At 44.8% G+C, this 60,948-nt stretch overlaps 3 protein-coding genes across 10 annotated transcripts; 2 read left to right on the top strand and 1 right to left on the bottom strand.

The window, feature by feature from the left end:
• The first annotated feature begins 323 nt into the window (after positions 1-323).
• On the top strand, positions 324-17,515 carry ldb1a (LIM domain binding 1a). 8 transcript variants are annotated; one of them, XM_084709582.1, is made up of 11 exons: positions 324-433; positions 8,945-9,047; positions 9,566-9,610; positions 9,724-9,799; positions 10,023-10,125; positions 10,566-10,738; positions 11,058-11,180; positions 11,335-11,412; positions 11,892-12,015; positions 12,255-12,397; positions 14,299-17,515. In XM_084709582.1, the coding sequence occupies exons 1-11, from the start codon at positions 406-408 to the stop codon at positions 14,530-14,532; spliced, it is 1,230 nt and encodes a 409-aa protein (XP_084565708.1). In that variant the 5' UTR covers positions 324-405; the 3' UTR covers positions 14,533-17,515. The 8 variants fall into 8 exon arrangements, with proteins under 8 accessions (XP_084565708.1, XP_084565713.1, XP_084565706.1 ...); XM_084709587.1 differs by having other exon boundaries at positions 12,255-12,403; positions 15,267-17,515; XM_084709580.1 differs by having other exon boundaries at positions 12,255-12,403.
• Positions 17,516-22,075: 4,560 nt separating this feature from the next.
• Positions 22,076-38,723, top strand: prom2 (prominin 2). Its single transcript, XM_084667033.1, has 24 exons — positions 22,076-22,294; positions 23,574-23,942; positions 27,091-27,152; positions 27,695-27,900; positions 28,202-28,322; positions 29,736-29,799; positions 30,529-30,618; positions 30,820-31,016; positions 32,303-32,377; positions 33,141-33,204; positions 33,372-33,528; positions 33,707-33,859; positions 34,153-34,276; positions 34,568-34,656; positions 34,798-34,882; positions 35,028-35,171; positions 35,292-35,360; positions 35,553-35,645; positions 35,970-36,023; positions 36,292-36,372; positions 36,899-36,967; positions 37,100-37,189; positions 37,484-37,596; positions 37,773-38,723. The coding sequence occupies exons 2-24, from the start codon at positions 23,678-23,680 to the stop codon at positions 37,822-37,824; spliced, it is 2,517 nt and encodes an 838-aa protein (XP_084523159.1). The 5' UTR covers positions 22,076-22,294; positions 23,574-23,677; the 3' UTR covers positions 37,825-38,723.
• Positions 38,724-40,157: 1,434 nt separating this feature from the next.
• Positions 40,158-45,881, bottom strand: hps6 (HPS6 biogenesis of lysosomal organelles complex 2 subunit 3). The gene has a single exon (XM_084667182.1). It carries the CDS (start codon positions 45,525-45,527, stop codon positions 42,684-42,686), a length of 2,844 nt encoding a protein of 947 aa, XP_084523308.1. The 5' UTR covers positions 45,528-45,881; the 3' UTR covers positions 40,158-42,683.
• Positions 45,882-60,948: the final 15,067 nt, after the last annotated feature.

The following is a 60,948-nucleotide window of genomic DNA, read 5'->3' as shown; positions in this document are numbered from 1 at the left end:
TGCAACACACACACACGTCTCAGTGGTCACACACATCTCAGTCTCTTTTTTTTCTTTCATCTCTCTCTCTCTCGCTCTAATTGTCTCCCGCCTCCCATCTTTCACCCCAACTCTTGCCCTCCCCTCTTCCCTCGCTCCACTCTTCTCTCTCCTCTTCTCTTCTTCTCTCCTCCCACCAGTGTCACAATTTGCATGTTAATGAAGCAGTAGTTCCTGTTTCCTGCTTCAGAGAGGCAGAGTGAGAGTACTCTCGTTCTTTTTTTATTCCCTGGTTTACCCCTCCCTCTTACTCTCCTCCCTCTTGTCTCCCTCTCTCTGCGGGTAGTGCCGTGTTGAAGCTACAGTGAGTGCTGTGTGGAGTGAAGGCAGCTGTTTCGTGCAGAGCAGAACCCAACATGTGAGAAGATGTCTGTTGGAGGCTGTGCTTGCCCTGGTGAGTAGCCCCTCTCCCTCTCTTTCCCTCTCTTCATCTCAGTTCACTGGTTCTTACTCTTTCACTTTCTTTTTGTCTCTCAAAACCTTGTTGTCAACAAGGTGACTTGTGTAAAGGTGTTTACAGGGGCTGGGTACAGCATCGCCCAAGGGTATTTGTGTGTGCTTGTGTTTTGTGCCTGCGTGACCTGTCTGAATCTGTCAGTGAGAGATGAGAGAGGTTGAGAGAGAGAAAGAGAGAGAGAGACCGAAACAGATGACAAAGACAGAGAGGAATGGAGTTGCTTGCCAGGGAACAGAATATGTCCAGGCTCCAGGCGTCATGCTAAGGGTCCTAGTGACTGACTCTGCTGGTTAGCTAGTCTGTCTCTCCTGCTACCTCACTGGTCTGACTCTGCTGGTTAGCTAGTCTCTCTCTCCTGCTACCTCACTGCTCTGAGTCTGCTGGTTAGCTAGTCTCTCTCTCCTGCTACCTCACTGCTCTGAGTCTGCTGGTTAGCTAGTCTCTCTCTCCTGCTACCTCACTGCTCTGAGTCTGCTGGTTAGCTAGTCTCTCTCTCCTGCTACCTCACTGCTCTGAGTGTGCTGGTTAGCTCGTCTCTCTCATTCCTCCTGCTTCATCCTCCACATCAGTGCAGTCACTCACACCTCATGATGGGTCTTTTATGACTTCAGCCAGGCAAGGTGGTTTGTTAGCATGGAGAGTCAACTCTCATGCAGTTACAGTACATACACATTCAGTAGTTTTACACAGTAGATGTTTGTCAGAGACCATCCATATGATGTTTAAATATGGTTTGGTAGCTGGTAATGTGGATATGAGATGATAGACCTTGGACTTAGAAGAGGGAGGGAGGGATGGAGGGGTGAGTGATTTGAGAGAAAGAGAAAGACTGCGTGTTTGTGGGCGATTCTTCAGGCCACAGAGCAGTCCCAGGCACATGTAGAGACACAAAATGCGTGTTGAAGTCATGAAGCTTGTTCTCTGCTAAAGAGCACAGAGGGAAGCAGCGTCACACAGAGATCTAATCACAACATCCGTCCTTGGAGCCCCAGAGAGAGATGATTCGATTTCGACCCCAGTATCGCCCTGACCGGGTCCAGGCTAGTTCACAGGAGCTGTGGGTGGTGGTGTCGACGCTTCACTGTGACAGAGATCCAGACACCAAGGAGGCATTTGTAGCCGGAGAGGGGGATGGGCTGTAGAGAAGTGGAGGAGTGACTACCTTCAGCAGGGATTCCTCTATTTCCTTCTCTTCTCTTGTTGTCTATTCTTTCACTCCCCTTTTCCCTTGTCTTTCTCCTTTGTCTCTCCGTCCTTGGTTTGACTGAGCATTTAGCATACTTGTAAAGTTCTAGCACAATCCACAAGGAAGAACCATTGAAGTTGAGCACCATGTTCACAGTTTGCTCTTCTGCTGCAACACACACACAACCAGGCTACATGGTGTTGAATACTGTAAAGTATTCTAACATATATTCTGAGAATAACTTGCTTGGGCAAGTTTGAACTGGTGGAGCTCCACTGAGCCCACAGCATATTGCTGTGTGTGTAAGTGATGTGTGTGTGTTTGTAGCGGTATGTGTGTGTGTGAGTGTGTGTGTGTGTGTGTGTAGAAGTATGTGTTTGTGATGCTTCTCTCAGAATGAACACTGTGTGTATCTCTCCAGCTGCTTCAAACACACCAACCAGTATGAGTTTGGTACGAGTTTGTATCAAGCCCTGCCGTTTACAAGGATGCATGCTTAAGCTCGGTTATAGAAATTTCCAACAACGTTATTTTAGAGAAGGAGAAGAATGTGAGAGAGGGGAAGAGAATGAAAGAGGGAGCGAGATGAGTCATAAAGAACAAACACATACTGAGCTGATGTAAATTGGGGCAGGTTTGTTTACATTCCTGTATGATGTGGGACAGAGGAATCCTTTTCTTAGTGGGTTTGTGTGTGTGTGTGTGTGTATTTGTTTGTATGTGTCTGTGTGTGTGTGCATGCGTTTGTGTTTGCATGTGGTTGTGCGTCTGCAAGTCTCTGTTGGTCTTGGGTTTGTGTCAGATTGAAAAAGATCCTCCCGTATACAGTTCATTGGTTATGGAGACTAAAGTATTGCCTCCAAGTTAAAGTCAAGCACCTAAATCCCTCCCTCACACACACACTCAGTGAAGCCCTCCCTTTGCTTCTCACTCTTTTCCCTCCCCCTCTTTCTGCCACTCTCTCTTTCTGTCTCTCTGTCTCTCTCTGTCTCTCTCTCTCTCTCTCTCTCTCTCTCTCTCTCTCTCTCTCTCTCTCTCACACACACACACACACAAATTCTCTATCCAACGGCTTTCTCTTGCAGCTCCTGCCTACCCCACTTCCTTCCTCCCTCTCCTTCTCTCCCACTCCCTTTCTCTGCCACCCCCGCACCCCCATCCCTCCATAGTGCAGTGTGCAGTAGCAGCAGCGGTGATGGGGCTGCCTCATGCAGAAAGTCACATGGCTGCTGATTGGAGCAGAATCAGAGTCACAGCAAAGCCAAGATGGCATCCGTACAAAAAAACTGCTCTGCTGTTACGCAATAACAGAGAGAGAGTTAGAGAAGAAAGGCAGACTCTAACTCTTCCCTCTGTCTGTTCATCATCCTTCCCCTCCTCCCTCTCCTCTCTTCCTTTCTTGCTAGCCTCTCAAAGCCAGATTGAAATGGTTTTCTGTAATGAAAGAGTGAATAAAGAGACCCCATGGGAGAGAGATGTGTGGGAGGCAGGGAGAGGGGGAAAAGGAAAAACACAGAGAGGGGGGGAAGAGAGCAAAATAAAGGACTGGAATCATTGCCTTAGTGATGTCACCTGAAGAAGTCTCTTGTCTACTGTAATTCTGTAAAAGTACCAAGTCAATGAAGTCAGTTGCCAAATACAAGTTCAAGGCAAAATCTAAGTATTTATTACAGATCTGTAAGGTGCAGGTGTCTAATACACATCACCAAGGGTCATGTTCTCATGAGCCAATATAACAGGGTATATCAAACCTTGTTTATTATATTCAGATCATAAAAAACAGTATACAAATAATAAAGTAATCATTAGTTGTAATCTTAATTTTTTGTTAATTGATCAGTGGTTGATGACAGACCTCTTCACAACTAAGTTTCAGGGATAAAGGATGGCACATGGGTGTTTGTGTGTTAGCTAGACACATATTTCAAAACTTAACTGTAAAATCTAAAGCAAATGGTTGACAAAAGCTAAACAGACAATATTTCAAATGAATTTCAGTCTCCTTCCTGGAGTAACTGACTCTGTTCAAGCCTGCGAAATTGACATTGGCCAACCATTTATTTACACAGGAAACCAACCAGATAAGAGGTTGAGGTGAACTTTCAAAATGTTAAACCCACCCACTCCGATTAGACAATTCACTCCCCACGAAGACCCAAGGCTGCGCACACACACACACACAGCTCTTGTTTTATAGATGCAGTCAGATCACTGTTCTGACTATAGGTGCCACTGGCACCACGGATGGGTATGAGGAGAGAAGGAGGAGAGGAAGGTTGAATGGAACTGGTACTTACTGATGTTAGAGCATGGGCTTGGTAACGGTTGGTTTTGGCCAGTGCCGAAGCAAAGAGCTGTCAGGGTCATTGCAGCCTGCTGGTTGTGATGGCAACAAGGAAGCAGAGAGAAGAACAAACACAGCTCTCTGTATCTGAACAAACCTGGCATACCTGTCAGGGAGGCAGCACTGAAGAGGGTTACATGGGGTTGGTTAGGGTTAAAAAAAAGATGAGACCAAAGGTTGGATAGGGTTAGAGTTAGACCTGGTTAGTCCTAATTAACGATGGCTAGAGATGGGGTTAGACCTGGTAAAGGATGGTTAGACCTGGTTAGAGACGATTAGACCTGATTAAAGATGGTGAGACCTGATTAGAGATGATGAGACCTGGTTAGAGATGATTAGGCCTGGTTAGAGATGATTAGGCCTGGTTAGAGATGGCTGGACCTGGTTAGAGATAGTTAGAGATGGTGAGACCTGGTTAGACATGGTGATAGCTGGTTAGAGATGGCTGGACCTGGTTAGAGATAGTTAGAGATGGTGAGACCTGGTTAGAGATGGTGATAGCTGGTTAGAGATGGCTGGACCTGGTTAGAGATAGTTAGAGATGGTGAGACCTGGTTAGAGATCGTGATAGCTGGTTAGAGATGATTAGACATGTGGTTAGACTTGGTTAGAGATTGTTGGAGAAAGGTTTGGGGCCAGGGCCGGTACTGGTTGGGGCTAGACTTTGTTGATCTGAGAATTGGGTTAGGGTTGAATACCGTTTATAAAGTATCATAGAATGAACCTAGTTAACATGACTGGCACACAGTGTCTGCTAGCTCAGTATTATCTCACTCTGGCAGCCTTGTTGCTGACAGCAGTGTGTATGTGTGTGTGTGTGTGTGTGTGTGTGTGTGTGTGTGTGTGTGTGTGTGTGTGTGTGTGTGTGTGTGATGAGTTTGACATTCACTGACTGCAAATGATACCTATGGTACTCATGGCATGATTTAGTTTGATTTGTCATCACATACCTACAAAAAACATATATAGTAAATGTATGTATTGAAAACCCTTCGAAATGTACCATACGTTTGGTAAAAGTGAACATTTGTGTACAAATAGCTTGACCCACTTTGGAGAGCATGAACAAGTGACACTAGTGCAGAAGTAGTTTGCATCTTTGGACAGCAGAGGTTGCTGCTGTACTGTGTATTTCCCGTACATCAGCCTAAACGTGACCCATCACATGCCCCTCACAATGGGGCAGACAGCAGGCCTGGAATTAGTCAAGTGGAGCTCCTGTGGTGGAGCCATTCCAAGCACTCAAAAATAGCCTCTTGTTTTTTCAGAATCAGAATCAGAATGGGATTTATTCGCCATGAAAGTTTGCACAGACAAGGAATTCGCTTTGGCAGGAAGGTGCATACAGTAAACATATAGGAATCTTAAATTTAAATATGTGGTCTAACTATACTAAGGATACATAAACTAGCAGTACTAAGTGGAATACAATTAAAATAAAATAGAATATACAATAAAGTAGAATATAAGTTGCCAATTTACAGTATAAAATACAATATAAAATACAAATATTACAGGAGTTGAGTGTAGTGCAAAAAAAAGGAAGCGGAAGGACTCCACAGTGTTGACTGGGGAGTCACACAGGGTGATGGGGGTGAGTGGGGCTGTGTTCTTCCTGAAGTCCACAACCATCTCCACTGTCTTGAGAGCATTGAGCTCTAGGTTGTTCTGGCTGCACCAGGTCACCAGGTTGTCTGCTTCCCACCTATAATCAGACTCGTCTCCACCAGAGATGAGCCCAATGAGGGTGGTGTCGTCCGCAAACTTCAGGAGTTTCACGGACGGATGAGTGGAGGTGCAGCTGTTGGTGTACAAGGAGAAGAGTAGAGGAGAAAGGTTTTCTCTGTATTAGTTCTTTTTTTGTTTCTTTTCATTTTCTTTTTGGGGGGCTTTTCATTTATGTTCTGTTTCGTTCCTCCCCTTTTCTTTTAATTTGACATCCATATTATTGTTATTTCATTATTTCAATATGTCCACAAAAAGGGGATTTCTACAATATTGCTGGGTAAAGCTGGTCTGCTATTTTGTGGTATATTTTTTCCTCTCTATTGACTTCACTTCACAGATAATGAGTAGAGGGAACACACACAGTTGTAGAAAATCTATATGCTTGATGAACATGTGAATATGAAAAGGTTCAGTCTGTGTAGGCCTACGACACACTGAATTGTTTATTTTGCCCATATTTTACATGGTCAGTAAAATGCAGCTGTAGCATAAATCTCTGAATGAATGATTCATTATTCTTCTTCTAATATAGTATTTCTTAGTGACTAGGCTGCTGTGACTTGAGTTCTTGTTAGTAGTGATGCGGTTGGGGGAAGGGTGTAGCTGGCTCGCCAGTGACTGCGGATTACGGAGAGATTGAACATTGTTGGGGGTGCACTGGCAGTATCTGGGATTTATACCGACAGGAAAACAGAACGAGGGGGAAGCTTGATCGGAGACGGGGGCCATTGTTCGAGTCTAGCGAGGAACAAAGGGGGCTTGCTTCCATCGCTAACTGGCGTCCTCCCTCACTTTAAATCTCTACTTAGATTTAGAAAACTAATAGTTATATAAAGAACAATATTGCAAAACCTGGAGAGTATCGATCTGCTTCACTTAACGATGCTTTTCGTTCAGTTTGGAAAGGATAACTAAACTGACGACGGTGCAGAAGGTTCCGCAAATTAGGATAGCCAGCGAGCTAGGATTTACCGAGTGGCGGTGTTGAAGCACCGCGCATCGGTGCTATTGGAACGCCGCGCTTCGGCGAACACTTCTCGGCAGGTACGGTATTGGTTTACAGGATGCATCAGTACACGTTCACTTCGGTGTTTGAATTTTTGCTTGCTGGTGGTAGGTAACTTGTCGAGTCTACGTCCATAAACACTCATGCTAGTTTGCTTGGCGGCAGCAAGCTACCGGTCGCAGATGAGGATGGCAATCAAGCTTGTTCTCCAGATATTGTTGCGGCCTTCGTATTTTCTGCTGTTGTTACAAGTCAGATTTTGATGGTTTATTTTAAAGCTTAGTCTATCCAACAAGCCAGATGGTTTATAATGTTAACTTCCAATAAAGCTGCTGTGTTGTTGCCGGAGTAGCCAGCTTCCTACTGTGGCTGAATTGTCCAGTTATGCTCTATTTCTGATTGAGGGACAGAATTTCGAAACAGTGATCGCCCTGTATTAAGTTCCAACTAGTAGGCCTACTAATAGGTGTACTATGGGCCACGGACAATTCTTTCACCGGGCACCCCAGATACCCTTGAACAGATGGATAGATAGATGGGTTAGGTGGCGCGGACATCTTGTTAATGAGCGGGTCCTAAAATACACCAAGGGAGGTAAGAACGTGGACATAATGTAGTATAGGACCTTGCGGCCAGACGAGATGGCCCAGTCTTCTGTTTTCAGATTCAGGAGTCTGTATGATGTTTCTGTAGAGTATGATGTTCCGACTTACTATTTGGTGACCCAAACTAGCCACACTTAATGACTCGGCATCTCACACTTTCTAAGGTAGAGTTGTGATATTAAAAAATAAAAATGTTGATGGCCCTCCCAGTCCAAACCACATTGATAGCAACATAATGTTCTCATAGATCAGTAGTAAATGGCCCACAGTGTTGCTTTTCTCAGGACATGCATGTGGTAGTCTACCCACATATCTACCTGGCTCAGTATGTGACCCAATGAATGCTGTCTGGCGTTGGTGGCTGTTGTTTGGGAAGGAATGGCTGAAGGGTCAAAGGCCATTATGTAGACGTGGGGGGGGGGGGGTCACCCCCTCAGTAAGGAGTCAGGGTGAGGGTTCCTCAGTGGACCCTGAAACGAGAGAGAGAATTGGAAAGAGGATTAAGCAGGAATATGGTTTAAGTCGGCGGATGCATGTCTGTGTGTGGCTGGTACGAAACAGTCTGCTTCAAGTGTTAAATATGAGAGTATGTGTACTGTGTATAGGGGGTTGACTTCCTGTTGGGACCTTGAGGTGACAGGGAGGATGGGACTCTTGTGCAGCTCTTGGGCTTGCTGCTACCTTTTAAGTTAACGTGTGAACGTGCTTCGTACCAGGTGGGGTTGTCGAGGGTTGGTTCTGTGGCTGCCTGATGACATCCAGACCACGACCAGAGAAGATCTCTCACTGTTCCGATTGGTGGAAAGGAGGGCAGATCCGCAGCACAGTGCAAATAACCGAGCTTATCTCTTTATCTCTCTCCCTCTTTATCTCTCTCTCTTCCCCCTATTCCTCCCTTTCTCCCCCTCTCTGAACAGGGCCTGTGATTGTGCGGTCTCCTTCAGCAGATTGGGAGAATGGGGCCAGAGGGGTGTTGGTCAGCACGCTGTGTGTCGCTGAAGCCTTAATGCCTTAGCCGGGCACTCAGGGGTTAACAACAGCAGCCTGATAGAGGGAGAACGGGAGAGGGGGATGGGCAGAGGAGGCGACCAGAGGGGGGAGAGGAAGAGAGAGACATGCACACAGAGGAGGACTCAGTATGTTGTGTTGCACGATCACATAAAAGACCAAATGAGAGAGATGGAGGGGGAGAGGGAGGGGGGGGGGAGGGGAGGGGAGGGGGGAGAGAGAAAGAAATGCATAGGGAGACATAGTAAAGGTTAGCTATAATGAGGAGTGAGATTGAAACAAAGGAAGGAAACGGTAAATACAGGATTCTCTCAGTCCCTTGTTACGAAAATCAGAACAGGGGTTTTTCCCACACAAAATAAGATTATTTAATGTATTTATTTGCTTTAGACAGCTAATTGCTAGATGCACTGCCCCTAAGGGAAACATGTAAATCATTTGGATGGAATAAAATATTTCCCTCAGTAACAATAACATCATTAAAAGCTCTCTACTTTGAAATGGAAAACTGGACCATGACTCATTTGACAATAAATAATTGATGGGAATGTGTTTATGTCTCTGTGTGCAGGCTGTTCGTCTAAGTCGTTCAAGCTGTACTCCCCCAAGGAGCCCCCCAACGGCAGTGCCTTCCCCCCCTTCCATCCAGGCAGCATGCTGGACAGAGACGTGGGGTAGGTGCCCCTGAGTGGAGGACTACAACACAACACAATAGAATGTCAGAAAACAATATAATAGACAAAAATAGGATAAAGATGTGGGTTAGGTTCTTGGACCATCCTCTGGCTGGAGTAGCGCAGCATAGAACAGAATACAGTAGGACATGGTATAGATGAATACACTATAATAGAGTAGAATAGCTCGAGGCAGAATTCTGGACAGATGTGGGTTAGGCCCTAAGAGAACCTCCTGAACCTAGAGTAGAATATAGTAGAATACAATAGAACAGTAGAATGTAATAGAACAGAATATAATGTAGTAGCACAGAGTAGCAGACAGTTAAAAATGGTAGAATAGCTCCTGGCTACATGGTGGACAGAGTTGTTTGGAAGAACACTCCCATACCAAAGTACAGCAGTGAGTGGGAGCCAGAAAAGCTTCATGGCCCTGCATGATTCCTGCTGGTTGAGCCTAACTTCAGTTCCATTCTAATTATATTCAACGATTCTCTTCACCATGTTTGTTTTGTCAGGCCGACGCCCATGTACCCTCCTTCATACATGGAGCCAGGAATGGGGTGAGTACACCTGCCCTCCCCAGCCTGTCTGTCTGGCTCAGGAAACCAATTGGAACTGTTGTTGGACAAGAAAGCTGACTTTGTTGATGGATGTCGTTGTGAATGTGTTACAGGAGACACACGCCATATGGAAACCAGACAGACTACAGGATATTTGAGCTCAACAAGCGACTACAGAACTGGACAGAGGTGAGACAGTGCTTTGGTACAGGTCATTTCTGAGACTCCGTGGAGTTTATGAGCATAAAACACTCACAAAGCTCAAATCTAATGAGCAAGCACATTTTTCCAATTATGTGAGCCAGTGACTGATGGGTTGATTGGGGTTGATTGATGGGTTAATTACACAATTGATTGGTTAATTGCTCAATTGGTTGATTGGTTAATTGGTTGGTTGATTCCTTCCTTCCAGGACTGTGACAACTTGTGGTGGGATGCCTTCACTACAGAGTTCTTTGAGGATGATGCCATGCTCACCATCACCTTCTGTCTGGAGGATGGTCCAAAGCGCTACAGTAAGAACACACACACACACCGAGTCCTACATAAGACTCGAGGGCTAATAAGTAATAATGCAAAAGTTTTAAGAATTCAATATTTATTTTTGAAACTTCTCAGTTCCAAAACAGTAGTTTGAAACATTCGACAGGTTTACGTCTGAGTGACATACGAAACACTACGAACACAAAACCTGTTGTAGCTGAACTCTGCATGTCTCCCATTTCGATGCTAAGCTAACTGCCAACGCACACCACACATTCTCATCCACGCTAGCTGTCTACTGCACCTAGATAGACACAGGGGTCGTTTATGCCTTGGTGATAGAAAAATCATCTATTAATGACAGCCTAAAATAAATATACAGACTTAAAACCAAACAGTAGAGCCAGTTCATGTGTTGGTCTATGGCCTCGTGTGACGAATTGGAGCTGAACCCATGTTGTGTTCTGCGCAGCCATTGGCCGGACCCTGATCCCGCGCTACTTCCGGAGCATCTTTGAAGGGGGCGCCACTGAGCTGTTCTACGTGCTCAAACACCCCAAGGAGTCCTTCCACAGTAACTTTGTGTCCTTGGACTGTGACCAGTGCACCATGGTCACCCAGAACGGCAAGCCCATGTTCACACAGGTACACTGTCTGGATTCTAATACACACCATATGCTCTGTTACTAATATATTCACCATACACTCTGTTTACTAATACATATGCACAATGTTACGACGACATACACACTATACACTCAGGTTACTAATACATACACATTATACCGTTTTTTTTCTAATGCATACATGCTATACACTCAGGTTACTAATACATACACACTATACTCTGGAAATGTACTCTTCGACTATATTCACTCACATCTGATATCACACTGATGTCTAGCCTTAAATACATGCTGGATGAATCATACCGGCTGAGTGTGACCCCTGAACTCTTCCCCAGGTGTGTGTGGAGGGCCGTCTGTACCTGGAGTTCATGTTTGACGACATGATGAGGATCAAGACCTGGCACTTTAGCATCAGACAGCACCGAGAGGTGCTCCCCAGGAGCATTCTGGCCATGCACGTGAGTCTCGCACACACTCATTTATAGCCCACACACTCAACTTACACACACACACACACACACCAGCCCACACGCATGCACGCGCACACACACACACAGTGTCACACACAAGCACATTATGACAATGCCGTGCTGTTCATCCTCTCACCTCCAGGACCCTCAGATGCTGGACCAGCTGGCTAAGAACATCACCAGATGTGGTCTGTCCAACTCCACACTCAACTACCTCCGGGTAAGTCCAGGAAACTAGAGCCAGACTGTGTGTTCTCCTGAATGGTTGTTAGACAGGGGCGAGGCCCTGGGATGTACAGTGTGTATGAACTGGGGTGGTAGTTAAACGTGTGTATAGTGGTGCAAAAGGCACGAGTAGGCGTCTAACTGTGTTCTGGTTTCTTTTTCCCTTTTTTTGTCCTTTTCCCATCTCCCTCTTTTCCTATACCCAACCCTTCATGTTCCTTCTCTCATTTTTCCCCTCCCCATTTCCCCTCATTACCTCTGTTCCTCCCTTCCTCTGTCCCTCTCTCTCTTCCTCCCTTTGTCTCTCCCTCCTTCTCCTGCTATATCTCTGCCTCCCTCTGTCCCTCCCTCTGTCTCCCCCTCCTTATGTCTCTCCCTCTGTCTCTCCCTCCCTCTGTCTCCCCCTCCCTATGTCTCCCCCTCCCTCTGTCTAACTCTGTCTCCCCGTCTCCCTCTGTCTCTCCCTTCCTCCAGCTGTGTGTGATCCTGGAGCCCATGCAGGAGTTGATGTCCAGACACAAGACCTATAGTCTCAGCCCCCGGGACTGCCTCAAGACCTGCCTCTTCCAGAAGTGGCAGAGGATGGTGGCCCCCCCAGGTAGAATAATCATTTAGCAGACGCTTTCTTCAAAAGCGACGTACTGGGGAGGGTGGGGGAGAGATTTGAACCTGCAGCCTATTGATCTGCAGTCAAATGCCCTACCACTGAGCTTGACCTGTCCACGCACACACACACACACAATGACACGCGCACACAGCCGCATGTCCACGCACACACAAACCACACCTGCCGTGTCTGTGTTTATACCCGACCCCCCCCCCCCCCGGCCGCTCCAGCCGAGCCAGCCCGCCAGGCCCCGAACAAGAGGAGGAAAAGGAAGGTTTCCGGCGGCAGCACCATGAGCGGAGGAGGGGGCAACAACACCAACAGCAACAGCAAGAAGAAGAGCCCCGCCAACACCTTTGCTCTCTCCACCCAGGTACCTGTAAGCAGACCATCTTCATCACCTTTACATTCACCCTACACCCCCAGCGGCTTTGTCACGGCAGATCTAGAGAGGTACACATACCAGATCTGCATGTATACAGAGAGACCAGATAGCAGATCTAGATGTATCAAAATAGACATTCCATCTAGATGTATACAGGCAGACGTACCCCATCTGCATGTAAAGGGAGAGACATACCAGATCTCCATACCTGTAGAGAGGGGAGAACCATATCTATAACAGGATCTGTAGACAGACCGGATCAGTAACTAAAGATTTACAGAGATAGACACACCTGATCTATAATTTGGGATCTGAAAATAGACTTAGCAGATTGGTAGGCAGGCTCTGTGGGTAGTTGACGGCAGTAGTCCAGGTCCCCTCAGGTCTGCAGTCTCTCTTTGGACAGGTTGAGGACAGAGCTCTTAACCACACACAGGGCCCATCCTTCCTTTCCTTCCTTTCATTTACTACTCTCCTTCATTCAATCCTTTTTGCCTTACTTTCCTCCTTCTGTAACATGGCTGGATAGTTGAACAGTGCTGCCTTCCTGTTACCAATTCAGTCATGTCAGATCATGGATATCAGGAAGGGAGGGAGGGAGGGAGGAAGGAAGGGACGGAAGGATTGATCCATTATAAGGATAGTGTAATTTACTCAAGTTTTCATCTTCATGTTAAGGTAAGGAATTGGTGGATGGGGTGCAGCAACCTGGTTTAGGATTGGACGGGGTTGAGTAACCTTGTCCATGAGAGGATGGGTTTGAGGAACCTGTTCCTGGACTGGTGTCTAGAAAAAATCCTAGCCTGCCTTCCTCCATTGTGTTAGAACTTCCAGCCTGTAACCACTGAGCCTATCAGAGCACACAAGTCACATGCAGCCGTTGGTTGGTTGAGTGAGCGAGCGAATGAGACCCGAGGTGGAATGAAAACCCCATGATGCAGCACTCAAGGATCAGGGACTCAATGCCGGCCAATCAGAAATGGGGGGGAAAAACCCTTTTGCAGGTACCATCCAATAGCAATGGGCAATACAACCCTTAACCTTGAAGCAGAGGTTGTGGTTGGCTACTGAAATATACACTCTTTTTAATGGTCAGGGTTTGGGGTGTTGAGCATTGGGGGGATTAGGTCTTGAGGGCAGGGTATTAGGTGGTTGGTTTGGGGGGTTAGATGTTATGGGTTGGGTTTGGGGTAATCGGTTAGTTTGGGGGGGCTGGGTGTTAGTGGTTAGTTTGGGCGGCTGGGTATTTGGGGGGAGTTGAACGTTGGGTCTGGGGCTATTGTCATGTTGGGGTGCTGGGTTTGGGGTATTGGAGGGTTGGGGCATTGGGTTTGGGGTATTGGAGGGTTGGGGCATTGGGTTTGGGGTATTGGAGGGTTGGGGCATTGGGTTTGGGATATTGGAGGGTTTGGGCATTGGGTTTGGGGTATTGGAGGGTTGGGGCATTAGGTTTGGGGTATTGGAAGGTTGGGGCATTGGAGTCTGGGGGGCTGGGCGCCTGCGAGGTGCCTGTGAGCTAGAGCTGTGTGTTGTTGTGAGTGGGCTGAGCATGGATGAAACTGACTTCTTAATGAATCTCCTTAACATTAGAGCCAGACACAGAGCTGTAGATGAACAATTGTGTTTTATGTATATAGCGGAATTGACATCCTCCCATCAGTAAGATTTTGGGAAGGCAGATTCTGACGGACATTTAGTCAAAGGTCCCATCTAATCACTCGGGTCCAGTACCCTCACCCTTGGTAGTTCCAGCCAATCGCCTGTCTCAGTCCGCCATGACAGACAGACACATAGACAGAAAGTCAGGCCTCGCCCCGGGCCCTCTGCCCCTCCGCCCCCCCCCTTTCCTGGGGATAATGTGTGCCGGCCCTTGCTGTCGTCCCCTTTAGGACGTGATGATGGTGGGAGAGCCCACTCTGATGGGAGGGGAGTTTGGTGACGAGGACGAGCGTCTGATCACGCGTCTGGAGAACACGCAGTTTGACACGGCCAACGGGCTGGAGGACGAGGACAGTTTCAACAGCTCGCCCGCCCTCGGCGGGGGCCACTCCCCCTGGAACAACAAGAACCCCAACAGCCAGGAGAGCAAGAACGACAACCCCGGCTCCCAGGCCTCTCAGTAGGCCCCGCTTAGTCCCCCCCCGCCCCCTCCCCCCCAGCCTGCTGTCTCGGCACAGCCCACAGCCCTAGTACAGTAGACAAGCTCACTGGTGGCTCACTCTTCTGTTCGTGGTTGTGCTGGACCTGTACCGGACTGTTCTTCCACCCACCCTAGACTGACTGGAGCGTGGAGGAGAGGGTGGGGCAGATAGGAGGGGGTGGGTCGGACCTTTTGTTTTGTTTTGAAGGAGGAGGGTAGGATGGGGGAAGGATGACCACATGGTAGAGATTGTGTGGTAGCTGGGACGACAGTTTCAGCCCGTTTTCGGCAACATACTCATAATCACCTGCTCCCTCTCTCACTCTCGCACATGCTCAGTGGTACTCAGCCCCGGCTCTCGTCCCATGGCTCCTTGCACTCCCCAATTCTGTGTGTGCGTGTGTGTGTGTGACAGACAGACAGTCCGTCTCTGTGTCTGTCTCAGAGCTCGGTCTAGCCAGTGATCCGAGTGCGAGCCTTGGCGGCCATGTTGGCGGTTCTTGTTCCAACCTCGGGTCTCTGTGTGCGTTTCCTTGACAACGCACCTCTTGTTTGTGTTGTGCTCGTCTCACAGGGAAGAGAAATGCTTCTTTAGGTCTAGTCAACTCTCAGTCACTAGATACTAAAACCTCTACAACAACAATTCCAGTATTGTGTGCACCACAGCATATAAATCCAACGCTCAAGTTTTTAAAAACTAAATTATTTGTTTTGTAGGACCTGGTTGGAACAAAAACCTGTACAGTGCCGGAGCTTGAGGACCGGAGTTGAGAACCACTACGCTAAACATTAAAAACACACTGACACACACACACACAGACATCACACACACATATTCACACATGCATACACTTGCACACAACACTTGGAAACAGAAACCCTTACCTACATGCACACACACACACATACACACACACACACAGCGTAAGGCATTGAGATACTGGAGAGGGTGTTCTCGGCGCGTCTGGACCTCAGCACCAGACGCTACTGAAGTGGGTTGATTACTTTCTATGTTCTTAATTTTACTTTCAATGTTTTTATTTTTATAACGATTTCTTAAGGAATAAACAGACAAGCAAGCAAACAAGCTAAACAAGATGATAAACACCCCCAAATATTCTTTGCACTGTTTTCCACTCTTATCTTCATTCTATTTTTATTATAAATTGAAGACATATTTTGTTTTTCTATTATCGCTGATATAAAAATGAAATATCAAAACATTTGGAACATGTCATTGGAGATGAGAATCTACGGTATTATGTATGTTGTATAAATATTACTGTTAAGATCATTTGTACACTGATGATGATGCATATTATTATTGTTATGATGCTTCCAGCTTCCATGTACGTCTATGCTTGATATGTCATCTGTCAATGTCAGACGGTGTATGATCCAGATATGCTTCTTAAAGGGACAGTCCACCCTTTGTTAATGTAATGCTGAATCAGGGTTGAGGGAGAGAGAGTGTGAACTGCTATATAGAGAAGGCTCTTTAAACAAACACTCTAATGACCAAGGAGAGGGGATTCAGAAAGCACTTGTGCTGATGATAAATGTTTTTTGGTGAAGACAATATGAAAAACGACAGAAACGAATTGTTGGAAAGATTTGTCGTCAATTTTGGCCACTAAAATGGAGAGGGTGTTATTAAGGTGTGCGGGTGATCTGGAACACCTCCCCGGGGCCTGCAGCTGCTCTGCGCTTCGCTGAGCTCCCCCTCCCTGGCTGACTGTACCTGTCTGATCTGTCACCTCCATCCAAACCCCCAGGCCCTTCTGCTCTCTCTGTCTCTCTTTCTCTCGGTCTCCCTCTTTCCAATTTGCTACTCCTGAAAGTTTTGAAAAATACGTTTTGACAGCATTGTTGTAAGATATAAAATGAGAAGAGTAAAAAAACAAACAAAAAAAAAAACAACTTTTCTATTAACTTAAGTTTCCACGGATAACGTTTTTAATCACAGTTTAGAGAAGCTAAAGACCAAGAATCTTTGTGCGACGCAGGCAGTATGTCTAAATGTTTTCTATACAGAATTATTTTACCTGGGCTTACCCCACCCCCTTCCCCATATTTGTGTCTGTGTTTGTATATTTGAGGTTGTAGTTTCTGTTCGACTGCCCTGTTCTGTAGCCTTGTTTTTGCCGCCAGCCATGACACTCCCGTGTCATGTATAAAGATGAAATGAACGCATCCTTTTGGTTTTGTTGATATGATGATTTTAAGGGTACAATCACAGGTCAGGAGAGAGAAGCTCGTCTTTGGTTAAACATACAATGTATTTATTTTTCTATCGTCTTCACTCCCTTTTTCCTGTGTACAGTCTCCTCGATGTCTTTGTCACAAGGAGAGGTGCTGCTGGGTTGTTCAGTATTCTGAGGTGGACACAATGGCTAGCACTGACTTGGTGTTCTAGACACAAGCTTATTGTCACCATGGTCAGAACCCCTGGATATTAAGAACATGTTGATATCAAAGAATCATCAACATATATCCTTAAATCATTTTGGCCCCGTTTTTTTAGTTAGACATCGATGAAACATTCCATTTGGTTTTTAAAGTGTTTTTCCAGAGCAGTTATTCAGGCCCTGCAGTTACGCAGCCTTGCCACCGGGCGTCGCCCTCCGCAGCACGGAACACTGAGCAGCCCATCGTCATCGCCTCTGTCATGGAGTCATGCACATTCTAAACCTCGAGTGTCTCATTGAACCTACACACTGCTGTATGTTGTTTTGAACCATCGTTGTTGTCTGTTCCCTCCCTCTGCGGTTGAGGCACAGCACTTCAGGAGACTCGTCAGAACTCCAACATGGCCACCTGGACCCCCTTTTGAGGGTGTTGTTTGAGATGTATAACATTTCCCTGTATCGCCCATATAGGGAGTGATTTATCTATTTTGCTGATAGTTTTCTGTTATTGGTTATTCATGTGAGGTATCAATAAAGACAAATTTTCACATATACAAAGATTGACTGAGTTTGTGTTTTTTTGTTGTTGTTGCATTTTAATAAATCTGATATTGGGTGCTGTGTTGTCTACAAGCCCTTTGATTTATAGGATTTACCTTAATCTTGTTAAGAGCAGAATGTGATTTTAATTAAAGGATTTTCTCCCAAGTGGTCCATACACAATATATTTTCTAACTCCAAAATGACACCCAATACATTTCACCCACTGAAATCAATGCTGAATGTCAAGACTATTAATGGAACTCAGCAAATGTGATGTGGGCGAAGCTGATGAAACAACGCAAAAGAAGAACATGACAGCTGCGACAATGGCCGTGAAGCCACAATTGATAACTTTGCTACAGTGATGAACTATTCCCTGGTTACAAAGACGAGGATAGCTGACAGGAAGGTGGGTGTTGCTAAATCTGACAGTTGAAGCATTGCTGAGAGGATGGAAGCGCTTTCCCAAATGTATGATTCATGGGCTAGTTTTGCCAAATGGCAGCAGTTGTTTTAAACGTCAGAGTTTTGCTGACGTGTAAAACAACTCTAAGGCCTCAATTTAGATCCAATGTCACATGCACACCACCATCACCAGTATCATTTGAATACTTGGATTTTGCTGCTCCCTTCCTAGAAGTAGTATTAGCTTTATCATGATTGACAGATAGAAGCAAGAGTTCATTCACAGAGATATCCATTCTGTCAGATCGGTCGGTCTGAGGGGAGGGGAAGTAGTCAGTGATCATTCGTGATCGCTGCAGAGTTGGTGTCAGGGAAGATTAAAGGTTAAGCATTTAATTGATGTAACTGGGCTGGCAAGGTAAACTAGGGCTGAAGTGATAGGCTGATTACTGGCAGCTTCAGAAGACTAGCAGGAAGAGCTTGAGTGGTGGAGAAGAAAACAAGACAAGAATTGAGGAGAAGAGAGGAAGACAGAGAAGACATTTATAAGAGAAGAAATTGAAGGTGAGTACAGAGGTCATACTGCTACACTTCAGCCTGAGAAAGTTGTCTTGTTTAATCCCAGTTGGAGCTGTGAAAGAGTATGCAAAGTGATGCAAATGAGTGTGGAGTTCACCAACCTACTGTCACAGTATAATGTTTGTATTTACAAAGAAACATACTGTGTGAATGCCCCAGTCTAGGGTGTTGCATGACATTTGCCAGACATATTTTGGTCTTAATGTCACAACTGAGTCTTTGTATTTTATCATTATACCATTACACGCTGGCTCTCAACCTAACAAGAGAGAATACCCTACGATGACCCTGCCCATCATCATCACCAACAACAATATCATTCTGAGCACTAGAAGTAGCAAGTGTTATGTTGAGCTCCAGTTGCCAGGCACCCTTTGATTGCTCTGCTCCCCATAACAGGCTGTTGTTTGCCTGTCAAGGCCTGTCTTGCAGGTTGTAATGATCTCTCCATGGACAACTCTGTTGTTGTCTCACGTTTTCTACAGCCCTTCAGGCAGCAGGGACCAGAGCAGCCAGAAAGAGGGTTACAACTGGGGGATTCACTCTCTTCCAACGCTGAGATATACTGGTCTCTCTGAACATGATCATTTTTATTTATATACCATTTAAAGTGTCTGTAAAGCAGAACTGAAAATGTATTGTAAGTTCCTCACACCACAGAAGAATGGGTTGTTAACTACCCATCCAAATTCGAATGAAAAAACACAGACAAGTATGTTAAATTAGGCTTTGAAATTGTGAGAAAATCAGCAGTCTTCTCTGCTTGATACTGGGGGTGTGTCGCTTGAAGGAGCTGAAGCTCCGCCCCCTCGAATTTATTGAATTTAGCAACAACAGCAACAACTAGCTAAATCAATGGCAGATATCAGAACAGACCTACCTGCAGTTTCTCAGCTGTATGTGTTAATTACTTTGTCTTTGCATTGTACCAGCTGAGTAAAAGAATGCAGATTATATAAACCTTCTGTGATCTGACGTAGATAGGTGGCTGTGACGTAGATAGGTTTGGTTTTGCCCCGCCTATACAAAACCTGAGCTGAAAACGGGTGAGAAACTCCACATTTCAGTGCAACAAAGTTTTAGAGCTTTGCACATGCTTTCAGCAACTTATTTCACACGTATATTATGTACAGAGAAGCAAATCGTGGAATTTGCTTTACAGCACCTTTAATCAATGTATTTGAAACTAAACTAAATGTAATCGTTAGATAACAGTCTTCAACTCAAGGCATTCCAAGCTGATCAAGGAACGTTCTGCATTAGGTAATTATGTCATATCAACCACATATCCAAGAGTTCCACGTAGCAACACACAAGGGAGGATGTGGGGAGTAGGCGCTGTGCCAGGTGCATTGGCTGACCAGACCTGACCAGAGAGTTTGAGCTGTGGGTTAATCTGCTGCTGATCTGAGTGTTGGTATGATGTAGCAGAGGCTCCTGCTGCTCTGCCTGCCTTCACCCAGCCCAGCACCTAGTCGCTCTAATGGGATTGGAAAGATGTGTCCGGCGCGTGTGAAACTATTTTTTTGTTGTTGTAGTCTTACTGTGCAGCTCTGGAGAAAAATGGAGAGACCACTGCACCCTATTTTTTTCTTCTTTTTTTTAAGTTGTGAAGGAGTGAGGAACAGAAGGGTGGAATCTTAAATTTGACCGCTCTGTTCCTCACTCAAAATTGTCCGTGTCAACTTTTTTTTAAATGAATGGAAAAGGTGTAGTGATCTCTCAATTTTTTCCAGAGCTGTATGTACAGTCATGGCCATAAGTTTTGGAAATGACAAATCTTAAGTTTGCACGTTCAGTACATGAGGAAAATGTTTTCATATGTTTCTATAAAATCCTGTAATACAATTTAACCATTTTATTTAACTTTTTAAACCATTTAACTTTTGTGGGGCGAAAACTTTCAACATATACAAATAGTCCCCTCTTTTACAGCAGTCAATCTGCTCTTAAAATCCAATCAAAATGATAGAGTGATTTCACTTGGCTAGAACTAGCTCACACTTACCCCTGTGCTGATGATATGACTTACTGAAATTATGTTAGCAGTCATTTATGCTAAGGCCCAGAAAGCTTTGCAAACACAAAATGTATGTTCGCTCCCAATACTTTTGGCGACGGCTGTATGTTCCTAAGGGAGGTTGTCTACCCTGTTGACTTTGAGTTGCCGGGAAGTTCTGAGTCATGCACTTATTTAGCACCTTAAAAAGGTGCCTACCAAGTTAACCATTGACAACGTATTTCTCTGTACACACAGTCTGCGTTCATTTGTCTTTCATTTGGTTTCTGTTTGCGGAAAAGATTTAATTCGATGAACTAACAGACAGATCCTGGGGAGATTGATATGTTCTACAATGTAATCTCAAGTCAGGCCATGGTTTGGGCCCACTCAGAACCATAGCAGTCTGGATTTAAGGGTACGGTTTCTTTAATTTTAGATTTGGATGTTATTTCAGTCATGGTGTTCTGTTAATGGGTGTAGCTCAGTGGTAGAGCATGTCCCTGTAGATGTATATATCTCTCAGGCTTACCACCCCCCCCCCCCACTAACACACACACACACATGTGTTTCTTCTGATAAAAATGTCTACTAAGTGAATACATTATTATTATTATTATTGTCCAGACGAGTGCTGTCCTGATGGTCAGCCTGATGGTTATTACGATGTTAAGCCTGTGTTCTGCACCTCTCTTTCACCAACCATCCATGGAGAAGGGGATCTCTCACTGAATTGCTCCTCCCAAGGTTTTTTTTCCCATTTTTTCTCCTCTAGTGAGTTTTCTGGGAGTTTTTCTTTGTCTCCCTTGAGGGTTTAGGTTGGCTGAAGGGCAGTTTTTTCGGCATATGTGAAGCCCTCTGTGACATTGCTTGTAAAAAGGGCTATACAAATACATTTTGATTTGATTTGGTCAGAATGGTTGTTTTTGTTGGAATCAGAAGGCGACACAGTCCCCAAAACGTTTGTCGGTGAATGGAATACATTTTTTTTTGTGCTGTCAGTGAATGGAATACATTTAGTGCTGCATATTTGCAATGTGTTTACATGTTAGAACACATTGCTATAGCTAAGAGGAAGGCTGTGCCAGGTTGGAAAGAATGTACCTGATGAGAACATGATAACTTGAAACCTGCACCACTCAGGTCATACTGTATGAGAGTTTTCTGGAACTATGAGCATGAGCTGTCATTCTTGCGACATTTGTTTCAAAATATGTAACTTCCCTTGTGTTGAATACGTGGTGAAGGACAGTGTTGGACTACACTTTGACTTAATGGAAAGTTCTAAAGGCCTGATTTCATTTTTGTATGACAGTGCCGGCCTCTCTTTTCTGACTGTGCTGATTCAAGAAAAAAGACAGCTGTTTGCGTACGCTTCAATGCTCTCCGAGGTAAGAACCCACTCCAACTTATTTGTTTAGTTCCCCCTCCCTCCCTCCCTCTCCCCACTCTTCTCATGACTCTCTCTCTCTCTTTCTCTCTGTTCCGTTAAGACCCTCCCACTTCCCTCTTCTGATCCCTCGTTCCCTCCCTCTTTCTCATAGTGGCTGTGTTTCACCAAGCACGGAGCCAGTTCATTTCAGCTTCCCAGAGACAGCACAGCCTGTTGGGTTTTTCCTGGGACCAACATTCTCCTCCCTCACTTTTTTTTTTGACCACGCACACCCATACACGCACACACTCGCACACACTCGCACACACACACAGAGAAGCAGACTAGACCAGAAAGCCTAATCACACACCTGGCATCTGTCCTCTACTCTTCCAACTGCAGAGCCTCACCTGTACCAGCTGCACCCCCGGAAAAAAAGGTAAAGCTCTCTATCCTGCCTCTCCATCTTTTTGTTTTTCCCCCTTTTTCACCTTTCGACTCCTCTCCCAACCCGTCTCTTCTTCCCCTACCTTGTTTTGAGTCCTCACCTTTCTATTCCCACGTGTCTGCTCTCTACTCCCTCTGCTCTTTCTTTTCCTCTCTTCTCTATCTCCTCCTGTGTTGAAAACTCTCAGGGACTCTGAGTGGAAAGGGGAGGGGGGGGGGGGCTACCTAGCTAGGTAAACACCCCCAGGTTAGAGGCTGCTTGTGTGAGGTTGGAACTGGAAAGTGTCTGAGGGTTTTTCTGTGACAAAGATAGAGACTACATTAGACATTGCCTCTGCCTTTGACTGGATCTGCCTCTGTCTGCCTCTTTCTGCCTCAGTCACTGTCTGAGTGTCTGTTTTATATTGCAAAAACCAGTGGGTTGTTGTCTTCTCAAAGTTTATCTTTGACTCTCTGCCTCTGCATCTGTGTCTGACTCTGACTGTATCTGCTTCTGTCTGCTTCTCTCTGCCTGAAGTCTCTCTGAGTGTCTGTTTATACTGTACAAAGCAGTGGGGTGTTGTCTTCAGCTCATAGTTTATCTTTTACGCTCTCGCCCTGTTCCACTCTCTCTCTCCCTCTCTCTCTTAATTCCCACTCTATTTGCTTATGAATACATGGATAACAAGGAACTGTAATTTCCCGAGCAGAATATCTCACAGATGTTGGGAGCCATTGGGAAGACTGTTTGTGGTGATAACAGTGAAAAAAAAAGCCTTATCATCTAACCAAGGGAGAATTCTTTGTGTCATCATGTCCTTAGTAAACAGACAAGGTTACGGTTTCAGCTAAAAGACTGACTTAGTCTCGTCACAAAGTAGATGCTGGTACCTGTGGCCACCCAGAAACTCACATACACCCACAACCCCATGTACTGATAGTAAACAATGTTTGAGTTACAGTAAATTGATTGCATCCTTAGTCAGCTGTCCTGTTAAAAGTCAAGTGTGAAATATGTGACGGTAAGGTTGCGGCAATGTCTCTGACTGTAAATATTAGGCGTTTACTCACACATGTCCAGGGCACAGGCTTGACCACGGAACTCTTTATGATCGTTTATTGTTTGTGGAAGTTTTGCTGCTTTGCTGAACCAACCATTTTGATATTTAGTCATTCACAATTTTTTTTACATTACCAACATGACCAAGCTTTACCTGTTCTCTCTCTTCAACAAATGATTTACTTAGTAGCCACACCCCATTCACTACAACTGTGTGTGTGTGTGTCTACAGGCCCAGCCAGGAAGAGGTAGTGCCATGAGGTGATCTCTCTGCATCTCTTCAACCCTGCTCACATCTCCCCAGTGTGTCTCATCACCCCAGCCATAGAGGCAGTCATGGGACTGCACAGGAATCTATGGAGGTCCTGGAGGCTAGAGGCCAGTGCCAGGATGTTTCAGGCCTGGCTAGGAGTACTCCTCCTGGGGCTCAGCCTTGCCCAACCTGCCCCTAGCCCAGTGCCATGTCCAAGCGGATCCAGCCCCATGGGGCTCAACCATGCCCAGTACCAGGACACCCCGAAGCTAGAAACAGACTTGGGCTTCATGTCGGGGGTGGTCCAGTCCTTCCTTCACACCGTCCAGCCCAACCCCTTCCCTAAAGGTCAGTGATGTTCTTCTCCTGGTCTACTCCTAGGCAAAAGGGTTGTACAAGATTCCATAGGTGTCCGAGAACGTTCTAAAGGTACCAAAGGTTTTAAAGAACAATCCAAATGTTTTGCGGAAAAATACATTCTTTTTTTAGGTGGAAACTTAAATTGATTCATATGGTTCTAGCACAGTTCAATCACGAGTCAAGAATTCAACAGTAACCAAAGAGAGTTCTACCCGTACAATGGGAATCATAGGCCCACAGTTTATAACCCTTTAATTGAGTAGTCCACTTTAGATGGAATCTTACTGATTAAAAGATGTTGATAGGATAACATTACACACATATTTTTATCATGCATATATCCTTACCCTAACGCTAACCATTTATGAACTGATGACGTGCAGATTGTTGACTGCGTGCAAACAAGGGACTGGGCAGGTCCAAGCATTCACCAACTGTTTCCCTTTGGTTAACTCTGTAGTCATTATGAACATTTACATTTTCATGTATTCATTTAGCAGACGCTTTTATCCAAAGCGACTTCCAAGAGAGAGCTTTACAAAGTGCATAGGTCACTGATAATAACAACAAGATTGCCCCCAAAGCATTGCGGGTAGCAGAAACAAGAAGCACACATTGTGAACAACCAAAAAATAAGTGCCAAAGGGAAGGAACCATAAGAGCATGTAGTTAAGCAAGTTACAATTAAACAACATGAATCTCTAAGTGCAAGTGTACCTGTAGAAAAAGCAAGCAACAGTAAAAATAAAAATACGATTAACCAAAATAGAATATTTCGCAGCAAATGCAACAGTTTATATCACATGTCAATCTCATGTAAATTACTGACAAATACCAAGCTTGTGTTTACCATCCCTCAGGTCAAAGGTCAACTGTTAGTTCACCTAATTGATTTTTTTCCGCAAACAGAAGATTTAAGACTTGACGCAGACTGTGTGTAAAGAGAAACATTTTGTCAATGGTTAACTTGGTAGGCACCTTTCTAAGGTGCTGAATAAGTGCATGAGTCTTACTGGTTGGTATTGATCTAAGTGGAAAAACATGAGAGAAGGACCTTTAGGCAGGCACATACACACCTTTATTTGGTGTAAACACACTTATAGGTTGGACTTCGGCACATTAGAACGATCTAAACAGTTTTTTGTTTGTGTTAAAGGTTTTCTTAAAAGCATTGTCCTCGTGTTCATGGCTAGTGGCAGCTTATCAACAGTTGTTTAAACATTCTGTCCTGTGTTGGTGTACAAGTTGATCCACTTAGAGACGCCTTAGTTTTAAATCTACCAAGCCTCTCTCTCCCTTTCTCTCCCTCTCTTTTCCCTCACCCCCTCTCTCTCCTTTTCTTTCTTTGCTGTCTCCCTCTCTCTCTCTCTCTCTCTCTCTCGCTCTCTCTTTGCTATCTCTCTCTTTCTCACTCCCCCTTCCTGGCGTTTTGCCCTGGTAGCAGTTCTAAGGACTGGATTTTGATTCTCCTTATTAGCCAGACTACATGCCACCTGCATGTGTAACCTGCCAGCATGTCTACCAGCATCCCGCCTCTGTTCACCCTAACAGACTCAGTTTCAGCCACCGTGATGTCATCTCCCCAAACACCTCCTCTTATCTCTGGGATTGTATCTATCGTCTCTTGGAAGTCTCGTGTACACTTTGTATTTATAAACAAGCAACTTTGCTTATCTTGGTCAGTGATTAACAAGCAGCAGTCAATGCCATGACAAAGGAGGGAGTGGGAGAGAGATAGGGGGAGAGAGAGTGAGGGAGTGTGTGATGGAAAAAGACTGCATGTGTGTGTGTGTGTGAGAGAAACAAACAGAGGCCATTGAGTGGAGGGTATGCATATAAGGTGTGTGTACAAGGTAGATTGAGTAGATTTGGTTTGAACAGTGGGGGTGTTGAAGTAACATAACAAAACATTAATAATATTCAAACATTGTTGTTGTTTGAATATTGGGGGGGTGGGGGTTACTTCTCCCACATCCCCCCCACAAACTACACCCTTGTAGCCTGGCTGCCAGCCCAACTTCTCCCCGCCCACAAAGAAATTTGGTCGGGAAGTTGGGTCTGGAGGGTCTCGTATTGGGAACAACTGCATAAAACCAGGATCTGGGCGACCAATGAAATTGCCAGGGCGGGCTTTACGATGATGGACCGATGATCAACAGTAACGTAATCAACAACGTCACGAAAGAGCCCTTGGGTTGAATTTGTTTTCAACAAACAACATATTACATTGCTCTGATTGGTTGTTGGTCTATCCAATTGAGCATAGAGGCATTTGTTTTACGAGTTCGGTTGAAACACGCCCCATAGTCACAGCCCAACGGAGAGTTTTCAGACTCATATTCTGACTAGAATTATCAACGTCAGGCTAACACCCTTGTGTGTGTATGCGTGGAGTAGTGCCGTGAGAGTTTGGTGATGGTAAACACAGAAGAGTACAGTCACACCTCTAATGCAATTAACATAGAAGGAACCTGCCAGTAGAGAGATCGAGAGAGTTATTGGAAGAGAAAGAGACTGTAGGATTGAGAGAAATACGACAGAGAAGCCTTCTCTTCTGCTTCTCTTTCTCTGACACCTGACGAAGTAGCAACCAGTTGCTTCCCCCTACACAATTACAGCAACCACCTGGGTGGCCACAACAATAACCTTGACTAGCAGACTTCCTTATTGCAACAATGGACCACAACCGTTGGAGGCCTGCAGTGTTGTAAAGTGTTGGATGTTGAGTCCACTGTGTGTAGAGGTGTGATGTTGACACGGGGGACTGTAGCGTGAGATGGGACCGCTGGTAGAATGGAGGAGATAAGGAGATAGTTGGAGAGGAAGAAAAAGAGAGGGAGACGCAGAGAGAAATTGAGGAGAGGACAAAAAGAGTGAATTGAAAGGGGTAAGAGAGAGGGGGAGAGATAAGGAAAAGTACAAAGGGAGGGAGAGGAGGAGCAACCGGGAAGAGAGAGAAAGAGTGAGGGAAGATGTCAAATGTAACACCTGATCTTCAGTGTATGATGTCAATCCTTTTTCCGACATGTTGTATGTGTGTACTCTACCTTACCGTCAGCTAATCCTTTGTTCAGTTGTTGATAAACAGCAAAGAAGAAGTAATCTCACAGCACCCCTTCCCTCTCCTCTCTACCAGATCTGGTGTTGAAAGCTGTTCAGCATCCCAACACCTTATCTGACCAGGAAACCATCAAAGAGGTGTGTGTATGTTTGTTCAGTGTGTATGTATGTTTCAGTGTGTGTGAGTATGTGTGTGTGTGTGAGTGCGTGAAGGTCACAGAAGTAACTTGAGAGAATGCCATGTAACATATCCTCATTCTGTGGGAATGTGGCTTTTTGTCTGGTTTGTGTGTGTGTGTTTGGAGGTCTATGTGTGGGGTGCCTCAGTATCTATGTGTGTGTGTGTGTGTGTGTGTGCATATGTCCCTGTTTACGGTGGCCAGCAGTGGTCTATCCCATCCTCTATTGTCTGGCTGTCTGTAGTGAGCCTGAGAGGTGTCAAGTGTCTGTGGTCACAACTCATGACTTGGCCCTAGAATAGACTTGAATAATAATCTAGTTGGTAGTATTTCACAAGATACAATTCCCAACATTTTGAGGTAGACAATCGTCTACCTATTGTGTTATGTGTGACTAGACAACTGACTCATTCTGATGGCTTGTCATTTTCGTGTGTGTCTATTTGTGTGTGTCTATGTATGTGTGTGTGCATATCTCCGTGTGTCTGTGTGTGTGTCCAGTTCCTGGTCTACGAGGTGGGCTTCCTGGTGTGTGCTGCCATCGGGATCCTCTACATTGTCCTCATGCCCCTGGTTGGATTCATCATGGCATGCTGCCGTTGCTGTGGCAACTGTGGCGGGCGCATGTACCAACAGCAGACATCCAGCCTCCACTGTCACAGACGAGGACTCTACTGCTGCACACTCATCACTACACTGATCCTACTGTAAGAGAGGGGAGAGAAGGGAGAGAGAGAGAGAGAGAGAGAGAGAGAGAGAGAGAGAGAGAGAGAGAGAGAGAGAGAGGGAAAGAGAGAGAGAGAGAGAGAGAGAGAGAGAGAGAGAGAGAGAGAGAGAGAGAGATAGAGCGGGAAAGAGAGAGCGAGAATGAGTGTGAATGAGAGGGTATGTGGGAGAGAAATCAAAGATGAATAATTGATGTTGTATTTTACCATGTTAGGCACTCATTAACTTATTTTCTTTTGTGTATGTGTGCGTGTGTATATTTGTATGTGCGTGTGTGTGCAGAGCTGGGAATATTTGCATGTTCAGGAGCAACGAGTCCCTCAAAGTCAGTGTGGATCACATTACAGTCGAGATAAATAACACACTGGACAACCTCCACACCTACCTCATCAGTCTTCCCAAGGTAAGGTACAGGTACTGTAGCGGGGTTTGCTCCTTTAAGATAGAAATACTTTATTTACAATAATGTATCCTGTTATTTGGGGCACCACCTTAATATTGGTTTTAGGACATTAAGGGATCCTATGTTTAATATGTAATAATTAGGAATGAATTTGTTCTAAGTGTAGAGCAGATCAAATAAAGTGACGGATCAGAATACGCGAGTTAAAATTAAACACAATTGGAATAAATGGAAATGTAATGAACAGTAATGGAAATATGTTATTGGCTTTAGTAAGAGTTTGATGGGCTAACACACGAAACAAAACATACAATGGGTCAGATGGAAAGAAGGGGAAGGAGAAAGAATCAAGGCCTTTGTGTAATAACGGGAATGTCTAGTGGTGAACTAACGGGAGTTAATTTTACGTGTTGGTCCAATCAAAACACATACAATATCAATTACTTGGAGCTTGGAGAGATTCTTCTTGAAGGCCTATCCGTTGTCTGGACTTGCTGCATCAATGGACTCAGCGAGTGATTATTTGTTGTTGGGATTTATAATCAGAATAAAGGGGATGTGCCTTGTGGCAGGTATAACAGTTTGTTGGTCAGGCCCTTGGCCTAGGTGTTGTTGTAAACTGTCTCAGAGATAGGTGTGAAGAGGCTGTTACTTTTGGTTGACTGACTTATCATAACAGGAAAGAAAGTTACATTAAAACATCAAATTACATCAACACAGCATTAAAGGGAAAGCATACATTTTATCAATGCAATGAGTCGTCATAATGTCGTCGGTGCTGTGTCTCTCTAAGGGGATCAGAAATGTCCGCGTTGAAGGTTTGACTCTATGCTACAGTACAATCACACACACACATACACACAAATACACAACTACACACACAGACACACACAAAGAGACAAGCACACCACCACACATTTGCACCCACACACAAATACACAAATACACAACCACACATACACACACGCACACATTCAGACACACTGCAGCACCCTGTGTCAACACACTCACTTACATGGTACACTGAGTCAGGGAGGGAGGGAGGGAGGGAGGGAGGGAGGGAGGGAGGGAGGGAGGGAGGGAGGGAGGGAGGGAGGGAGGGAGGGAGGGAGGGAGGGAGGGAGGGAGGGAGGGAGAGAGAGAGAGAGAGAGAGAGAGAGAGAGAGAGAGAGAGAGAGAGAGAGAAAGAAAGAAAGAAAGAAAGAAAGAAAGAAAGAAAGAAAGAAAGAAAGAAAGAAAGAAAGAAAGAGAGAAAGAAAGAGAGAGTTTCTCTTTTCTGCCAGGTTTATGGTGAATGATTAGAAAGGTGAGTCAATCATTCATCTCTGAGGTGGGTTGTGTTATTAAACACCTGCGTGCTCCGTGGTGTGTATTCTTCTAAGCGTGTGTGTATAATCCTGGTTTTCTACACAGGAAGTTGACCATGTTCTGAATGAGAGCTACAAGACGGTTGATGAGGTGTCCAATAGCCTGAATGGTAAGCTGTCTGTCTGTCCGTCTGTCCGTCTGTCTATCTGTCTGCATACTCTACTATAATGAACTTAACTACACAACTGTATGCTTCAGTATACTATACTATAATAAGTTATTCCACACTGTACCATACTATAATAAACTGTACTGTACTGTACTATACTATACTGTATTGTACTGTACTATACTGTATTATACTATACTATACTATACTGTACTATACTATACTATACTGTACTGTACTGTACTGTACTGTACTGTACTGTACTGTACTGTATTATACTATACTATACTATACTGTATTATACTATACTATACTGTATTATACTATACTGTACTATACTGTACTATACTATACTATACTATACTATACTATACTATACTGTACTGTACTGTACTGTACTGTACTATACTATACTATACTGTATTATACTATACTATACTATACTGTATTATACTATACTATACTATACTATACTGTACTGTACTGTACTGTACTGTACTGTACTATACTGTACTGTATTATACTATACTATACTGTATTATACTATACTATACTATACTGTACTATACTATACTGTACTGTACTGTACTGTACTGTACTGTACTGTACTGTACTGTACTGTACTGTACTGTACTGTACTATACTATACTATACTGTACTGTACTGTACTATACTATACTGTACTGTACTGTACTGTACTGTAGTGATGCTCTCTCATCTGTCCATCAGCCATTGGTCCACTTCTTGGTAAAGAGATCCAGAAAGCGTTGGAGGGACCGTTGAATGCAGCGCTGCAGTCAGTCAGAGATGTGGCCCAAGGTATGCCACACTGTGTGTGTGTGTGTGTGTCAAGGGGGGGGGGGGGGGGGGGTGTGGAGGGTGGATAAATAAAGTGTTCAAAATACAAACTGTATTTTTCTCGACGTCTGTCCTAAATAGTGTCTCTGTGTGTGTGTTTGTGTGTGTGTTTTTGCGTTTGTTTGTCTGTGTGTGTGTGCGTGTGTGTGTGTATGCGTGCAGTGGCCAACAGCACCAACGTCCTCCTGGGCCAGTTGAACTTGTCCCTGTCTGCGGTTATGAGCAGAGTGGCGGTGGTCCAGGCTAATGTTAGCGCAGTGAAGGAACGCTTAAACAGAACCTTGTCGAAGCCTGACTGTGTTGGTTGTGCTGAGACGCAGCCAGAACTGGAGAGACTCAACTTGGACACCTCCCTGGCAGTGAGTAACACTGACATGTACCACACTGTACCACACTGTGCCCCATACTATACTGTAATGAGCTGTGCTTTACTGTATGCTATCCCATCCCAACCCATTACATACCATACCACATGATATACTATACTATAGTGTAATGAGCTGTGCTTTACTGTATGCTATCCCATCCCAACCCATTACATACCATACCACATGATATACTATGCTATACTGTAAATGACCTGTGTGGTACTGTGCTGAATACCATACCATGCCATAATTCTATACTATACTATAATGTACTGTACTAGTTACATTTACATTTAAATTATCTAGCAGACGCTCCTATCCAGAGCGACTTACAGTAAGTACAGGGACATTCTCCCCGAGGCAAGTAAGGTGAAGTGCCTTGCCCAAGGACACAACGTTATTTAGCACAAATCGAATCAAAAACCTTCTGATTAATAGGCCGACTCCCAAACCGCTTAGCCATTTGACCCCCATGGTACCCATAATGCTGTCATAAACGTTGTCTTAGAGACTACCAAACCATAGATATTGTTTATAGAACTACTAATTCATGGGTCATTGCGTTTATTAGTTTATATGAGTGTTTATATTGCAGGAAATGGCTGTAATATTAAACATCCTTCAAGCATTTCAGATCATATTTAACACAGTTGTATGGGAAGGAAGAAATTATTTCAAATGATATTTGAAATTAGGAAACTCCTCTCCTTTAAAATAAAATAAAATAAAGTATGACTTTACTTAATTGCGTAAAGTACTAAGTAAAGTATTAAGTGAAGTATGACAAATTAGGTCCTACTCAAACTAAAGCCCACCAATATCCACTGTGGTAGGATTTTACTTCTGCAAAACCACAACTATGAACAAACACACAAGCAGACATTTAGACACTTACACACGCACTTGCACACACACACACACACACACACACACAGTATGACAAACTGCTAGGAAAAGCCTCTTGTGTTTAACAATGGCTCAACTGTCCTGTCTCGGCCAAACGGGTTGAACAGCTAACCAACAAAGAAGACCAGACATTGGATAGGTCTGCTGGATTACTGAATGGGAACAATTAACTACTAACGGTTTACAATCCTGAGGTGCATTGTTGACAGTGCATTCAGCTATGTAACTGTGCATTTAGCTCTGTAACTAGGATGGAATATAATCAGTGCAGTGATGAGGGGGGTGGACGTTGAATTTGCTGACCCCTGTTGCTAGTTTAAAGACATTACATGCAGGATTGAAAGTGTGTGTGTGTGTGTGAATGGCCCCAGACCCCTAAACTAGGTGAGCTGCAATCTGCTGTGGATAAGGTCAATAAAGCTGATCTCAACTCTCAAGTGAAGGAGGTGAGTGAGTTTGATAACAACACACACACATACTCAGCACACAAACACACGCACACACATACACACAAACACTGGTCTGCTTAGTATCGAATCCCGTAATATCTCATTTTTCTTTTTCTAAAATAACCACAGCATCATGTAATATAACCTCCTCTTCCTCTGCCCACTACTACCCTACATTCCAGAATGAGACCCAGAGATTAAACAGTGTAGAGATTAGAAGGTCAGCCCATGAGTGTAACCACTGATTAGCCAGCCAATAACAGCTGGAACCTGCATGCTCAATCGATTGGCTTTTCTCTTTGAGGAAAAATAGAAAGAAAACCAGATGGACTGATAACCTTTAAACTGAAGACTACAAGGTCCATGTTGTCATATATGTACCAGAGGGAGAGAGTGAGGCCATACATACAGAAAACTGTAGTCTGTTATAAATATTCTGGATGATATGTCTGCAGGGCTTGGCTGAGGTTAGCTGTCTGCTGGCCTAGCTGTCTGTCTATAGGGTTAGCTGTCTGTTTGCGGGGTTAGGATTAACTGTCTGTAGGACAAGCTGTCTGTCAGTGGACCTAGCTATCTGTCTGGGGGTTAGCTGTCTGTAGTCTTAGCTGTCTGTAGGACTTGCTGCCTGTATGTAGAGTTAGCTGTCTGTAGTGTTAGCTGTCTGTAGGACTAGCTTTCTGTCTTTAGGGTTAGCTGTCGGGGGATTTAGCTGTCTGTAGACTGTCAGTACAGACCAGAACTGATTGTCCTACTGTTACAGGGAGAAACCTTCTTCCAGAACATTCCCCAGAGAGTGACCAATGACACCAAGGATGCTGTCAAAAGTGAGTATGCTGCAGAGACAGGATCTGGTAGTTCTGTACAACATGTGTAATACTTCATTGACAATACTTCCTTAATGAACTGTGTATCTATAGTCATTGTAAAATGTTGTTGTTGTTGTTGTTGTATGCAGTACTGCATTACAAACTAATGTATGTGTGTGTGCCAGGTGTAAAAAAGCAACTGGAAGATATTAAAAGCCAGATCTCCAAGGTGACCAGTGACATCCCTGTGTCCACCCTGAGCAACCTGGCTGAAGAACTGGGACAGGCGATGAAGTACGTTGGCCAGTACAGACCTGAGACTGAGAGAGCTGAACACATCAGGTAAACATCAACAACAAGGATTATCAAGTTGAACAATAAAACAACAAGTTAAATAATAATTACTGTTTGACACTCACAGTTCCTGATATTTTGCAAAGAAATGCTTAGTCACTTAGTCTGTGTGTGTGTGTGTGTGTGTGTGTTTGTCTGTCTGTGTTTGTCTGTCTGTGCCCTCCAGGTGGAGTGTGTTTTTGGCCTTGTGTTGTTTGGTGTTGCTGGTGGTGGTGTGTAACCTGATGGGGCTGCTTCTGGGCCCAGTGGGTCTGAAGCCCAAGGTTGACCCGATGGAACGCTCCGGAACTTCAGAATGTGGGGGCTCCTTTTTCATGATGTGAGTCCTGAATTATACTGATTAATTTAATATAGAATATAGTTGAGTAGAGTACAGTAAAATGAAATATAATATAATATAATAATATGTTTTACTATAATATACTATGATAGCATGGAATATAATACAGGATGATAGAATGAAAATGAATGAAACATGCTATTTTCTATTTACTTTCCATTCCTTGGATAGTTTTACTAAAAACGTTAAAAAATATAAAACTAAGTTTAGGCCTGTTGAAGTCTCATGACTGACCTTGTATCCTGTGACCCTTGACCTGGATGTGGTTGCAGAGGTGCAGGGTTGAGCTTCCTGTTCTCCTGGCTGTTCATGCTCTTGGTGCTGGTTCTTTTCCTGTTGGGCGGCAATGTCTACACCCTGGTCTGTCAGCCCTGGCACGACGGGAAGCTGCTGCAGGTAACACACACACACACAGATGTGTTCTCGGCAAACCAACAACTCAACATGGACAAGATCCAGAGAAAGGTTTCACAATTCCAGGGACAGTTTACTGATAAGAGAGATGGCAACATGGAAATGAAACTGAACCGTACCCCTCTCTGTTCAAACATATTGCTCAATTATACATGTACACACACACACGCACATCACACACACACACACACACACACACACACACACACACACACACACACACACACACACATGGACATGAATGCATTAGTAACCTGTGTGTTTCCCCCACAGCTGGTTGACACTCCAGGCCTGATCCCTGGGTTTAATCTGTCAGAGACACTGGGTCTCAAATCTAACGTCCCTCTCACTGAGGTTTACAAGTAGGTAGAAAGACACACGCACACTCACACATGTGCACTCACACATCTATATTGTCTGATAGAAAAGACATTTACATGTAGCCTGACATCCCCTCCTTTGTGTATATATGTTTGTGTGTGTGTGTGTGTGTGTGTGTGTAGGGACTGTGAGCAGGACATGCCCCTGTGGTCGACCCTTCACTTGTACGAGCTCATAAACCTCAACGATTTGCTCAACGTGTCCAAGGTAAGACAAGTTGTTCCACCAACACAAGATACTTTATACTACAGAGGTGAGGTGAGACAAATAGAATGGAACCCCTCAAAGATAACATACTCGGCCAACTATCCTCTTCTCTTCACCTCTCCTCACCTCCCCTCTCCTCCTACAGTACACAGAGCAAATCCAGCAGAACTTTGAGGGTAATGACATCAACCTGCCCGCCATCACTCTGCTGACCCCAGAGATACGATCTCAGCTCAGCAGCTTCTCATCCATGGCCAAGGACATAGACTTCTCTGTTGTCACCCAGCAGGTAACAGAGGGTGTGTGTGTATGTGTTTACTGTCCATGTGTGTGTGAGTGTGTATCTACAGCCATGTTTCATCATAACATGTTTACGACAAATGTTCAAGCATGTTTACACATCTTGCAGATCAACAACATGTCTAGGATCAACATTAACACAACAGCTGACAATCTGGACTCTCTGGCCACAATGCAGGTAATTGGCTGGTCTGCTTCTAACAAAGACTACTGTATATTCAAGTTGATTCTTTTCGGAATTAGTGACTATTCCGGTATATTCTCAGTAGCCTCAAAGACAATGTCCTTCAATATTGTTGACATACTGTATGTCTCCATTGTCATGTCTATGATCTAGGACACTAATGTGGTGTGTTCCTCTGTCTTGTAGCCTGACCTCACCATACAGGCAGAGCTGAGGACTGAGGCAGCAGATCTGAGGAGGATCCAGAATGATATAGATACAACCATCATCCCACAATTGGTGAGTCTACTTAGCCAAGCTTATGTTATCTTAGATTAGCCCATTTTAGCATAGCCTAACCTTTCCAAGCCTAGCCTAGCTAGTCTAATCCTATTCATACATAGGATATCCCTTCTAATCCTAGTGTATCCTATCCTAATCCTTCCTAATAAATGTATCCTATTTTAGCCTAGTCTATGCCAGCCAAGGCTAGCTTAGTTTAGCCAAGCCTAGACAAACACATATTAGCATAGCTTTTAGCGAAGCCTACCATGACTTTGTTCAACTGCTCGTTGTCTCTCCGGCCTGTGTGAACCCTAAACCTGATCACATCTTCTCTTCCAGGTGAATCTGAACTCTACCATCCAGGCCCTACATGCAATAGCAACACAAGTTAATGTAGGTGACACACTGAATCCATGTCAGCAGCACTGACACACTTGAAGCCTCACATTTAGCTCTCCTACTCCTCCACTCATCAACTCTCACTCACTCTCTCTCTGTTTCTCTCCATCTTTCTCCCTTACTCTCTCGTGCTCCCTCTCCCTCTCTCTGTTTCTCACCTTCTCTCTGTCCCTGTCTCTCCTTCCATCTCCCCCTCTTTCTTTCTCTTTTGCTGTCTCTCTTTTTCCGTCTCTCTCTCCGTCTCTTTGGTTCTACCCTCCAGGGCACAGTGGAGAATGTGCTGAGGAAAGTAGGGACTGCTCAGGACTTCCTCAACACAAACACCTCACTCATCATTAAGAATGTGAGTTCTCAGTACCAGCTGCATACATGGGGAAACAACTGCTGCACTGATATGTCATATTTATATCATATACATCGTATGTTAAGGTCAAGTGGTTTGGTTTTCCTTTGTGGAAGGTGTGGCAGCTAAATCCCATTAAAGGGGAAGGGTTGGTAATGTAGGCCTACTAGCCCTACCTGAACCTAGCTACAGTCATACAGAGTATAACTGTGTTTGTGTGTGTATCTGTGCTTGTATGTATGTTTTTTGTGCGCATGTCTTGTATATATCTGTGTCTGCATGTGTTGTGTGTGTTCTTTCCAGATACTACAATACCCAGAATGCTAGAGTGAAATGTGACCGGTGATTGATTTACCGTGACTCATGATTTTTCAGTTTGAGTCGCTAGAGAATGTGAGGAATTTACCCTCTCTCTCTTGCTATTACTTTCCCTTACCCCTACTCACTTTATCCCCCTTTCTTTCATCTCTCCTCTCTATCTTTCTCTTTCTCTCACACATCTCTCTCCTTCCTTTTCCTCTCCCAGGAGAGTAGAAGGTTTGTGGACTGTCAGATGGGGTACTTTATAACCTATGCAGACTGGGCCAACATGACGGTGAGTCATTGCCAGCTTGTAGACCAACATTTTAGTGTTGGAGTTTGTGTATTTTTTGTGTACTATATAGTCTATAGCACATTTTGTGTATCTGTTTTTGAACGTGTGTTTGGGTGTGTGTGTTTTCTGCAGATCACACAGCAGGTGGGTCGCTGTGGACCCGTTGCACAAGCTGTGGACACAGCAGAGGTCATTGTTTGCTCTTACATGGTGGAGTCTCTGGTAAGACGTCTTCACCCTCCGCCTCGTCCTCCATCTGCTTCCCCTGTTACTCCTCCTCCTCCTCTTCCCCCATCTGCTTCCCCTGCTCCTCCTCCTCCTCCTCTCCCCCCATCTGCCTCCCCTGCTCCTCCTCCTCCACGTGTTCTCATCTTCATTAGCCTCAGAACCACATATTGATTCACCAGCAATCACATGTGCTACTCAGTGAGATTGAGCTGTGTCACTCGGTATCTATATGTATCTTAAGTTGTTGTTATTGTGTGTGTGGTTGTGTGTGTGTGTGTGTGTGTGTAGAATGCGTTCTGGTTCAGCCTGGGATGGTGCATGCTTTTCTTCATCCCCAGCATCATCTTCTCCATTAAACTGGCCAAGTACTACAGGAAGATGGACCAAAGTGACATTTTTGAGTGAGTGACACACAAACATACGCTCATACAAACACACATGCACCTGCACATACACTCATACATGGACTCACACACACACATACACACAAATGATTACACACACATGCACTCATATTCACACACACTTCTTGATGGTTGCGTTTACCTCTGATGACCATGTGTGTCTGTCCTCCCAGGAACGACATAGCCATGAACCACATCCCCCGGGCCCAGGTCAAACCATACTGAAGGTGGCACGAGGACTGAGAATAGCTGGCACTATTCTCAGAGAATACTAGAAACCCCCCTCCCTGACATGGTATAGTCCGGCAATGACAGTGGTATCCACTGATGAATATGAACTAACAAACACATACGCAGACACGCACACAAGCACAATTCACTTGAAGTGATTGAAATTCCTATGAGATGTGGCACAGAGGTGGAGTTAGCAGGGATCGTATTGTCTAGTCACGGCACTAGTTTGTTTTACTTAACTGTCCCTTCTTCCGGTCATCTAATCAACGTTCATCTCTGGTCAGTTTGAAGTTCCAAACCCAATGTACTGTTTTCCATTTCATGCTATGTGTGTGTGGACTGACTGTCGTGTGTATGTATGTGTGTGTGTCTCACTGGCTTCCCCCTGATTTCCCAGTTGTTTTTGAATACAAACTTGATCAGAGTTTCTCTTTTTGAATGTTTTTTCTAAACAAATATTTTTGTAAGTAATGATATTTAATAATGTTCAAAGACTGATTTAAAGATGATTACATTTTATACTTGACAATGAATATACCATAGCATATGTTTGTATAATGTGTTACAAAGCACTTTATTGGGTCTTTATGCGGATTGCAGTTCATGATGAAACTTTTATGAAAGCTGTCGGTGGTCAAACTACTGTGATTAAAATATGCTACTGAAGACTTATGAAACCTGTGTGAAATATGAGATCCTTCTATTATCATGACACCTTTAAAGATAAAGTGAAAAAAAACAAAAAAAACATGATCTAAACAAATAAGCCTTTAGGCTGTCCCATCACTTCTGCAGTGTCATAGTGTGACTATCCTATTTCAGTCCTGTCTGCCTGGAGTTCACATTTGTGTGCCAAGGTCACAGCTTCATTAAAGGGCTAGTTTGCCGGATCAAGGCTCAGTGTGGTTCATTGAGATTGATTATTGTTTACAGGACTGCAGTCTAAAAATGGACGAGGTCGATGGATGCTGTTTCGACAAAACCTGCATCACAGACCTCCGGAAGATGAGTGGAAGAATCTGTACACTCCACAGCAAAGATGTGTGTGTATGAGATAGAGTGAGACAGCGGGAGAGAAAGAGAGAGATATGGAAAGACAAAGAGAAGCTGATTTGGGTATTGGATGGTGGATGATGTTTCATGCAGGCAAAGACACTTCTGCTTAGCACAGATGGCCGTGAAGGGGCTGAAGTGCAACAGGGAGAGAGATGCAGAGGAAGAAGATGGCTATCAGCATGGAATCTGACACTGACGACAGCAGGACACTGCAGATTTGACTTGCCCTTTCTCTCCCCCCTTTTTCCTTCGCTCTCTCTTGCGCTTTCTCTGCTTCCTTCTCTCTCGCTCTTTCTCCCTTTTTCCTCCCCCTTTCTCTCTCTCATTCCTTCCTTCTCTCTATACCTCCCTTCCTCTCCCCCTTATATTTTTCCCTCACTCCCTCCCCCTAACTCTCTCTCTCACTCCCTTTCTCTGCCTCCTTTTCTCTCTCCACCTTTCTCTAACTCCCTTTTTCTTCCCCCCCTTTTCCCTCTCTCTCCCTCCCTCTCTCTTCCTTGGATAATCCTTATTGCCTCCTTCATTTGTCACAGCTGTGTTCCTGTAACCCTCACACCTCTCTGAGAAACCCATCTGTTCAACGTGAAGTAGAAACACACACACACACACAGCCCCCTGCCCGGCCCCACCCCAGGTCCTGTGACACTGACGTCCCAGAAGCCATCAGGGTAACATGCTGCCTCTACTCTGGGTAGGACCTGAACATTCTTCTCATAGTTCTCTGACACACACACACACACACACACACAGCACAACGAGCTCTGTACTGCCAGTGCATTCATACACACACTAATCCTTTCACTGGAACTCTCTCTTTCTCTCAAACACACACAGAGTTTTGTGAGTAGCTATAAGTGGATTTGCCCATGGTTGGGTTAATGTATGATTTAGGCTGTGTCTGTGTAACAACCAGGCCAGTGGCTCATATGGCTCTGTCTGGGAAACTTACCTACCACCTACATACAATCTATACAAGTATTTTTGTGTTCTACTGATGCAAGCACCGTATCCATGAAGTCGTCACACACCGTGAACACATTGAGTAACTGAGTCGGGATCTGCTGACTGTGGTGGAGCTGAACTCACTAGCGTCACTGCTGTGTGTAGAAGAGGCGCAGTCACATGCAGAGCAACAATGAAATGATGCACTTCTCACTGGTTCTCAACACTCTGAAACGGATGACCAACTCCTTGGTAAGGAAATAACACACTGAGTCACTAGAGTTCCTCGAATATCAATCATGTATAAAAAGACTCTGGGACCATAGTGAGGTTTAACTTTGATTTTTATTAATACATTATATGCTGTATTTACATAATATGCTGTAAGTCATAAATATCCCAAATGTGATAGGCCATGCTGTGACAACACTGTCAAACCAGGCAAATGATCTTCAAAAGAAGAGATCTGACTGAACAGGGAGGGACATCGTTTAGCTTTCTCTTAAGAACACATTCACCACAGCGAGTAGTTTGAATTTAAGGACAAGTCAGCAGGCACTGAGATAATGGACATAGATGACACCGACATATCAAACTTTGTAATTCAGCTGTTTCAGAGCCGACTTTGTGTCCCCACAAACACACACCCAAGCCGTCTTTCAACGCACAAAGACAGCCTGCCAACTTCAGTAATGTCACGCCTGTCTGTGAATGACAAGCTGTTGTGTGACATTTTAGGCCTCTATGTGACAGTACCAGGTGTCATGACACGGACCTTCCAGAAATACCATCTCAAACTGAAATATGAGAGGGAATAAATTAGATGAACGGTTTTCTATAGTACAAAACACGAGGCATTAATCAATAAAGGGAGAGAGAAATAAAACCATCAGCGAAACGTTCACAAACAAAAGCGGAAGCCTTTCAACCGAGGCACCTATAAATAATACAGAGACATCTCTATCAAAGCTCAAGGTCATCGTTACGATCGTGAGAGGACACTTAAATATCCAGCTCGATCTGTATTTGGTGGTTTCTCTCTGGGAGTAGGACATGGAGCACAGGGCCATGGAGAGAATAGGACCACAGAGAGGCTCACATCCCTAATGTCATTACCTTCACCAGGACCATGCAGGGAGACTGACCTGCTTCAGCGTGCCTGCCTGGATGTGTGTGTGTGTGTGTGTGTTTGGAGGAGTCTGTGTGCAAGACAGAGACAAAGAGTTGAGGCATCGTGGTCTGGTTAAGGCCAGTCTGCCTACCTCACCCCTTCCCCCTCCCTATAAGGATCTAACAGAATTAGCCCTCAATTCGATTTGGAGAAGGACTGTGAGTCACCTTCGCTAGGGAGTTTGGTAGGAATGTCCCGGGTGGGACTGAGGAGAAATGGATGAGAGGCTACACATAGGAAGAGCAAGAAGGGAAGAAGAGATGAAATGAGGGATACAAAAAGTAAAGAGGGAGATATGAGAGCTTGAGATGGAGGGATGGAGAGAATAGGAGAGGAGGAGGCAGATAAGAAGAAAATGTAAAGGTATATACTGTTGAGTTTGGGACTGCAGACATTCCTCCACAACCAAAAAACTAATGATTAATTGGTTTCACACTTGAACACTTCCCCAAGCACCACTGCTAAACATAAGTCTCTGCATGGTAATGTAACAAAGGTTGTGCCCATAGGGACAAGGGTAGTTGGGAGGGAGGGGGGTTAATATTTGATCTTGACGACTGAATGGCTTTGAGGAACAAAAAAACAGAAGTGGCCTCAATAGGAGTAAATATTTAACTCCTACAACAAACAAAGGGTTCAAATAGGCCTATACTGCCTTCAAAACAGGGTTAGGGTTAGCCAGCTAACTTCCCAGAAGACTTTGAAGATACCTAAAGGTTTGCAAGGTAGCAGACAGATAACAAAAGCTATTCTTTACCAAGGAGTCCAGGCAACCCAGTTAGCTGGCTACCTTTGAAATGCTGCTTACAGGAACAGACACAGGAAAAGGCCATATCATCCTATTACAGCAGGCCTTGGACGTACTTCCTCTTACAGCAGAGAAGAACCTCCCAAGAGGAACCACTCCAGGTTCAGAGCTGGCCAACAGAACACATAATACACCACATGGACAACCTGTATAGGATGAAGGTAATTATGTTGCTACCAATAGATAGCTAGATTTAGCCCATGCACAATAATTGTTACATATATTATTCTCACTGTCTGTCAATCCGTTGACAGTATCGGTACGGACAGTATCCGTATCTTTGACACAAACACACTCAACCTATATTTGATGTCATTCCTGGCCATAGACTAATACTTAAATACCATCCCATGTTTACACAATAGGAGGTCCAATACAAATTGCTGTGGGCTGCTGTATGGTATGTACAATGATACAAACTTTAGTAGTCACTCTAAAGCCATTAGCAGGAGTCTTCTGTTTTCACTGAGTTTTCTGGTAAGGTATGCTTATACAAGACTAATTAATAACCATGTTCAAAAGCTTGCATTAATGCAGATTATATTATTGTATATCTGAAATTACAATTTTTACTATGTCACAAATCCCAACTCCTGTCAATGAAGAACAACAAATGCACATTATTTTCTCTTTGTGCTTTGGTTGTTAATAGCTTTAGCACTTCACATCAATCACAGTATCTTCCAGTCCTACTGTCTCTAGCAAGCAATGCCCAGGGTCATATGGAACTACCGTTTCTGCATTCTGGACACATCATCACTCTGATATTATGAGTGTGTTTCTGTGTGTAAATGATGTAGGTCTATCTGTGTGCTCATTATGTGTGTATATTATGTCCGTGTGTGTGTATATGTGTGTATGTGTGCATGTCTGCTAGACAGGGTTCGGCGGTGACGTCATCCTCCCCCCCACCATGGTCCTGTGTGTGGGGGGATCAGACGGCAGGTCCAGCAGGGCAGCAGGCATGTTGCTGTACAGATCATCGTGAGGTTCCTGAGGCTGCGGCTGGTCCAGCAAAGCAGGCATGGTAGTGGCCCTGGGGGGCCCCTTCTCCTGGCGGGGGGGCGTGGGCGGGGGGAAGCTGGGGGACTGGAGGATGTCCGCGTACCTCTGACTGGGCTTGGTCTCTCTCTGGAGAACCCTGGAGAGCAGGGGCTTCAACAGCCCCACGGTCACCTGGCTGCTCTGGGCCGGGGCGGGGGAGGAGAGGGTGGAAGGGGTGGTGGAGGAGGAGAAAGGGGTGGAGGTAGAGGAAGAAGGAATGTTCTTCAGGACCATGTTGAGGATGGAGGTGACCGTGAGGTCCTCAGGACAAAGGGCCCAGAGCAGGTCCAGGTAGGGGTCCAGGTCTCGATGCTGGGCCACCTCACACAGCAGGATACAAAAGATCTCCTTGTTGAGCAGTGGGCTCTGCCGGCAGAACCTCTGGGCCACCTGGGTGACGCGCTCCCACTGGCGCCGGCCCATCAGTATCCGCAGGGCCTGGAGGACGGCGTTGGGACGCCCGCTGACCAGGAGCAGGTCCACCTCCAGGTCCTGGTCCTTCTCAGAGCAGGGCAGCACCGAAAGGGCCCGTTTGTAAAGGGGCACGCTCTCCCCGCTCTCTGCCCCTCTCCCAGCTCCGGAGTAGCTCCAGGAGGAGGAGGCCAGGCCCAGGCCCAGCCCGGCGGAGCCCTGCTGCTGCTGGGCCAGCTCCAGGAACCTGGGGAGCCAGCTGGGCTGGAAGAGGAAGACCGACCGGCACAGGAGCTCGAACACGGCGAGGGTGAGGTTGGCTGCCGGAGGCTTAGGGCTGAGGCTCAGTTTAAGATTAGAGCGAGAGAGGTTGGGTTTAAGACCGGGCGTGTGTTTGGGCTGGCCGTTGGCACAGGGCAGGTTGGCAGGTGTGCTGGGGTTCTGGAGGGGGGTTAGCATGGTCTTCCAGACCTCCGGGGGCGCCCTACAAGACAGAGAGCCCTCTCCGTTGCAGCGTAGCTGCAGGGCGGACTGCGTGGCCTTCCAGGCCTGGCGTGGGAACAGGCTGAAGATGGAGTTGAGGTAAAGGAGAGCGTCTCTGTCCAGCTCCGGGGAGGAGAGCAGTCTCCCCACCTCCTGCTGCACCAGGCTCTCCAAAAGCACCTCCACCTCCTCCTCGCTGCCCCTCACCACGCTCCTCTTCACCTCCTCCAGGGAGACCAGAGCCTTGAGCTCTGCGTCCAGGGAGACACGCAGCTTGTCCTGCCCTCCTCCGCCTCCTCTTCCAGTCCCCCAGGGTGCCTCCGCTGCCTCCTGGCCCCCGCCTCCAGCCCCTCCATGGAGGTAGTCCCTGAGGATGGAGGCCAAGGAGATGGGCGCCTGAAACATGCCTCCTTTCTTCAGCTTCTCTACGGTCAGCTGGGTGCTCCCCAGACTCCTTTGCTGATAGTAGCTACAGGCCTCCTCAAACACGGCCTCCACCAGGAGGGCCCCGGGGCGGATGCTCTCCACCGCACCCAGGGACGAGGGCCTCTGCCTAGGGTCGGCGTCAGGACCCTTGGGGGGGTCAGACTCCCGGAGCATCACTACAAACAGCCCAGTCTCCGATAGGAAGTGCGGGGCTTGCTTGTCTCCCTGGTTGATGTAGAGTAGCCCCTCCCTCTTCAGTGCGATCTTCTCTAACTCCCTGCCACACTTTGTGTCAATCAAATACAGGGTCCTGCCTACCGTGAGAGCCAGGGTGTCCTGGTAGAGGTTTAGGCTGTTGTGGGTGTCACTGTTGGCCAGGCAGTTGTCTGCTAGTTTATAGACTTCCCTCATAACTCCATCTCTCTGGAGCAGGCAAACCCTGCCAGTGCTGAGCAACAGCAACAAGCCCCCACAACCGGTAGGAGAGAAGCCATAGATCTCGGGCGGGTTGAGAGACGATAAATAGCCAACACAGTCCATTATCAATCTCTTGAAGTCTGATTCTTTTGGTAAAGGACAGTCTTTTCTCAGAAGTGTTCCTTTGCACGTGGTGCTAACCCTAAACGTGTCATGTTGTGGGAACCAGGACAAGAAAAATTTCGAGATGATGGGAGCAGTGCATTTCGCCGTGCAGTTCGGAAGCAGGTAGACATTGTCAATGGTGCTGACCAACTGGTAACACGGGTTGTTATGAAGAGACATTTTCACGCCCCCCAAATTTACAGCACCTTCATCCACCTCGTAAGAACGTTTACATATGCAGTACCTGAAGTTGCTTCTTGTGGTGTTGAAGGTAGAAGAGCTTTCCGAAGGGGGCCTCTCTTCGCACCAGACGATGAAGTTAGAGCAGGCGGAGACTGATACCACTTTAGCCCGGGGGCTGTTGCACAAGTCCGATGTTTGCAGGAGATGCCAGCCCCCTTTGCACTCCAGGAATTTCCAAAATTCTGCTTTTCCATTCTCGAAGACCACTGCTACAACCCCCCCGTCTCTCTTTCTGCTGTAGTCCAAATACACAACATCCACAATCGGCGAAGTCCGTGTCAGGCCTATATCCAAATGCTTTTGGCTCTGGATCAGCTGAGGTCTTTGATACTTGTCGTAAGTCATGAGACCGACTTTAGGTCTCCGGAGGATGATGTGAATGTGACGTCCGTCAGGGCTGACACGAACATCTGACAGACTGTTATTCCAACAACCATTAGATTTAGTTGGTTTTAGGAACTCGGTTAAATCCGTTCCTCTCGTAAAGTCCCCAAAGTCAGTCACCTGCTCTAACACAAGTCGCGTCATGTCTACAAAGCTTGGTAGTAGGGATAAGCAAACAGATGATCGCAAAATACCATCCGTTCGCTAGCTAAGGAAACATAGCTACCGTTAGCCTATCTAGCCTAGGGGCGAATCTCAACTCGGACTTCGGAAGGGAGCTGGACCGCTGGCATCTCCAGCGCCCCAAAAGCAGGTTTAGTAATCCATGCTGGCTGTCAAAATCATCGTCCGTGTTGCAAGTTCCATGTCTGTCGATTAAAAAGTTGCTATAAAGCTTGCTGACAAAGTAGAGATACTTTCAGTTATATGTTTAGCTTTGGAAGTCAATTTGGTCATCCCCATAGCTACTTAGTAAAGAAGACTCCTGACATCACGAGTTTGCTAATTTCCGGATAACCAGAATTTGAAAGGGGAGGGGTTTGTAAAAAGGGCGTGGTTTTGTCTTCACGTAGACAAAACTGCTGGTGTCGCTTTTTCTCCGTTTTCAGCTTCAATTCATTTGATGCAAACTTGTGATCCCAATAACGTAAGTGGAGTAGAAAAGAGCTTCTATTGTCTCATTTCATTACATTGTTGTTACAAATTGTAGCTGTCCAGAACTGGCTCTGAGAGATAGGGAGAGCGAGGGAGAGCGAGGGAGAGAGAGAGAGAGAGAGATAGAGAGAGAGAGAGAGAGAGAGAGAGGGAGAGAGAGAGAGAGAATGGCAGTGAAATTGTGGGGGCCTATACACTTCCCACAGCATGAGACAAAAGTCCAACTGAAATGTTGTAAGTGTACTTGGCCTACCCAGAAATGCCCCCCAAAATATAGAAATTAAATTAGCTGAATATCTTACATGTAAAAACTTCAAGAAAATAAATATCTGTACAGAGTTAGTGCCCATACCCTGGCAATAGACAAAGGTCACCAGAAAGACATGGTTGGTTGAAGAACAAAGGAAGTGTAGACACTACAGTTCAGATGAAATTGCAAATGAATAACAATTTTTCCTACAATGACAAAATGTACAAAAATACTAGTTAATGTTACTTCCATTTGCTTCTAAAATTATAGGGTTTAATTAATTAACTTAACAAGACAAGACATGCAGCATTTTGGGTGAAAATATATCAACAGTGGGAGTTGTGATTAATTGCAGTTATAATTACTATTATTTCTATTTATTTTTACAAACGTAAATGTATCATCATTTTGATATGGTCAATCTTATATGGATTTAGCAACAATGTTCACCAACTCATGCCAAAAAAAGTATTAAATTTAATTGAAAATTGAAAAACAGAGAATTTTGTTTGATTAATAAAATAAACAAAATTTGTACTAATAAAGAGATGTTCAGTAACTGACTAAGACTAGAAACAATAATAAAAACATAACACAAAAGGCATTGCACACATTCTCTATAGGATCACTGGTTTGTAGCAATCATATCCAACCCCCACATGTCAATGTCATTTATGGTATCATGATAAACATATTACATTTCCTTATTGGTATTCTGTGATATGTAAGTCTGTGCATGTGTGTGTATGTCACCCCTCCCAAAAAATCCAATATTCAGAGTGACAGTGACATCTGGACAATAAAATGTTTGAGACAAGATGTGTGTGTGTCTGTGTGTTTAAAGAGGTGTGTATTGTTCCACCTGGTGGCAAACAAGTGTACGACTTCTACAACACAGATCATTCAATATTGTTGAGAAGGTTTTGTCGGAAGAGGGCAACATTGAGCTTTCTTTAGTCACCACATCTTTCCAGCATCTTACGGGTGCACAGGAGGTGGAGGAAGAAGAAGAGAAGGAGGCATAGACAGACCTATTTAGTATACCAAGAATTAAAGCTGTTTAAAGATGGCACCCCGTTGGTTTCGGAAAGTGCTTAGTGGCGCATTGAGGGTGTTTTCTCAAACCACCCCCCACAACCTCTCCCTACCCACTTCCACTGTCCTTGTCATTATGAATTTACAAAGAAATAGACATTTCAGATAGAAATCTTCACTTATGTTAGTGTCATAACTAACAATTTCTCTTCAACACGCTGTGTGTGCTTTCTGTCATAGATGATGTCTGAGGTACTAATTGCTCTATATTTATTACTCAATAACTGGCCCCTGAATGTGAAATGGGTTTTAGAATAATAGGTCTGGATTATTTACAAATACATTATTGTGAAGAATGACCTCACACTTAAACTGATTCAATGCAATTAGTGTGACTGTGGGTGTCTGCGTCTGTGTGTGAGAGTGTATGTGTGTGCATGCATCTGTGTGTAAGTGAGCGACTGTGTGCATTCATCTGTATGTGTGTGGGTATGCATCTGAGGGTGTTGCCTGGCTGTGTAATGACAGACGATGGTGGGGATATTGACAAAGCCCTGAAGTTTACTCTGCACTTGTTGTTTATGTGTGCGTGAGTGTGTGAGTGTGTGAGTTACTGTCACTGCGCTCATGTCTAAAGACTGGGTGTATGTATAGTGAGTGTATAATGAGTTAGAATGGCAGTGTATGATGACTTAGAATGGTGGTGTATAAAGAGTGGTTCTCAAGCTGCTTGAGTCTTTGAAGGAGATCCAACTCAATCCTGGTAGTCTAAAGAAGAGAGAAGATGGAGAGGAATTGAGAGCAGATGAGAGGGGAGGGGGGGAAGAGAAGAAAAGAGAAGAGGAGAAGGGAGGAGAGGGGAGGTGAAAAGAGGAGGAGGGAGGAGATGAAGGGGGAGAAAAGCAGAGAAGAGAGGAGAAGAAAGAAGCAAAGGGGAGAGGAGACAAGACGAGGATCAATTTAAATTGGTAAAGAAAAAATAGGTTAAACTGACATGTTGAACAGAAAGTTATACCCATACCTGAACCCATCCCTAACCTACAGAGAATCAAATTAATCAGATTATTCTGGGAAGCATTTGATGTCATTAGAGCAAATACTTGAGAGGCTGTCGCAGTTGTCATGACATTAGTCTGACTCTGAACTCTGATTGGCCTTCTCGTAATGGTGGTCCTGCTTCACTGGCCTGAGCACCCAGCAGAACATTTACCATTGGCTGCAACTGCCCCAGTCCATTTAGCTGTAATGTCTGTCTCAATGACCCAAACAGTACTTCCAAGAGTAAACAGAATTAGCTCTCACATTACACCGCTTTATTAATCCGCTTCATGGCCCTTAACACACGGCTGTTTTCAGATGCTGTTGTCTGTCTGTTGTCCCCATTCACACGGTGCACACGCAGTCACACAAACACAGTGTAATACCCCCAACATCCACAGGTAGGCAGTACACTCACAGGGGAGATAAGGACAATAACACTCAGTCTTGAATACAAGCTGTGATCACAGCGTAGACAGGGGTGTCTGTACGTCTGATGTATGCGTCTGTAATCTTTAACAGCGGATCCTGCCGTCCCTGAAGTTAGCAGTGTACTGGACAGTGTGGAGCAGTGTGTGGAGCTTGGCATCCTTAGTGTGGGTGTCTGTTTGCGTGTGTGAGGGTGTGTGTCTATGTGTATGTGTGTGTTTCTGTTTGTGTGTGCATGCTAGTGAGTGTGTGTGTGTGTTATCCAGACCTGGAGCCTCACCTAAGATCAAAGGACAGGATTTTGTCTCTTGAGGATTCCCTGCTCATCCCACCTCTCTGTCTCTTTCCTTCAGAGAGCTGCAGACACAGGCCTCTCTCTCTCTTTTTTTCTTTCTTTCTCTCTCTCTCTCTCTCTCTCTCTCTCTCTCTCTCGCTCTCTCTCTCTCTCTCTCTCTCTCTCTCTCTCTCTCTCTCTCTCTCTCTCTCTCTGTCTATGCACCCGCCAGCTAATCCCCCTCACCTTCCCCTCTCCTCATCAGGTTCAGCCATAATTGCAGATAAACCCATCCGATAAGGTTTCTTTTCTTCAGGTGTGAAATCGCATCTGTTTCCCCTCCGCAAGAGAGCCCAGTTCAGCTTCCCTCTGTGCCTACTGCTTCACCTCACTGCAGCTGTTCTGCAAAGCACCTTGGTGCTGTCACTCAAGCCTTTCAGGCTTGCTGTCGAATTCAGACTGTGACAGGAGCTCAAAGCTCGTCTGAAAACAAGGTGTGTGTGCATGTACTTGTACGATCAAAGTGTTGATCACTGCTACCATGGATACGATTTAAGCCAGCCCTATATTCCACCTGGAAAGTGGTGACGCAACAAACTTGTGTGACAGACAGCACATTATGGGCTGAATCCTCCTCTCTGTGTGCAACATTCTTATTGATGGTTCATTAGGTAGGATCACACTGTTGAACCTCAGTGGATGCTGTTACACTTTTAGACATTAAATCCCATAATGTGAAATGAGGCCGTGTGTTTGAGATGGAAACACGGTCAACCAACAGCTGTTTCTCTTTTTCTCTCTCTTTCTCTCTCTCTGTCCCCCTCTCCTCTCTCTTATTCAGTCCTGTTGATAGAACAGTATTATGTGGTTGTCAAGGAGCCTCCAGGCAAACCCACTGTCTGCCTGGAGTGGTAGACAACAGAAACAACACTTGCACACACAGCCACTAAGCTGATCAGAGGTCAAGTAGATGAAGAGGTCACTGTAACATCGCCATGTCCTCAGATAGATCCCTCCCTTCTCCCCTCTCCTCTCTTCTCCTCTCTTCTCCCCTCTCCTCTCTTCTCCCCTCTCCTCTCCTCTCCCCTCTTCTCCACTCTCCTCTCTTCTCCCCTCTTCTCCCCTCCCATCTCTTCTTCTCTCCTCCATCACTCAGATCACACTACATCTACTTGTTTTCACGTAATGTGACCCTGTGATGACCTTCCTCTATCTCCACTGTCCAACCCTCCACCCTCCACCTCCCTGGCAGAGGTCCACCATGCAACATCCTGCCTTCAGACCCCCCAAGAGGAAGGGCAAATTGAGTATCTAAAAAGTTTAGTAGCTCTACTTTGACTGAGATGTTTTTTGGGGGGAGCTGTTTAAGTCGACATCCATTTTTCATGATCATCTGTGTTTTCAAGCTGCTGAAAGATTTAACGATGCGGAGAAGCCTTTCGAAATTGTAGAGTCTAATGAAGTAACATGAGCAAGTGAGGGAGGGAGGAGAGAAGGGAGGGAAAAGCGTGAGTTGGAGCGAGAGGAAGGAGTTTAAGAGAATTACGTAGTGACGAAGAATGATGAGGATGGTGGAACAGTTTAGAGGGGAGCATGAGAGTCTCTCCTCTCCCCAGTAGAGGCCCTTCTATTTCTGAAGACATAGCTGCTTCATACTGCTCAGCTGCAAACAGAATGCTTTATTATTCTGACACACACACACAGCTTTGCATGCAAGCAGACACGTGCTCACAACCGTGCACACACACACACACACACACACACACACACACTCATCGCCTGTCAAGGATCAAGTTTAGCCCTCTATGGCACCATGCAATATTCACATCCTATTAAATAAAGATAAATCAGTGTATCGCAGCTGTTGGAGGAGCTGCCATCTTGTATTATCCTTCCATCCAGACCCCAGTGGCAGTGTCGTCTCACTCTTATGACCTCATCAGACAGAGGGAGAGGGGAAGGAGGCTTGCGGGGAGCTGGCCTGACTGTTAACGTTGGAGGTCGCTCTGTAACGCGTGCCGTTGCCTCTGACACACCTGGCCTTTACATGATGAATGGGCTCCCCAGGTGTTGTTCTACACACTGTTCCGTGCGCTGTAGCCAGGGGCCCTCTGGAGGGTGTGGGGCCCCTACTAATTTGCACGGTCTGAGAGAGAGAGAGAGAGAGAGAGAGAGAGAGAGAGAGAGAGAGAGAGAGTGGGAGAGGAACGGGAGGGAGGGAAAGAGAAGGAGGGGAGAGAGAGAAGATGAGGGAGAAAGGGAAAGAGAGGGAGGTGAGAGAGAGGGCAAGAAGGAAAAAATGAAAAGGAGGGGAGAGACAGAGGAGGAGGGAGAGAGGGAAAGAGAGGGAGGGGAAAGAGCAGGGGTGAGAAGGAAAAAATGAAAAGGAGGGAGAGAGAGAAAGGGGGAGGGAGGGAAATAAAGGGAGGGGAGAAAGAGTGGAGTGACAGAAAGACATAAGAGAGAAAGAAAAAGAGAGAAGTAGAGAAAGAGAGGTCATACACATCAGTTTTGTCCCCCGTTCACCCACCCCATCCTGTCTGTGGTTTCTAGGGTACTTAAACTCATTAATGCAAAACTGAAGTGATAAGCACTTGAAAAATAGCTTTAGCCAGTCAGCCATAGAAAATACAATACAATGGTGTGGGTGGGAGATATTTATACTGAGGGACTGGTTCTACATTATTAGAACCATATTCCATCTAGATTATAGAACGAGTTAGTTATTGTTCTAATTCTGGATAAACATTTAATAATTTCAGAACTCATTAATTTAATGGCCAGTATCTGAAACCACACATGCACATACATACAAGCACACACACACCCACACCCACAGACACACACAGTGTAGATTTAGGGCTGAAGAGGGGTTCTATGTGGGGGGACTGACAGAAACAGAACCCATCCTAATTGGTTGAAGAGCACAGGTAGGAGAGAGTGGGTGAAGCATGCTTACTGGTGGAGTGGAGTTGTTTCCTGTGGGCGGTAACTTGTCTGGATCAGAAGAGAAGCGGGGGGATGGAGTGAGGGAAGGAGGAGAGGAGGGAAGAGAGGAAAGTGGGAGGAAGAGAGGAGGGTGGAGGGAGAGAGGAGGAAGAGAAGAGAGTGGGAGGTAGAGGGGAGAAAGAGCAGATGGTGGGATGAAGACAGGAGGGGGAGGAAGAGGGGTGAAGTGGGTAGGAAGGAGGAAGATAGAAAAATAAAGAGAGAGGATAACAAAGAAGACTTCCCTGGGAGATGTTTACGTAGAGGAGACAAAGACAGATTCTCGAGCCCCTAGATAGGTCTCAACATCCAGCCATCCTTCCTTCCTGTGTGTTTGAGTAAGTGCATGAAGGGGATTTTGATAACCATTACGTTCTACTCTGGGAGTTCCTACAGTAAATGAACCATCCTTCCATCCCCTACATCTCTCTCTCTCTCTCGCTCTCATCGTCTTATGTCATCTCTCTCCTCTCCTCTGTTCTTACTTTACCTTGGGTGTTTACCTAAAGCCCTTCCCTCTTTTTCTGTCTAACTCAATGTTATCCTCACTTTCTCTTCTTCTCTTTTAATATGTTCTGTTCCTCTCTCCCCTCTTTCTCCTTCACTCCTTCAATCTCTCTCTCTCCCTTCTCTCTCCTTACTCTTTCTCCCTGTTCAGCCTGTGTCATGGCCATTAGTCCTCTGAACACAATCGATGCCTAGGGCCTGTGGGTCTCACCCTGGAGCACTGAGAGGGAGGGAGGGTTGGAGAAAGAAAAAGAGGGAGGGAAAGAGGGAGAAAGGGAGGGAGAGAGGAAGGACAGGAGAAAAGGGAAGGAGGTAGAGATTGAGAGAGATGTAGGCTGAGAGGGAGAGATGGAGAGAGAAATGGAGAGGGAGTGAGAAAGGAAAAGAGAAGGAGATAGGGGACAGGTGTGAGTCAAGGGAATGAGGGATTTAAGGACAGATTGAAGAAGACAGAAAAACACAGACAGCAAGTGAGAGAGACAGAGACGGAGAGAGAAAGAGACAGAGAGACAGAGTGAAAGAGAATAGACTCACCAGTCAGTGTCCCTTTTTATTGGAAAGTCAGAATCAGCTGTTTCAGTTCAGTTCAGTCACCTTTATTGTCATTCAATTTCACTTTACAGTAAGATAAGAACAACATTTTGTTTCAGTAGGCTCAGGATAGTGCAGGGATGAACATGTAATCTGGAAAGGCAAACTATTCAACTACAGAATAGCACACAGAACAACAGACTGTATAGGTGGCCGGTATGTTAATGTGACACATTAACAGCTATTCAGCTACACAATAGCATAAAGACTTAACTCTTGAACTCTTTAGCTCGCTGTTAAATATTTTAATGTTGATTGTTCTTCTACAGGTACAGTCTTGCACTTTTTGGGGTTCATGTTGTTTAATTTGTAGCTTGTATAACTCCATGCTCTTATGGGTTCTTCCCTTTGGCACTTGTTTACATTTACATTTTACAATGTATGCTTCATGTTTTGGCTGCTTGCAGTGTTTGGGACTACCTCGTTGTTATTATCAGTGACCTATGCTCTTTTATAAAGCTCTCTCTTGGAAGTCGCTTTGGATAAAAGCATCTGCTAAATGCATAAATGTAAATATATAATGAACATACCTGAGGCTGGATAGGCTAAATTAACATAACAAGCTAGCAAGTCCAACAAGCAAGTTACTGGTAAGCTAGTTCACCAAGCTCCCAATCTCATCCAACATTACTGAATCCGTTGAACTGGTTATTTCATTTCAGTCAGTAGGAATTAACATTTAAAAACATGTTAAATTAGACATATTTTGATAAGTTGCACCTGACTATAAGTCGCAGAACCAAACTATGAAAAAAGTGCGACTTATAGCTTGAAAAATAAGGTATATGTATTAAGCTATGTATACAATTTCTAGTAAAATAATGTATAAAAATGCTAACTAAGTATATTATATTACACAGTCAAGTGAAGCAGTCCTGTAAGAGTGTGTGAGGGGGGATGGGGGGAATATTATTTTAAGTTTAGCAGTCGTATGGCTTGTGGAATAAAGCTGTTGTAGAACCTGGCTGTTCTGCATCGACGGCTGCGGAACCTCTTTCCAGAGTTCAGCAGTGAGAACAGTCCATGGTACGGGTAGAGGTTTCCTTGTTGGTATGAGCCCTGGTCAGACAGTGTTTCTTTGCAATATCCTGGATGGGAGGAAGTGAGGACCCAATGATTTTCTCCACTGTCCTCACCATCCTCTGCAGGGACTTCCAGTCAGAGGCACAGCAAGCTCAGTACCAAACAGAGATGCAGTTGGTTAGTATGCTCTCTATAGAGCCTCTGTAGAAGATGGTGAGAATTGGAGGAGTGCTACTTTCATCCGTTGCAGAAAGTGCATGCGCTGCTGAGCTCTCTTTACAAGAGCTCAGGTGTGATGGGACCAGGTCAGAGAGTCTGTTATCTGTAATCCCAGGAACTTGGTGCTTCTGACTCTCTCTACTGCTGTGTTATTGATGGGGTGTAATATATATCTGAGCTGGCTCCTCCTGAAGTCAACGATGATCTCCTTAGTTTTGTCAACGTTAAAGGCCTGATTGTTGGTTTCACACCAGTCCACCAGATGTCTCACCTCCTCTCTGTAGGCCGTGTCGTTGTCATCACGGATAAGGCCCACCACTGTTGCGTCGTCTGCAAACTTCACAATGTGGTTAGTAGTGGTCTTGGCACAGCAGTCATGGGTCATCAGGGTGAACAGCAGCAGATTCAGACTGAGGAGAGCCAGTGCTCATGGAGATGACAATGGAGATGTCATTGCCCACCCGCACAGACTGGGGTCTGTTGGTGAGGAAATATATCAGCCAGTTACATAAGGGGGTGCTGAAAACCGAGGGAGGCCAGTTTGCTTACCAGATGGTCTGGGATGATGCTATTGAACGCTGAACTGGAACAACATCCAGGAACAACATTCTCACATGTGAGTTCTTCCCTTCCAGGTGTATTAAGCTCAGGTGGAGTGAAGAGGAAATGGCATCCTCTGTAGAGCGGTTAGGGCGGTTAAAAAACTGGTACTGGTCAAATGTGGGGGGGAGTCTGGAGACAATGTGGTCCTTTACCTGGCCCTCGAAGCACTTCATCATAATGGGGGTGAGTGCTACGTGGTGGTAATCATTGAGGGAGATTTTAGTATTTTTTTGGCATAGTATAATTGTATAATTGTAGCAGTCTTTAAACATGACGGTAGAGCAGTGCTCTTGTTCCACATGAAAAAGCCCCTGACCTGAGCCACACACACACGTACCATGGTTCCAGACCAACAAGCCACAGACAGATACAAGATGATCTGAGAATTTCAGGTAAGTTAAAGAGAGTATAGCAAAGACAGGTTACCTCCACTATATCAGAGTCTCCACATACATCAGTAATATTCAGCAGTTTAAATACCATAATCGACCATTCATTCAGACCTGACTCTGGCTACATTGAGAATATATTGATTGTGTCTAATGTATTTATCAAGGCCTCTTATCACTCCTACAATGTAGTCCTCTCTCTCACCCTCTTTCTCATTTTCTCTCTCTCCTTCCCAATTCCCCTGTCTTTCTCCCTCCCTCTGTCTCCCACGAACAATACAATACAGAAATGTCATCCTCCTTTTCACAGGGGAGGAAGAGACTGCAGCCTGTCCAATAGAGATTGATGGAGGGATCAGGAGGAGGTGAGGATTGATGAAGGGAGGAGGAGAATGAAGACTTTGCAGAGACTTGAGAAGGGGGGGGGCTGGATGGAGAGTTGGTCTGGTTGTAGAGACAGAAACCAGTGTTACTCATCCTCTCCACATCTCTCAATTTCTTCTCAGCTCTCTCTCCTTGCCTCTCTCTTCGGTACCTCTCTTTCTACTCTCTTACTTTCTGCCTCCTTTTCCTTCGCCTTTCCTGTTGACTTCTCCTCTGTACATGTGACTATAATAGTGTGTTTGTGTGTGTGTCTGTGCAAGTTTTTGTGTGGGTGTGCTTGTGTGTGTCTGGTCTGCATGTTTGTGTGTAGGTTTGCCAGATATAGAGATTGACGCATTCTAATACGTTTAATCACACAGACTCCTCATTAATCTCAAGAAGATAAACCTCAAAATCAAATTGTAACAAACAACTTTGCTTAATTGATATCAGGGAGATCATTTTTTTTACTCTTGTGCCAGTTTTGGGTGTGTGCAGGGGCGGTTCTACACGGAGCCAGTGCCCCTGTAAAAAATGTCCCTGGCCCCCCCTGACCTGACAGATTTTTTTTACACGTTTTTCTTCTTGTAGTTGTCATTATGAAACAAGGAAGGGACATTAACATCACAGTTAACTTGCGATTAATCGCAATTAATCGCACATTTTTTTCCATTCTAAATTTCAAATGATTTCTTTTTGTCCTGTTATTTTTTCTAATTTTAATGCTCTTATCAACATGAAAAAGTGGATTGGATTGCTTAGTGCAAATTTTTTTTTTAAATTGAAAACAACATTGAAATCACCTGGCTTTGATGATGGGGCGGAGAGTTTGCATCAGCTGTGTGCTTGGCCATCAAGTAGTATTGCAGACTGGACGTCCTGCGATGATAGCTCAGTTCACAATAATAAAACACACAGATCCCTTTGGTCTTGTCAATAGAACCATTTGGCAACTTTTTAAAAATAAACTTTCCATTTAGAATCTTATTGGCATCCATTTTAGCGTCTCGCGCTCGCCATTCACTCTAAACATAAAGTTGACCTACTACTCTTTAGCCCGTTGCAAGCCCAAACAGGTGTGTGGCGTGCCTTTTGTTTTGGTTCCACTCTAGCTAGATACGGTGTGGTGTTGTAGTTTTTCTAACATCAGTAGTTGTTGCAACAGTATCTGAAAAAAACTACAAAGTTTGCTAGTCCAAAAAGAACGTTAATTGCTCGATAAAAAATGGACGCCGTTAATATGGGGTTGCGTTAACGCCATTAATAGCACGTCAAACTGACAGCACTAATTTAATGTTCACCATCGTATTGCGACAACTTTACCGCATTAAAAAACAAAGTGAAGCATTTTATTTTAACGATGGTTCGTTATGAACCTTTGGGTCATGTGACCCAAAGGCAGCACAAGGGTTAAATATAATTTGTTTCCGTTTTTGAATGTGCCCTTCTGATTAAACACTGGTCCCCCTTGGCCCCCCCAGTCAAATTTGTCTAGAACCGCCACTGGGTGTTTGAGTATGCCTATGTGCACGCATGTGTGTGGTTTGTGCCATTAGATAGAACAGCAGACGGCTTTTGTGTAGCACAGTGTATTTGTCCTCTTCATCATGGCGAAGTCTTGCCAAAATGCCACCATCAGGCTGATAAACAAGGTTGGCTTGTGCTGATTAATCATATTTATATCCACAGCAGTGACAGCAGCAGATGTTATAATTACAGAGACTTTTGTGGGATGTCACAGGGCTCAAGCACACACACACAAACACACACATGCAACTTAGCGCAAGTTCAGTCAGGCAAGACTGATCCCTGCACTTGGGAATACACAATAATCTTTCACTACTTTCTCCCCCGATAAAAACGCTCTCGCTACTTTCCCTCTTTCCTATGCCGGGCTGTCATCTTGGTTTCAGTATCGATTAGCGCTCTCTTCTATCAATTAGCTGTGTCAAATCTTCCTCGTAGCTGTCAGCCTATCACAACAATGCCGTGCCTTTAAATACGTTTCTTTCCCTGTTCAGTTTGTCCGTTTGTGGTATATCTTACATTCCACTAGGAGCGCTTGACTAGGATAATGAGATACCAGAGGAAATATGTGTGAGTATGATTGATGAAGAAGTGAAGTAAAGTTGAGTTCTACACTACGTCTGCTCCGTTGCTTGCTTTCACCTTACTATACAACATATTGGCAACGAGGATATGGCACTACTCAGCCTGACACAACCTCTACCGTTCCTACAATTGCCAGGTGAACCTACAACTACTTTTGATACCTGGCTGAGGAGTTTTGAGACGTACTTGATTCAGGGTCGGCTCCAATGGAATGTTGTGCCCCCTCAAAACATTTTTTTGTTAAAGTATACAAAATAAATACTGGCATTGGCTATAAATTAAATATCAACATGGCTACCATTTCTGCTCTTATTTTGACTCTCATACATGCTTTGTAAACAGTGCCGCTGCTAGCCATTTTGGTGCCCTAAGCATAATTCCTTTCTGATACCCCCCACCCTGAAAAAAATAGATTTTTTGTTTTTGCCAGTTTGACTTTTTATTACCAAACATATAACTCAATACCAACACAACAGCAGCATCACAATGTAACACCTATTCAGAGGTGGTGGTTCTCTGCTGTGTATCTGTCCCTAAACAGCCGGTGAGGGTGGTTGATCAGGGTTTGGCAGGGACGGACTGTGAGTAAAAAATAGGCCCTGGACTTCGATCCAGACCGTCCCACCAGAACCAGCCCCCCATATACGCCACCAAAGCTGCCCTGTATCCACATTCTATATTTGATGTGACGGTTGTTACAGAGTTCCCGACCTAATTCGAGCGTGCAAAAAAAAATTGTTGGCCTTTATTTGAGCGCAAAAATAGTTTTTTGAGCTTCATGTAAAATAAACATAGCCGTTTTTCGTAAAACCTTGTCTAGTGAAGGTGATGTATTTTTGTCTCTTAATTTTTCAGCCCCACCTTTACGTTTCTTAGCCTGGTTTTCCAAATAATAAACATTTAAAACTGAAAGCATGCAGTCGGGCTCTCCACCCTTATTACTAATTTAAAAACTATTTGATCAATCGAATATAAAAGCATCATAGAATGTTAAGTAAAGTAACAGCTAGCTGGCGTCAGTTACTTTGGGTTAGGTAAATGCATAGATCAAGTTTAACAGTAAAATCTCAATTTAGCTTGCATCTAACATATTTGAGTTTGCTAAAATTAGCAATAACGTCAGCTAGTTCGAGGTTTATGCATAGGCTAGGCTAACCATTAAATTAGCAGCACATTTCCCGTATTTAAAGGGGCAATTGACTGCAAACCCGATTTTACCTTGTCATAGTTGAATAACGACAGTTCGGTGGGTAAACTGAACATACCGTGAATATCAAAGTCCATTGTCACCTCTTTCCTATTCAAATCTCAAAAAGAAAACATTTGGCTGTAAAACGCTAGCTTTTCAACAAAGCTACCGGTCCTACGTAGGACCGGTGATCGCCCTCTTATTGGCTCTGGTCTGTATCTTTGTCACGCCCCAGTATTTACATCCAGACCAGCCCGAGGTAGCGTCTATCTCCATACTAGTTTAGCTGAGCGCTGCTCTGTGTAGGCTACTTATACGGAATTACAAAGAAGAACGTTTTGAATTATTACAAGGATATTGAAAATGGACCACGGTCGTAAATGCTGTGTTCCAGGCTGTACAGGGAAGGCTAACACTCAGTCTTCCCAAGGAGCCAAACATTCAACAGGCATGGCCGCTGTTGTCTATGAGAAGATTTACATTTACATTTATTCATTTAGCAGACGCTTTTATCCAAAGCGACTTCCAAGAGAGAGCTTTACAAAGTGCATAGGTCACTGATAATAACAACAAGATAGCCCCATAGCATTGCGGGTAGCCAAAACAAGAAATACATATTGTGAACAACCAAAAAATAAGTGCTAAAGGGAAGAGACCATAAGAGCATGTAGTTAAGCAAGTTACAATTAAACAACATGAATCTCTAAGTGCAAGTGTACCTGTGGGAAAGCAATTTTAAAAAATGGATTAAAGGGGCAATTGACTGCAAAACCGATTTTACCATGTCATAGTTGAATAACGACAGTTCGGTGGGTAAAATGAACATACCGTGAATATCAAAGTCCATTGTCACCTCTTTCCTATTCAAATCTCAAAAAGAAAAAAATTGGCTGTAAAACGCTAGCCTTTCAAGAAAGCTACCGGTCCTACGTAGGACCGGTGATCGCCCTCTTATTGGCTCTGGTCTGTATCTTTGTCACGCCCCAGAATTTACATCCAGACCAGCCCGAGGTAGCGTCTATCTCCGATACCAGTTTAGCTGCGCGCTGCTCTGTGTAAGCTACTTATAAGGAATTACAAAGAAGAACGTTTTGAATTATAACAAGGATATTGAAAATGGACCACGGTCGTAAATGCTGTGTTCCAGACTGTAGCGTAGAGGGAAGGCTAACACTCACAGTCTTCCCAAGGAGCCAAACATTCAACAGGCATGGCTGCTGTTAGCCTGACGTTGTCATACTCATAATTCTAGTCAGAATATGAGTCTGAGAACTCTCCGTTGCGCTTTGACTACGGGGCGTGTTTCAAACGAGCCTGGAAAACAAATGCTTCTTCGCTCAATTGGATAGACCTACAACCAATCAGAGCAACGTAATATGTTGTTTGTTCAAAACGAATTCAACTTAAGCGCACTTTTGTGACGTGGGTGTTTACGTTACTGTTGATCATCTGTCCATCATCGTATAAAGCCCGCCCTGGCAATTAAATTGGTCATTAATTTGCTCTGAACATTTCACCCAAGACAGTTTTGACAACCTTGGACAATTGCAAGCAGGATTTGCTAGGAAGTTGAACCTGGAAAGAGGTGCTGTTCCGACCGTATGGTCATTGCAAGCGCCTATAAGGACAGTATGATGTTGTGCTAACAGTTATTAGCAATGCTAACGTTTCCTGTATAATTTAGCATACCAGGTAGAATGCTAAATAAGTTTCTACACATCAAATGACTCTAGCTACACTAGCTGTAGTCGGCATTAGAAGGGAAGCTTCCGAAAAATAGCCAGAAAACGAACAGCAGTCTGGCTTATTGCTAACGCCTGTCTAGATAATCTATTTGAAAGAACTGGAGAAAGGCAGGTTCTAGAACAGCACCCGGGCCATTTTCCGGAACAGTGTGAAAT

Source organism: Hypomesus nipponensis, chromosome 11, assembly GCF_054491055.1.
Source record: "Hypomesus nipponensis isolate SF chromosome 11, ASM5449105v1, whole genome shotgun sequence".
NCBI classification, from domain to species: Eukaryota; Metazoa; Chordata; class Actinopteri; order Osmeriformes; family Osmeridae; genus Hypomesus; species Hypomesus nipponensis.
This window is presented reverse-complemented; position numbering and strand designations above follow the sequence as displayed.

Excerpts from the sequence above, each read along its gene's own strand:
- ldb1a (XM_084709579.1), top strand. The coding sequence starts at position 8,634 with ATGAGGAGTGAGATTGAAACAAAGGAAGGAAACG. Across the intron at positions 10,126-10,565 it reads GGATGGTCCAAAGCGCTACA|CCATTGGCCGGACCCTGATC; the intron begins GTAAGAACACAC and ends TGTTCTGCGCAG. Across the intron at positions 11,413-11,891 it reads CCACACTCAACTACCTCCGG|CTGTGTGTGATCCTGGAGCC; the intron begins GTAAGTCCAGGA and ends CCCTTCCTCCAG.
- prom2 (XM_084667033.1), top strand. The coding sequence starts at position 23,678 with ATGGGACTGCACAGGAATCTATGGAGGTCCTGGAGGCTAGAGGCCAGT. Across the intron at positions 32,378-33,140 it reads TCAACTCTCAAGTGAAGGAG|GGAGAAACCTTCTTCCAGAA; the intron begins GTGAGTGAGTTT and ends CTACTGTTACAG. Across the intron at positions 33,529-33,706 it reads GAGAGAGCTGAACACATCAG|GTGGAGTGTGTTTTTGGCCT; the intron begins GTAAACATCAAC and ends TGTGCCCTCCAG.
- hps6 (XM_084667182.1), bottom strand. The coding sequence starts at position 45,527 with ATGACGCGACTTGTGTTAGAGCAGGTGACTGACTTTGGGGACTTTACG.